The sequence below is a fragment of the Punica granatum genome, chromosome 7, assembly GCF_007655135.1.
Source record: "Punica granatum isolate Tunisia-2019 chromosome 7, ASM765513v2, whole genome shotgun sequence".
Classification (NCBI taxonomy): domain Eukaryota; kingdom Viridiplantae; phylum Streptophyta; class Magnoliopsida; order Myrtales; family Lythraceae; genus Punica; species Punica granatum.
In genome coordinates this window covers 22,105,819-22,176,023 of record NC_045133.1, presented here as the reverse complement: position 1 = coordinate 22,176,023, position 70,205 = coordinate 22,105,819, and the positions used below count along the sequence as shown (strand labels likewise).

The 70,205-nt window shown below is 38.7% G+C and overlaps 6 protein-coding genes, 1 long non-coding RNA gene and 2 pseudogenes across 25 annotated transcripts; 3 read left to right on the top strand and 6 right to left on the bottom strand.

Annotated features, from left to right (window-relative positions):
• Positions 1-43: 43 nt before the first annotated feature.
• LOC116214164 (allene oxide synthase 1, chloroplastic) lies at positions 44-2,672 on the bottom strand. Its single transcript, XM_031549492.1, has 2 exons — positions 1,220-2,672; positions 44-839 (listed from the first exon to the last, which is right to left on the bottom strand). The coding sequence occupies exons 1-2, from the start codon at positions 2,521-2,523 to the stop codon at positions 536-538; spliced, it is 1,608 nt and encodes a 535-aa protein (XP_031405352.1). The 5' UTR covers positions 2,524-2,672; the 3' UTR covers positions 44-535.
• An 11,408-nt stretch (positions 2,673-14,080) lies between these two features.
• On the top strand, positions 14,081-16,645 carry LOC116212772. Its single transcript, XM_031547459.1, has 5 exons — positions 14,081-14,240; positions 14,351-14,414; positions 14,556-14,939; positions 15,501-15,841; positions 16,183-16,645. The coding sequence occupies exons 1-5, from the start codon at positions 14,157-14,159 to the stop codon at positions 16,399-16,401; spliced, it is 1,092 nt and encodes a 363-aa protein (XP_031403319.1). The 5' UTR covers positions 14,081-14,156; the 3' UTR covers positions 16,402-16,645.
• A 969-nt stretch (positions 16,646-17,614) lies between these two features.
• LOC116214772 lies at positions 17,615-19,136 on the top strand. Its single transcript, XM_031550231.1, has 5 exons — positions 17,615-18,002; positions 18,128-18,205; positions 18,289-18,388; positions 18,484-18,623; positions 18,721-19,136. Exons 1-5 carry the CDS (start codon positions 17,646-17,648, stop codon positions 18,943-18,945), a joined length of 900 nt encoding a protein of 299 aa, XP_031406091.1. The 5' UTR covers positions 17,615-17,645; the 3' UTR covers positions 18,946-19,136.
• Positions 19,137-19,852: 716 nt separating this feature from the next.
• LOC116214764 (exocyst complex component SEC3A-like) lies at positions 19,853-26,716 on the top strand. Of its 2 annotated transcripts, none has more exons than XM_031550220.1 (25): positions 19,853-20,251; positions 20,487-20,557; positions 20,936-21,016; positions 21,146-21,213; positions 21,356-21,458; positions 21,751-21,905; positions 22,040-22,157; positions 22,330-22,434; positions 22,631-22,732; positions 22,825-22,962; positions 23,087-23,215; positions 23,300-23,380; positions 23,465-23,539; positions 23,620-23,796; positions 23,892-24,033; positions 24,126-24,190; positions 24,293-24,463; positions 24,546-24,625; positions 25,041-25,122; positions 25,316-25,413; positions 25,496-25,604; positions 25,753-25,789; positions 25,900-25,965; positions 26,053-26,142; positions 26,351-26,716. In XM_031550220.1, exons 1-24 carry the CDS (start codon positions 20,074-20,076, stop codon positions 26,133-26,135), a joined length of 2,514 nt encoding a protein of 837 aa, XP_031406080.1. In that variant the 5' UTR covers positions 19,853-20,073; the 3' UTR covers positions 26,136-26,142; positions 26,351-26,716. The 2 variants fall into 2 exon arrangements, with proteins under 2 accessions (XP_031406080.1, XP_031406079.1); XM_031550219.1 differs by having other exon boundaries at positions 19,858-20,251; positions 25,721-25,789.
• A 109-nt stretch (positions 26,717-26,825) lies between these two features.
• Positions 26,826-28,732, bottom strand: LOC116214766 (mediator of RNA polymerase II transcription subunit 18). 3 transcript variants are annotated; one of them, XM_031550221.1, is made up of 6 exons: positions 28,574-28,732; positions 28,416-28,461; positions 27,886-27,985; positions 27,728-27,785; positions 27,291-27,647; positions 26,826-27,172 (listed from the first exon to the last, which is right to left on the bottom strand). In XM_031550221.1, the coding sequence occupies exons 2-6, from the start codon at positions 28,449-28,451 to the stop codon at positions 27,070-27,072; spliced, it is 654 nt and encodes a 217-aa protein (XP_031406081.1). In that variant the 5' UTR covers positions 28,452-28,461; positions 28,574-28,732; the 3' UTR covers positions 26,826-27,069. The 3 variants fall into 3 exon arrangements, with proteins under 3 accessions (XP_031406081.1, XP_031406082.1, XP_031406083.1); XM_031550222.1 differs by having other exon boundaries at positions 28,549-28,710; XM_031550223.1 differs by lacking the exons at positions 28,416-28,461; positions 28,574-28,732 and adding an exon at positions 28,157-28,368.
• A 1,650-nt stretch (positions 28,733-30,382) lies between these two features.
• On the bottom strand, positions 30,383-54,496 carry LOC116213987. Of its 16 annotated transcripts, none has more exons than XR_004158208.1 (7): positions 37,334-54,496; positions 33,718-37,243; positions 33,475-33,541; positions 33,203-33,339; positions 33,011-33,117; positions 31,696-32,899; positions 30,383-30,812 (listed from the first exon to the last, which is right to left on the bottom strand). It is a non-coding gene; the product is annotated as an uncharacterized LOC116213987 (long non-coding RNA). The 16 variants fall into 16 exon arrangements; XR_004158200.1 differs by having other exon boundaries at positions 33,203-37,243; positions 37,334-41,398; positions 41,504-41,567; positions 41,674-54,496; XR_004158203.1 differs by having other exon boundaries at positions 31,696-32,670; positions 32,869-32,899; positions 33,203-37,243.
• A 2,527-nt stretch (positions 54,497-57,023) lies between these two features.
• Positions 57,024-58,703, bottom strand: LOC116212612 (60S ribosomal protein L30-like). Its single transcript, XM_031547230.1, has 5 exons — positions 58,546-58,703; positions 58,279-58,384; positions 57,649-57,750; positions 57,362-57,430; positions 57,024-57,254 (listed from the first exon to the last, which is right to left on the bottom strand). Exons 1-5 carry the CDS (start codon positions 58,564-58,566, stop codon positions 57,214-57,216), a joined length of 339 nt encoding a protein of 112 aa, XP_031403090.1. The 5' UTR covers positions 58,567-58,703; the 3' UTR covers positions 57,024-57,213.
• Positions 58,704-60,654: 1,951 nt separating this feature from the next.
• LOC116214783 lies at positions 60,655-64,905 on the bottom strand (annotated as a pseudogene).
• Positions 64,906-66,881: 1,976 nt separating this feature from the next.
• Positions 66,882-69,186, bottom strand: LOC116214501 (annotated as a pseudogene).
• Between the last annotated feature and the right edge of the window lie 1,019 nt (positions 69,187-70,205).

Sequence of the window (70,205 nt, the reverse complement as noted above, 5' to 3'; positions counted from 1 at the left end):
GATTGACATACAAACAATAAGGAATACAACGAAGCGACCAAAATATAATTAAGAAGTTGTGTTCCATCTATTTGATTTAATGAACTTATTTTTTTGGCCAACGGCCTTGTTTATGAAGGAAAAGAAGCATACAAGCAAGTCTACATCCATTCATTCAAGTTTGTGTTCCTATGAGTATGAGTAGTGATCCGTCGTAATCATAGAGGAAATGGACTGTCAAATTTCGACAGGGCAAAAAAGAAAAAAAAAATTCTCCCACCCAAACGAAAAAAGAAGTTGCCCTAAATCACCGCCTTTTAAAAATTGACTACTTGAAACAGAAAATCTACAAAATTTATTTTTATACACCTTGAGGGAGTGCACAAGTTAAAAGAAAAAATATTAAAAAGAAAATGGCAACCTACACAGCCAGCGCCCCACTCTCCACTGTCCCTCAAAAATATGATACTACCCAAGACCTAAATTTGCCCATTGGGGGAAAAGGGTATAGCAAAAGGGATATATATATATATATATGGGGGATCATTTAGCATCATCAGAAGGTGGCCTTCCTTAGGGACGTTACGGTAACGGAGGCGCCTAACGGCGACTTCCCGACCTCGATCTCAAATGCATCGTAACGGAGGAAGAGCTCCACCACGAGCAACCGAGCCACCAGCACCACAAAGTCCTTCCCGGCGCACTGCTTGTTGGAAAGGGTCGGGTTCTCGGACTCGGGCCCGTTTGACCACAGCACGTGCCTCAGCATCTTCTCCCCCTCCTCTCCCAAGAAGCGGTCGGGCACGAACTCCTCCGCCCTCTCGAATATCCTGGGGTCCTTGGTAGCAAAAGGTTGGTACCTGGCGTCGATGGAAGGAAATGGAACACGTCAGTGCGCATAATCTTCAGAAAGAATAGTCACTAGCTAATTTTTCACTATACTTACAAATGGTTAAATTTATGTCATGTCCACTCCAAATTCTTTTCTTTTTTTAAATGTGAGATGACCAATCCCCAACGTCATATATATACAAGCAAAATTGATTATCGAAGATCAGATAGGTTTGTTTCGTTTCATCATTTCTGTCAACAAGACAATAATGCAAACCACAATATATATGATGGTGGTGTCGGGAGCATTGATCGTGACTGATGAACGCATAATTGTGTTAACAAATAGACAACAAGAACATCGTATAACATCAAAATCATGGGTGAATAATCGATAGCCACGCCTTACCCGAATAGCATCTCCCCTTCCTTGACCTCGAATGCGGAGTCGTGGGACTCGATCACGAAGTCGTGCTTCGCCTTGCCGTATTGGAGGGCCACCGGGGGCTCGATCCGGAGACACTCGTACACGACGGACTTCATGAGGGGCATCTGCTCCATCGCGGCCATCGTTATCTTCCCGCCGTTGGATCTGACGGCGGACCTGATCTCCCTGGCGAGCTCGGTGTGGAGCCCGACCCCGGCCCGCCCAATCCACTTGACCGCGTTGGGGAACAAGATCTTCATCCCGCCGAAGGAGTTGAAGCATGTGGCGAAGATGAGGTTGTGGCAGGCCTCCTCCCTCGAGATCCCGAGCCGCTCGGCCTCGTCGAGGATGGGGACGGCCGAGGTGTAGAAGAAGTCGTAGAGGCGCTGGTAGTCCTTCTTGACGAGGAAGGGCGGGAGGCGGAAGGTGTGGATGAGGAGGTCCTCCAGGTGCCGCGGCAGGCCAAGGACGAGGAGCGGGCTGATCTGGATCACAACCCACTTCCCAACCAGCTTCGGCCCGTCGGACCCAAGCTTCGTTTTGGCCGGGTCAACACCGTACAAGGACCGGGCCAGGAAGTTGAAGGCCGCCCTGTCGTTGGCCTCCCCGAAAGCGGCCTTCCCTTTGGCGGCGAGTTCGGCCTCGAGGGAGTCGAAGAGCTCGGAGTAGCTAGAGTGGAACTCGGGCATGACGCGGTCGCGGCTGGACTTGAGGAGGAAGAACATGAGCTGCTTGAGCTTGGCGTGGTTAGGCTCCGATGGGTCGAGGTAGGAGAGGATCCGATACCCGCCGGTGAGTTCGGTCGACGGCATGAACGTGCCGGTGAAGAGGTCCTTCTTCTCCACCTTGGACACATCGAAGAGGACCGGGAAACTCTTGCCGTCAAGGAGGACGATGACCCGGGGGTCGCGGGCGATGGTCGGGCCGGGCGGGAGGTTGGCGCGGAAGACTGTGGACCGGTGCTTGAAGGCCCGGGACTTGAAGTACTCGTCCCGGCCCTGGTTGTAGAAGTAGTCCTGGCGATCCTTGATCGGGCCGATCAAGGGGAGGCCGTAGTCCCCGGGGATCTTGCGAAGCGGGAGCTTCGGGCCGGCAGGCTCTTGCTGCAGCGGCGGGGAGGAGACTACGGTGCGGGGCTGCGATGGTGTGGTGGCAGGGATCGAGGGCCTCTCGGAAACCGAGGCGGTGACGGCGGGGCGGAGGAGGAGAGGCTTGTGGCGCCGGCTGGTGGAGGGGAACTGGTGGAGGTTAAGGGAGGGAAAGGTCAAAGAAGAGGAGGTCGCCATTGACTATGACTGTCGCCTCTGTTGATTGTTGCAGAGAGAGAGAGAGAGAGAGAGAGAGAGATTATTAATTTAATGTAACGAAAAGGAGAAATGGCGGTGTCGTGGGAAGGTGGCAGAAGAACTGCAGAAGTATTTATAAGCGGGGGAGCACCAGAGCAATGGACGGTACGGCACGAGGGCCTTTAATCAGCCGCGAATTCAACTCTCATTTAATGCATTTTAACTCGATTTTATGAGTTGGAAACTTATTGCAAGTATTACATGGGCGGAACCAAATGGACGTTCAAATGAAAATATATATATATATTTATTTATTTATTTATTTTTATTTTCTTTTTTTGCTAATAGAGTGAAGATCACTTGTGATATTACCCAAAAAGGAAGGAAAAAAATACATTTTTTTTATGTTTGATTTTTGCTACTTTTCTCATTTTGTCCTAAACCTTCTATTTTTGTCATTCTTATACTCAATATTTCACATTTTTACTATTTTAGTCCTACCATAATTTTTTAAGTTAACGGCCGCTGACGTGGATTTGAATTTTTTATTTTAATATTTCCTTTGATTAAAAACTACATTTCAAATTGATAAAACCAAAGTAGGAAGGGTTTGGCCGGAGGGAACAATCAAAGTGGGGGGAGGGACTGGGGGCATTGGCTGACGACCCCCAGCACGCCGCGAAGGTGGGTTTAGGGCCACTGTACGATGCTCCAAACCCTCAAATCAATCATAATCTCGACTTTGAAATCATGCTCGATTCAAGGGCTAAGGACACCCATCGACACCCCCAGCCCCTCCCTCCTTCTTCGGCAGTTTCCTTTCATTATCACTCCCTATTCTTTTTCTTTTTAGATTTTCAAAAAAAAAAATATTTCTAAAAATATTAAATCAATATTATGTGATACATGGCTTTTTTTATTGGCTTGAAAATTCCCGTCAGTATCATTCAACATTGCGCGGAAGTGCCACGTGGTAACCGGCCATTTTGCCGGTGCTGGGAGCTAGTACACCGACCTCATGCAAGAATGTCCCGGCTCATCCGAGATGTTATGTATAAAATATTGTAATAATAAAGGGGAATTAACCCTACAAGAAAGTAAGTTCTTAGATGCTAAAAAATTAATCACAAAATACAAAAATATAGTCACTACAACTATTTGTGAGCAAAAAAAATTTTCTCACTACCCGTCACTAAAAGGTTTGCGGCTAAAGGTATTAGTGACCAAATTAATATAAGTATTGCTAAAAGTTGGGACTTTTAGTGGCAAAATGAGCAGACACTAAATATATTGAAGTAGTGGCAAAAATGTTAATCACTAAAACTTCGTGGAATCATCACTATAAGCCCGAAATTACAACTAATTATGAGAACTGACTTACTACCAACAGCTTCGAAGTCATAACTAACTTGTATTCGTCCTAGAGGATTTTGATATTATGAGAGAACGAAAAACTAATATGTTACTTGAAGAAAATGCACGTTGACACGTAAAACGATTCTACAACAATAAAGAGTATCATTACAATAATTTGATCAATTACACAAAACTTGAGCATTCTCATCGGTACAAAACAAAACTAATCCACTAACTCCTACAAAAAAAAAAGAAAAAAGAAAAAAAAGAATTCACTAACTATATAGTTTAATTACATAGAAATTCAACGAGCGTGCCAAAAAGAAACAACTGACATATACATATAAGAATATAAAATAAATTAAAATAATATCTCCTTGTGCACATTGTCTTGACTCTCATGATGTATCTCCCGCATTAAAAATAACACTTATTAGAAAAAAAAATCGCTTCCTATATTAAATATTTAATGTAACAAATATTGTTTGCTTGGTGGAGATTCTCGAAAACCAAAATCAAATACAGCAAATACAGTGTATGTTCAATTACAAAGGAAAATAGAGTATGCTATTAATATAAAATTTTCCAAGCCTTCTTATCGTTCCACCTATTTGCTAGAGACATAAAATTTAATTATATACGAGCTTATTATAAGATTTCTAAAGAGGAGACTTACCTTCCAAGCTTTACCATTACTTTCTTAATTACATGGCTGTATTTTCCTCTCATGGTTCCTTCATTGCAAAAGAAGTTCGTTCAAATTAATTTTCCTCTCCTACCGAAAAACATAAAAAAAAAAAAAATCCTCCCATGGTTCCTTCATTAGAAAAGAAGCTCATTCAAATTGAAACTTGATATATGCACTCCAGAGATAAATATGCCAAAAGGAAAAAGATTTATTAATTTATTAATTACAGATTTGCAACCAGACTCCAATCTGTCATTCAAATGCATTAAAAAACTTAAACCAGACATATATAACTTAGTATAAACAAGAGAACAACAAGTCTGTAAAAGAATTTAAACACTTGATAATTACCTGCACACGGAATCCAAATTACCATCACACACAACTTCAATCTTAGTATGGGGAGTCTTCCTATTTGAGAAGGCCGAAGGCAAATATTTTCGCACCAAAGATCATCCTTGACAAGGCCTTGCTGCACATAGGCCTGAGCTTGCTAATTTGGACCTTCCCCTTTTTCAGAACGAGAAAGAATTTGGTACCAAGATGAACTTGTTACCTGAAAAAGAATGCACAATTGACGCTTCAGTGTTGGCGATTGAAGCAAGCGGCCAGCCTTAAAGATGTAAGCGTTTGATCGTACAATTTTTGAAGAGGATAACTACAGAAGATCATGAATAAATAGGGGAAGAAGTGCACAGTTATTTTTCCTATTTAGGCAGTTTCTTTTAGAAATTAGGATATTGATAAGAGAGATGAGAGATCGTAGGGATATACTATTAAGAAAGTGGGAGAGATTTTAGGAAGAAGTTGTGGTGGAGATCTCTATCATTATCGGTTAAAAGAATTTGATCTTGGAATTTCTCTTTGTTATTTACGGTTTTTGCAAAATCAAGGGATTTTATTCTCACCCATATTTTGATTTGCCTAATTTTATATCATCATATTTTAAAATTCAAATCCTAAATTTGATATTATTATTATTATTATTATGACTGAGCAAAGCAATTAACTATTTGTATTTTGGCAATAGTAGATAGCATATGGACTCATTCATACTTAGTCGGACCAATAGTTAATTAAAGCTGGTGAGAAGTTATTGGATGATCCTATTTTGCCACATGGCACGAGAAAGTACCAATTAAATTGCATGAAACTCTAGACTTAATGCTAATCACTTGGACAATTACTATAATTATTCTTTATTAAAGAATATTGGTTATTCCTTACCACGTTATTTAAGGTAAGATCATCTAAAATTTTCTCATTAGTACCCAAGTTGGTTGTTCAAATTATTTACTCAACAAATAATTAGTATTAAGAGACTTATACTACAAAGAAAGAAAAAAGCTAAATTAATTGATGCCAACCTTATATCATCCTTACTATTTTCTTATCATATACAAGTTATAAATATCAAAATTATTTAATTTGCTAACTGTCAAATGAAATAGGGTGAAATGTAATCATTTTAGTTGCAACAAAGTAGTCACCATGAATGACATCATAATTAGTGGCCAATATAAATCTTCCCACCAAAATAACGTGATTGGAGCCAAAACATGGGTTGGCGCCTTATTTCACTAGATTTAGCAACAATTTCTTTGTGACAACTCTTTATTCAGTATTAAATAATCTCGAATCAGTGAGTATTCCACGATTGTCACTAAATATCATGACCAAGTGTAACATCAATGACTGTTTTTTTTTTATTTTATCGCTATAAGTAAGATCATTAGTGACTCATTGCCTTGTGGTCACGTATAAATCATCACTAAAAACCTATTTTCTTATAGCGTAATCTGCACATATGGTACATATATTTTTATCCCTAGCTTTTTTATCCCGTGTGATGCATGAATTCGTTTTCATATATCTTTTTTGTACATCTTTTTTTCCTATTAAAAATAATAATAATTTCTAATTATTAATTTCAATTTACAAATAATAACTTTCAATAATTTTTATGTTATAAATTAGAGTGAGTAAATAATAATAATAATAATAATAATTTAAAACTAATTATTTCAATAAATATGTGTCATATTTTTTAAATAAATTGTTAATATAGATTTGTTGCATATATTAAGTTTTGTAATTAGGATAAAGATTTGATTCGTCTTTTTGTTAAAAATTGTTTAAGAGATCCTTAGTTTTACGCTTTATTTTTTTTATATCATTTGCATTCAATATATGTATATTTATATGTTCATTTTAATATACACATATATGTATATTATTTCTTATAACAATTAGTTTGAATTTTGAAATATATATTTACCTCTTAACACAATAAAATATTTTCAATATTGATCTTAAGTTTCATATGATAATCAATTCATAAAATTATACTAATTTTCAATTCTTCGATAAATATTTTCAATTAATGGTCGCAATTATTACATACTTACACAAACCTAGTGACAAATTTTTGAAATATGAAATTTTATGATACCCTTATTTCAAATATTTATTTTTTATGTTGCAATATGTTGATATATTATAATAAAAATGATATAAGATATAAGAATTATTTTAAATCATCTCGTTTACAATCTTTTTTTTATTTTTTTATATTGCAATAAGTTGATATATTTTAAATCATCCCGTAAATCTCTTACATAAGTTATTTTAATAATTTTTATTTCATTAGTGAGAAAGCATTTATTGTGAAAGAAGTCAATGGATTTACTTTTACAGCCTTATACTATTTAAAAAAACTACTATCTTGACCCTAATTATTATGCGGGTTACAACTTTATATATATATATATATATATATATTGGTAAATTGCATTGGTGGTCTAAATATTTTACAAATATTTTAATATGGTATAAAAAGTTTTTTTTGCTACTTGATGGTACAAAATGTTTCAAAGTTGTTTCAGTATAGTAAAAACCGTTATCTCGCCATTGATGCCGTCAAGTCAATGCTGATGGCGCAAAATCGGTTTTTGTGAGACATTACATGATGGTGCAAAATGTTTTGAAGTTGTAACTTAATAGTACAAAATATTTTATGTAAGTTACATGATGGTGCAAAATTTGCAGATTTTATAAAGGACGGCTTGACGGCGTCAATGGCGAGATGACGGTTTGTACTATATTGAAACAACTTTTAAACATTTTGTACCATCAAGTAGCAAAAAAAACTTTTTATACCATATTGAAACATTTATAAAACTTTTTTGATCACCAGTACAATTTACCATATATATATATATATATTATTAGTAGAGCGGATCATGGAAGTCGTCACATTATTGCTTTAGCGGATGTCTGCCATATTCACCATCAAACGAGCTTGGCAACCCGTTGCTGCAATCTGAATGTACCGCAACATGGCAAGTGCTAGTAGACGTCCATCAGAATCAAGATGTCATCAGAGAAAAAGCTAGGAAAAAAAAAAAAAGCTCAACAAGCAAAAATTATTATTGTCAATTAAATTTAGCTGGTCTAGTTAGGGTCGCTATCACATATTTGGAATCGCATATTTCCAGTTATGCGGAGGCGTCCGGTTTCATTTATGTCTTCGGTCCATTCTGATCACAATACTGATTTCTCTCACATCAACAAAATGGATGGAAATTGACACATATGTCTAACGTGATATGAAAATCAAAATTCATGTCTTTTTTTAGCAAAAAATAAAGTTCGCGTGAAAGTTGAAAAATGGGCCAAAATTCATGTTTTTTGGGTCATTAATCCAATTTTAAATATATTATGAAATTTTGAAAAAAATTAAAAAATTATTAAATATATATTAATGGAAAGACTTTAAGAGAACGGCCAATCACAAGTGAAGAATTTGTCCAATATGCTTATATGAAAGGCTTTTGTTACATGAATGGGAGAATTTCGTGAGTATGTTAAATTAAAAAATATATAAATTATTTTCTGGTAAATAAAATATATAGATTCACTTGCATATTTTGGTCAAAACTTATGGCATTGGAGTAAATGAATGTTAAATATCATTGTTGGACAACAGAAACGTTCAAGAAGATAACTCCCAAAAAATAAAAAAAAGTTCAAGAAGATTTATGTCGTGTTTGGATTCAAAGTGAGATTTTAAAATCAGATTTTAATTTAGAAAAAAAGTGGTATAAATGGTTATGTATGGGATTCATCATTTGACTTTGTATGAGTTATGTGATTTTGATTTTAAAAAAGAGTGGCATAAATGAGGCTCATCTTTTGACTTTGTATGAATTATTTTGTTTTGTTTTGAGAAGAATTAAGTTAAAGTCAGATTTTAAAATCTCACTTTGAATCTAAACGAAGCATTAACTACTATTACTTCAAGTAATTTTATCTAATAATCTGAGAATAGGTCGATGTGATTCCTTTACGCAGCTAGTAAGACACTCGCAACAGTTACGATCAAAGTTTAATTTGGGACAAATTACGCATGAATAATTGGCCAAGGTCCACATTTACGTACAGTTTTAGTTCATATATAAAAATATAGATTTATATATCTATATCTATATTTATAATTGAAATGTCGAGTTCATATATGTCCCGTTCATGTGAACATTCATCTAAAGTAGTTGAGTCTGACTTGATCGGAGCAATTTGAATTATGACAATTATACTGTTTGCGCTCTGAAATGTTAAGCACATGGGATAATGGTACAATTAGTTGACTTTTACAAAGCTAATAATTTTCATGTTTGACTCTTTTTTGACGCAACCCAAATAATAAGAATGGAATTTCTTATTTTCTTTCTCCTTTTTTCCTAATTAATTAGACTTACAGCGTAAACATATGATTGTTGAATCCGAACTGGCTTAACAGGGAAATTAAACTCATATAAAATAAAATAAATTAGGAAAAATGAAGAAAGAGGTTGGAAACTTGTATGTGGCAACCATCATCTTACGATTACCCGATCCCGCGATACTTTATACCTCTTGAGCCGTTAACTCTGCACTAACTTTGAGAATTTCAGAATAATTAATGTAAATCTAATGGTTTCGGACGTACCAAAACGAATGCGAAACCTCTTGATTTCAATTGATGATTTGGCATGTTACTAATTTGACCTTCTTTCCTTGAATTTTGTCCTTTTCTTTTGGGGGTGACAAATCCCTTCTCTTTGACTTGTCAAGTTGTAGCTGGGTCTTTCAAATGCCAGAAAAGACTGCCTACTGTACTTCACTTTTGTATTTTCAATTAGCACAGGATATATGGACCGTATTCGGGCCGGTCCCGATAAGAATACTCAATGACGTCCAGTACTTACTCAGAGATCATTTGCCATTAGAGGTCAGATGAATCTCAATTATCAATCATCTGGCCTATTGAAGACTTACCGAAACAAAGACAAAACCGAACTCCATTTCAAGCTCATGGGACAAGTGGTAAATTCGATCAATTCATCTTCTGCAAGTGCCCTTAGTATGTGTTTACCTGCGTGGAAACATTTGGATTAAATCTTAGATTTCCCACAGAATTTACCTTATCATAAAATCACCGGGCCCATCCCACTGGATTATCGACTTTTATCATCCCAACATATTGGAAAATAAATATAAAAAAATCCTAAGTCTTAGACATTCAATAAAAGAAAACGAAATCATCGGAGGGCGGTCGGGAGATGAAGTGGGGTCAAACGTCAAAGTAATGCGGTCCGCACTCGCCAAATTCCCACTACCGGCCACTCGTCACGGTCTCCGCGGGGCAAGCAGAGCACACGGACGGTACTTCATCCGTCTAAATATTAGTTTCAACTTGATTCATTTATTTTTATATATCTTTCAGGTTTCGACAATAACACAAGATAGCCTCATCTTCTTAGCTGAGTTTAATCCCTATTCGTACGTCGACTCAACTCTTCAGATTACTCGATATATTTCAATAAATTCCGAATCCTTTCATTGTGAATAAAATTGAGCTCAATTTGTCACGGCCTCCGGATCAGTAAAATGTTGTCGTTGGTTTTGACTGGAAAAAACCCAATCTTGGCTTCCGGACAAAGTTGAGATGGCATATCCAAATCAGGCCAAGATTGGTTTGGCGGCTTGGACCGGTGTTATTGTGCCGGGGCCGTCCAATGTTTCGATTCTCTTTTGTACCTAACATTTTTCATCACATTTTGGACGGCAGCATCCAAAAAATAAATGCGTGGGTTTAATATAACAAAATACGAAAGGAAGAAAGCAAATAGGCGTGGAAAGTCTAGGTATTGAATAAATGCATGCCCAAAACCTCTTATTTTCATATGGAGAGAGAGTGTTACTGTACTAATTTCTCTGCTACAGAGAGTTCTTAATGTTAGTTATGACACAACATACTACTTTTCGAACATTGTTTTTTTTTTTTAATTACTGATCGTTAGTGAAGACACTAATTATTTCTTGAAAAAAACTACTGTTATTATCATTACACTAGTGGTATGGATTTGTGCGACACTGCCAGAGAAAATTTTCGTGACAACCATATTATGATTCCCAAATTTTTCTTTTTATTTTTTAAAATTTGTTTGTCGACACTTCAACTGATTTTCTGAAACATCATCTAGACTTTTGAAATTCATATGGAATACGTATTTTTTGTTTTGCTATCTTTTATTAGTTTATCTTATTGATTTTTGTTATCAAAAATGCAAATTTGCTCCTCTGGTAATAAGAATTGGCAGAATAAATATTGAAGACCAATTTCAAAAAATAATTACTTTGTGGTCCTCCAAATGACTTTTTCTTGAGAGCCTTCAAAATTACCAAAAAAGGCCTTAAATGTGCAAATAAATAAATAAGATATTAATTGAGAAAAGGCAAAAGAAACTATCGGTGTTTCGCAATACTACTAATTTATTTAATTGATTTTTTGTTATAAAATATGTACATTTTTTCGATGTACACCCCGGTATGAAGATGCACTTTCACTCCTCTAATATTAAGATTCGACAAAATAAAAATCGAGGGCCAATTAAAAAATTATTATTATTTTAAGGTCCTTTCACACAAATATTTTCTTGAAGGGATTGAAAATTGCAAGGGAACAAATTAAAAATGTGTAACCTCAATATAATATACATACCTAAGTATATGTATGTATATGCAGGTTTGAAAAAACAAAAGAATGCCGAGTCTCACGCTGACTTTAAGTATAGTCTCTTTTATCACCCTTATATCCAGTATGAAAAATGTGATCATATTCTTCTTTCCAAGATACTTTTCTTTGTTACTTTTTCAAATTGGATTTCTTGCACGGGAAAGATTGTCTATTATAAAAGTTCATTAAACAACAGAGTCGTCTATGTATTAAGAGGCCATTATTAGATCAGACCCATCACAATATACTTTAGTATCGCTTTCGCTATTAATATATCCGCATGTACATAAGCTGCACAATGATTAAAAGTATCCTGACCTCTCAAGGTTGGCCCCATCCATTGATGTGCAAACCTTGGTGAAGTGCAGCTAAGCCCATTATCGCCCCTTTACTTTTCCAGTTGATGGGAGTCTACTTTCTTAGTGCATTGTGTCGTGCCCCACTTATGTTAGTGTCATGATATTTTTTGTGATCATTCCATAAAGTTCGAACTTCAGATGACGATAAATAGGCCTTGTGGATTAATACAAATTAGCCGACACAATACGAAAAGCATTAAAGTCATTTTTGTAGCCTTATCCATCTTACAGAGGAAGCAGCATTTGAAACTTGAAGAGTGAAGAAGCAAGGAAGAAAATGATATGAAAGTTAATAGATTAAACTAACCATTTATACATCAAAGAGGGTCCAATAGTCTTCTATTTGTTTGTTTATACAATCAAATTTAACTTAACTTTATTTTACTTTTCCGTCAATTTAATAACACAATCATTATTTTTTTATTTTTTTTCAAATTCTCCCTCGTATTTTTTCTTATCTATTATTACAATTAATTTTTTAATATTAAATTTTCTCAATTATTCAACAATTTTTCCTCAATTTCAACACTTTTCCTAGATTTATTTAAACAGGACCGGACCGTGAAACGGGTAGAGCATGGGTTCAAGAGTTCAACCGAGAATTCGATGGGTCGGACTGCATGTTTAATTAATTGTATAATAGATGTTTATATTATTACTATAGATAAAATAAATTGATAATAAATACATAATATTTTTTTTGGTTAAAAATATATGTCGAAAATCTATGCCATTGGTTAGTGAGGTGGTCATAGTTAGAGCGTGGAGTGTAGTGGCAGAGGTTCGAATCCCACAACATGTATTTATTTTGATTTAAATATCATAAACTGTTGGACTCATAAACCGGCCGGTTTAATGAGTTTAGCTTCAAAAATCCTGATTTTATGGGTTTAACGGTTCAAATATGCATTTTCGATCCGCAGTCATAACTGAACCAGTTGAATCGGCAGGTCCGGTTGTAATAACAATGTTTTATACTCAATTCAACAATACAATTATTACTTTTTTATTTTCTTCTTCAAATTCTCTTACATATCTTTTCCAACTACTTTTGTCTTCATCTCTTTAAATTAAATTAAATCAAACTTAACTTCGTTATCAAAATATAATGTTATTTTTGAATCGAGAAGAGTAACTACTTATTCTTTTTGAGAGAACATCTCGGGTTATTCGCATTAAACGAGGTTCATAATTGTAGATTATTATTATTGACTAAGAATATTCGTGATAGGACATGAAATTTCTCCGAAGAGGGGGAATGTTTCAAAAAGAGAAGGTAAAAGCAAGTGGAGGTTGAAAATAGAGAATGCGGTAGGAAGATTCTCCGTAAGCTTAATTACTAAAAAAAAAGAAAAAAAAAGTACATCATTACACTTTTTTCTATATATATCACTATCCCTAAAAAATAATATAGAAAAACACGACCTTTGTATTTTTCGTAAATATAGTACGACTTTTGGAGAGTAATATATAAAGACACAACCTTTACACTTTTTTCTAAAAATAACACGACCTTAAAATTTAGTTACGCATTTAACAGAATATAAATTATTCAGTCAAATTGTAACGCTAATAGTTAACATAGAGTTAATTATGCCTCGCGAGAGAACATGATTGGATGAGTAGATCCTATATGATTGGACGATAACAAGTAATATGGAGTTAACGGTGTCTGTGTCACTAGTTCAATCATGTCGTGTCACATTGCATCTTAACTCCCGCTAACTATTATCTTTACATTTGACGAAATAATTGATATCGTGCTAAAATCGCAGTTCAATCTGAAAGTCATATATTTCTGTATCATTTTTTAAGGGTCGTGATCTATTTAAGAAAATGTGAAAAGATCAAGCATTTACATGCTATTCTGCAAAATTCATGCTATACTTAGGAAAAAATAAAAATGTCGTGTCTTTCTATATTATTTTCTAAATATTATACTATATTTAGAAAAAAAGTGCGAATGTTGTGTTTTTTCATATAATTAACCGTTCTAACGCCCAATAACTGCAAGGAAAACGTTTTCGAGTGCAGCGGAAAACGGTTTACCTAGCCGGTCCGAAAAGAAAATGTTTTCCCGACGGAAAAGACGCGCCCTAGGGTTGAAGGAGATTGAATTGAAAACGCTGCGGAAAAACCATTTCCAAAAGCCTCTGCTCCCCTGCCCCCGACAATGGAGATGATATCCGTCTGTCGCGGGCTCTCCCCGCCCCAGTCACAATTGCTCGGCCGTCACCGAAGACTCTGTTCGCAATCTGTAAGCTCAGTTCCTTCGAACCTCAGCTCTCGGTTCGACTAATTTCATGCATTCGATGCTCTGTTATCGTCCCGATTGCTTCCTGAAGTCACTGTCTCTGTGTTCTGTAGGGTTTCGGAAGCAGCATGAGCTTGAAGGATCGAATGGTGCTTCGGCATCAGGATGCCTCTAGCTGTAAGTCCTCTGCAGTGAAAGGAAATGGGACCGTCGCATTCTCTTTTCTTTTCGACGTTTCATTAGAATTTGAATGGTGGGACTGCTGTTATTTTGACATTTGGAGCTGTTAATGTGCTCTAACTGGAAGGTTTTGATCAGCTTTTCCAAGGCTCGGTCGGAAGCAGATATGTGAGGACTCTTTGTTGCGTAGGTTGAAGAGGGGAAGTGGCATTACTATGTGTGCTTTGAGTTCTGATTCAAAAGGAGGTATTGGGCTTTCTGGGAGTAAAGGAAGTGCTGATGTCCCGATTGTAAGAAGCAGCGGGGTGGAGCCATTCCGCGGTAAATCGGGTTCTGTGTCGTTTTATGGATTGACTCACCAGTTAGTTGAAGAAGCAAAGCTAGAATCAGCTCCCTTTATGGAAGATAAGGGCTCGTTTATGTGGCTTTTGGCTCCGGTTGCCCTGATATCATCCTTGATTCTCCCGCAGTTCTTTCTCGTTAATGCCATTGAGGCTTTTGTGAAGAATGAGACTGTTGCAGGTAAGGAAAGAAAGTGGAATGATGTTAATGAAATGCTTTTCATTTTGTTATGTGGCAGCCAAATTTGAATCAAATTCACTGTTTTCTTGTTTGTTTTCAAATCTCAATATTTGGAAGATCGATTTTTGAATGAAGACTACCGGGAAGATGCTCTTCCAAATTGAATATTGAGGTGGTCTTAATTTTATGATTCATGATTTCCTTGTTCTATAAGCGCTGACTAAACCTATGATTAATGTTTTATGTGATAAAATCGCCAGTCATTTTGGCAAAGATTGCCTGAAACAGCTTTTGAAGTGTTAACATTGTGGTTATAAAGCTTAATTTTCCAATGCATGTACGACTTTTTAACTCATTCAAAGATGTAGAGGATGATGTATTTGAAGGAATATCCGGGTAATTGTTTTCATTACTTTGAATCTTTCGTAAGAAAAGGAAAGGAGCAGAATTATGTCTGCATGAAGTTCAGTTGCAGTTGAGCATTGTTATGTTCGTGAATGCTACTTTATTTGAAGTTGGAAGACCATGCTGATTATCGCATCAACTTATATCCTTCTGCAGAAATGGTGACTTCTTTGTTCTTCGAGGCCATGTTTTATGCTGGTCTCGCGACGTTCTTGCTCATCACGCACCATGTTCAGAGACCCTTTCTTCAGTTCAGCCCAAAGAGATGGAGCCTCATTACAGGCCTCAGAGGATACCTAAACTCTGTCTTCTTAACGATGGGCTTCAAGGTCGTGATTCCGCTCTTCATGGTATACATAACCTGGCCAGTTGTTGGAGTTCCTGCCATAGTCGCAGTCGCTCCTTTTCTCGTTGGCTGTCTTGCTCAACTTATCTTCGAGAAGATTCTTGATAGGAAAGGGTCCTCATGTTGGCCTGCGGTGCCAATAATTTTTGAGGTATTCAAAAATTTATCTCTTCCTTTTCTGGGTTTTACTAGTTAGGTGGAGCTGACCACTTACTGATCCCAATGCACGCACTGCACAATTTTCTCATGGTTTCCATAGGAAGGCTGCCAATCTCTATGATAGGTCAGTTGCCAGTTAGTTTCACCTAGCCGACTAGTGAAGTGAAGGGATATAATTTTTCTCCGTAGATAGTGTAGGATAAATCAAATAGTGGATAGTGTTTTGATTAGTAAGCAAAGGTTAATTGATTAGGTGGCACCGTGGCAGTGATCATTCAAAATTTCGTAGTCTGAGATGTGGTCCCGATCCTAAGTGTGGTGTGTTTTTGGTAGGTTTATAGACTTTACCAGCTGACGAAGGCTGCACATTACATCGAGAGGTTGATGTTTGCAATGAAAGATCTTCCCACGACTCCAGAGATGCTTGACAGAAGCGGTGCCTTAGTAGCCATGATTGTCAGTTTCCAAGCCCTTGGCCTATTGTGCCTCTGGTCGCTCATTACGTTTCTTCTGAGGCTCTTTCCTTCAAGACCCGTAGCGGAGAACTACTGATGCTGGCAAAAGTACTAGTGTATGTACATTATCTATTTATGATATGAAGACCAGTAACGTAGCTTGGCTAGAATGGGTACAATTTTGTAGCTTTCGCTTTCGGGATTTGTGAAAAAAAGATCAGAATAGATGTTAGAGAGGCATTAGCTTAATGACCTGATGCACATATATTGTTACGTGAACACGGTTTTTGCCATGTGTGTTGCCTGATCAATATAATACATGTTCACCGAGTTACGTAGCAGCTCTCGAATGATTTTTCCGAAGGACCACCTTGATACCTTGGAGAACTATTTGTTGATTAGAGGTATATTCGCCCAATCTTTAGGACCTGTTTCTTAAGGAATATCCCGAGCATTGTGGAACAACTCCTTTACCTATCATTAGACACGAGCACGAAAGTGAAAGCGAGGCTTTTAGTCATGTTATCTTCGATGATGCATCTACAAGTGTATGCCATGACGTGCGTAGTGCAGGTCTTGAATTAGTAATGCATAACGAGGGGAAAATTACAAGAAAATAGAAGGAAAAACCGTGGGAACTAATGCATAATGAGGGGAAAATTACGAGAAAATGGAAGGAAACGACAGCGTTTCCTACCAAACACAGAGATAAGAGAACGGAATCAACGGCCAATGCTCGAGCTTCAGCCTTCAGCGTTTCGTTCGTCTAATAGCACGTGCGCCGGCCTACTGTTCCATTCTTCCCCGAAGCCCCGTTTGGACCGTCGAGAGGGAACTCAAACAGAATCTGTGAAGGTATCCTTTTCCGACCCTTTTACAATGAACGTGGCGACTTTCTAGTATAGTCCTTGTACCGCCACGTGTCCGGCTCGAAATTAACCCGGCCCCACACATCAACAGGTAATAAAGAATACACGTGGCGTAATTGACAAACTGCATGCATGCGCTTCACACAAATTTTAACTTACAGTACAAGTGTTTTTACCGGGAACATCTCGTGACTAAAATACGGTCGATATTAAGATTGAGATTCATATATCTTATAGGTTGAGAATATCTCGTGATGTAGAGAAAAAAAACATTCCGTCACTTGCGAGTCACGACTTTTATTGTCGTTCTACTGTTCAAAGCCCGGGTCTCCAAGAAAATGGAAGCGACAAATGGAGCTAATATGCCACGAATCTTCCCCCATGTCAATCACACGGTTCAGAAGAGCTCAGTTCCACATATATATATTTCAAACTCCACGCGGTTCGTAAATGAAGGGGAAAAGAAAGATCAATGGCTTCCACCAGATTACTGCTCCGTTCTATGCTGTACAAGCCGCTGCACTTCGGCCATCCCTTGTCCGTCGAGTCGAGCAGGGTGGCGGCATGGTCAAGCAAGGCGGCTGCATTCGATGGAGATCTTCGTAGGGCAACTCCTGGGGTGGCCGAAACGAGACCTGCAGATGTGGCTGTGAAGGCGTCAGTGGCTGCCGCACCGGAGGATGTGATCATGACGGACTCGTGGCAGGACCAGGCCGTAGGACTTGTCTCCCATCTGATGACTGGTTTCGCTGCAGGCGTGCTCGGTTTACTGAAAAATGCCGCCAAGTGCAGGCCGGGGAAACTGGACGTTGAGATGCTCGTTGAGAGGGTATGGCTATTGCTATTTCAGTATTGAAATGTCAGGCTTCAAGTTAGTTGTTCATGCATTTCTCCCTTGTTGGAAAGGCCGATTAATCGTTAAGGCTCACGCACATCTATTGCTCAATTCTGCAGGCAATAATCAACTGTCGATTTTTCATGTGGTTAGCTGTTGCTGGAACGTTGCTCGGCTCGGCACTCTGCTTCGTGGAGGTACCAATTCCATCTCCAAGCTGATGAAGAATGATTGTACTAGACTAACATATGCACAACGCTCACGTCTCCTTTTCCTGCAGGGCTGCTTCCTCGTACTTGAGTCGTATGTTCAGTACTTCTGTTCTATGACTCAAATCATGGATCAAGGACACGTAATTAAGCTGCTAATTGAAGCCTTAGGTACATTCTTTAAACCGCTCCATTGTTCATTTGCATATATATTCGTTGCATTCAAGTTCACGTTGCATGCATGCTCAACAATACTATTTATGCAGACATGTTCCTCGTCGGGACTTCAATGCTGATTTTTGGGGTGAGCTTGCACGTAATGTTCGTTGGGTCAAAGGTCAAGCCCGGAACTGGTGACAGGGCATGGCTTCCCGAATCCAACTTCTTCGGCCTCTACAATCTATGGGTGAGCATCTGAGTTTCTCTACAAGTCAAGTGATCTAGTTATTTCACCTCACCTTATTGGCAGAAGCTCACTCGATGCACGCGCCCCCTTCTTTCAGGTTCTCCCGTGTTGGGTTGAACGACAGTCGGTTTCGCAGGCGAAGTCCAAGATCGGGCATGCAGTGATGATGTTACTCCAAGTCGGGATGCTGGAGAAGTTCAAGAGCATCCCTGTCGTCACGGGGTTGGACCTGGCATGCTTCGCAGGAGCAGTGCTGCTCTCATCGGCCTCTATTTTCCTTCTATCGAGACTCTCCATCGGCCGAGCTGCAGAAAATCAGTAATATCGAATAAGCAAAACCTCTAGGAATTAGATGCTGTATGCACGACAGAGTTCGATTTTTTTATTGTTGTTATTGTTCTTCATTCTTCACAAGCATGTAATATGGAAAGCCTTTTTCCCTTTGTAGAATTGTAAAGTTTGTAAAACTGTTGGTTGAAGCAGTAATACCAATTTTGCAGTTAGTAATTAGTAGTCCAGAGCCTGCACCAGTGCATATTTTCGGATTAACCCCGGAGCTTCCGCATAATTTACGTGACGATGAGATGGTATAAATTACGAGAACTACTCGAGTTTGGAGCTTCGAGGGGCTCAAATATGTCAATTATGAAGAATAATCATCAATGCAAGTGGATTATCAAAATGAGTACATTCCAAAATATTCTACAAAAGATAATTTTTGCCAGTCCGTTTGATAAGGTCATCTTCAAATTGATTTTGTAAATAATTTCGAGTGATTCAATTTTTACAAAAAAAAAAAGACCGTTTATTTCCATGACATAATCAAAATGCCTACTTCAAAAGTATATCACCAATTAAAGGTAATGTCAACGGAGAACAGAGAAAATTAACGCTGTGAGAGATTTATTCAATTTAATGAATAGACTCGACTCGAAATGAATTAGTTGGTGTCTACTGAAATTTTGAATGGCAGAATACACACAAAAAGAAAGTAATTTCCTGCCAAAATTAGTAATTTCAATGGATATTTTGATGATCATAAGATATTTTCGGTAGGGTCATAAGATTTAAGCAAATAGATCCGGGTCGGATCCAGAAGAGGATTAACCCAAAAAAAAAAACAGACCCGCCCGACCATGAATGAAGTATTTATTTGCCGCGAAGATCTCTTAGCGCTCTCGACCAGTTCCCGCGAACATCAATTGGCGACCGTTGATGTCAAACGCTGGACACGTGTCGTGCCCTCGGGGATGTGACGGGGATCGGGACAGAGAGGATCCGAAATGTCAGTGCCACGTGGCAGAATGTGGGAGACCGACATCGTCCCCCTCCTCCGAGCTTCCTTCTTCCCCTCGCGTTCGTTCACGTAAGTACTACCGCTGGGGAAACGGAGCGTCGTCACCGGAGCTGACGGCGAGCGATCACGCCGGCATTGTGAGGACACGTTCAAATGGCGAAGTCGAGCGCCGACGACGAGGAGCTGCGGCGGGCCTGCGAGGTGGCGATCGAGGGGACGAAGCAGAAGGTCGTGATGTCAATCCGCGTCGCCAAGAGCCGCGGGACATGGGTCAAGGCCGGCAAGCTCGGCCGCGGCCACATGGCAAAGCCCAGGGTCCTCGCCCTCTCCAGTACGTCTAGCTCAAACTCTGATTCACTCCGTACACTGATCGCTCAATCGTTCCTTCAGTTCTTATGGCAGCTTTCATGTCAATTTCGCATCGGCTTGCTTCGGTGTTAGCTCAATGGACGCAATGCAATTAGCTGAGTCAATGTCGTTGTTCATGTTCATCCCGATGTTGATTGCTTACCTTAACTGCTCTGCTCCGTCACTTATGTCACTTTCTGTTCTGTTTCTTCATGCAGCAAAAGTAAAAGGCCAACGAACTAAAGCTTTTCTTCGGGTTCTTAAATATTCAACAGGAGGAGTTCTAGAGGTATGTATGTCCGATTCCGCTTGCGGCTTATACTTAAAATTCCCTTTAATAGTGCTAGGGGTCGGGTGTGAAACCACAAGTTGTTCAAACTTCTGGTATAATGAAAGTGGTTGCACCACCAAGATAAAACTCAGATGTATTAAGAATATGCCACTCGTATCGTGGCTCTTCTTTGGACAGCCTTGTGCCATGATTGGGTCGTACTATCTCAGAGCAAACTGAATTGTTTCTGGACCAAGTTTTAGACTTTTGTATGTTAATATTTTAGTTAGTGTGTAATTATTGAAGTTCGACATCTTAGAGAGTTTATTTCCTTTTCTTGTTCCTTATCCTAGCTCACATTGGGCAATGATATCCTGAAAATATTGCTTTGTGCAGCCTGCAAAGTTATACAAACTGAAGCATCTTTCCAAGGTTGAGGTTATTGCTAACGACCCTAGTGGATGCACGTTTATGCTGGTATAACTCTACCCTATGTATGGTATCACTTCAGAATTTACCATGAACTTGTCGAGTGCAATAGTTTGTCTTTCTCAATTGCCGTCCCTGCATGGGATTGAAGTTAATTTATTGCAATGATTCTTGTAGGGATTTGATAATCTTAGGAACCAGAGTGTTTCTCCCCCTCAGTGGACAATGCGGAATATGGATGACAGGTAGAATTATGCTCTGGGGCAGATTACTGTAGCAGACATTTTTCTTGTTCAGTAATGAAATTTCCAGTTTCAATTCTAATTATGTCCACCTTGATTAGTATTATTCTTGGAAACTTTTTGCACGACATTTTCCCAACTGCAGGAATCGTCTTCTACTTTGCATCTTAAATATCTGCAAGGATGCATTGGGCCGCATTCCAAAAGTAGTTGGTATGGATGTTGTTGAAATGGCTCTCTGGGCTAAGGTGAGCTGACATGAGCTACTTGATCATAGTCCTTGATTCCATTTTTCTTTTTTTCGGTAATATTTTTTTGGTAAATTGATTCCATTTTTCTTTCTTTTTGATTTTGTGGTGAATAAACTTTCTTTACATAATCAGTTTAAATTGTAATTACTGGTTTTTGCCTTTCGTGACGGTGTTCAATTTAATCGTTTTTACTTTTGATGGCCTCCCGGAGCACAATTCTTAGTGTTTGGGCTGATTTATTTTGTTATACTTTTGTTGCAATTTTGGTTGTCGGATAAATGTCGTGTAGGATAATACACCCACAGTTCCCAAAGTTGCAGCTCAAAAGAGTGTCCCCGACAACCATGCAGATGCTACAGTGATAGAAGATGATCTGAATGTTACTGTTGAGAGGGAACTGGTCTCACAAGCGGAAGAAGAGGATATGGAGACTCTTTTGGGCACGTACGGATTGCATAATGTATCAATATTTTAATTTTGTTGGGGGTATAACCCAACAGTAAAAGCCAATTCCACCTTGCATTTTTCTCTTCTGGTTTATATTTGATGATCATAGTATGATTCTCTTTATTATGCAGTTATGTTATGGGCATTGGAGAAGCTGAGGCATTCTCTGAGAGGTTGAAGCGGGAGCTCCATGCTTTAGAGGCAGCAAATGTGCATGCCATACTGGAATGTGAACCAATGATAGATGAGGTATTCCACCTTTAGCTTTGATAGAGAATGTTCAATGACCCTCTGTCTCATAAAAGGTGTTACCCAATGAAGAAATTTCAGTATCACTCTATATTGTCTTTTGACTAGAAATTTGATGTCTTTTAAGTCGATCGATCTAGTTCATGATTACTCTTTGTCTATGGTCATGCAGGTATTGCAAGGACTTGAGGTAGCAGCAAACTGTATTGAGGATATGGATGAATGGTTAGGCATCTTCAATGTTAAACTTAGACATATGAGGGAGGATATCCAATCGGTATGCAGAAGTGCCCCATACTTTGTTCATATTATACATGTTTCTAGAGAACTATTGTTAATCGTTCTACAGTGTGTTAGTGAAGTTCTGCAAGAGCTGATTTTTCCAGTTATACTTTTCCAAGGAAGTTCTAGCTACTCCCTATGTATGCATATTCCATATGGTTAAACTTTCTCTTTTCTCTTGGTGCATTCAGATAGAGACCCGCAATAACAAGTTGGAGCTGCAGTCGGTGAATAATAGATTACTTACGGAGGAAGTTGATAGGCTTCTCGAACGGTTGCGCATACCTCCCGAGGTTCCACTCAACCATTGCTCAAATATCTTTCTGTTCGTGTTTTTATCAATAAATTGATACCCAGCCATTTGATGTCTGTTTATTCGGTGTAGTATGTAGCATTGTTAACAGGAGGTTCTTTTGGCGAGGCTCATATGCAACAAAATTATGAAGCATGTGAGTGGTTACTCGGCGCTTTGAAAGGCCTTGAAGCGACAAAAATGGATCCTGCCTTTGCAAAAATGCGAGCTGTATTTCTCTACTCTCTGTTCTTCTACTTTTAATAAATACCATGCTAACATATTCAGGGGGCAGCATTTTTTAATTAATTTTTCAATGGTAATTTTTTCTTTCTAAAAGTTTAACTGAATTCAGGTTAAGGAGAGAAGAGGAGAATTGGAGATACTGAAGTCTAATTTTATCCACAGTGCTTCGGCTTTTCTGAGGAACTACTTTGCTGGTTTGGTGGACAATATGTTAGCCGATAAGAACAGTTTTTCTCAGGTTTTTTCTTAACTTGCTTTTCCTTTTATCGTGAATGGTGATCAGTGATTTAGGAAGTGTAATTTGTCTGCTTGTCGTGAACAGAGAGGACAATTAAAGAGGCCCGACCATGCTGATTTGCGGTTCAGATGTAGAGTATATGCTCGTCTATTACAACATTTAAAGGTTGTTTTCAGTGAGTAGCTCATGTAATTCGACTTTCAACAGCAAACACTCGCATTGTGTGTTCTTAATATTTCATTGTTTCAGAAACTTGATAAGAACTGCCTTGTTCCCCTGCGAAAAGCGTACTGCGGCTCCTTTAACTTTCTTTTCCGTCGGGAGGTCAGGATACAAGCCACCCCCTCCTCTCATTTATGAGGCTGAATTTGGATGAAGATGCTAAGTGATTTATATCTTCACAGGTAAAAGAGTTCTCAAATGAGCTCCGTGCAAGTACAAAAGCACCAAAAAATGCAACTCTGCAATGGCTTGAAGGCCCCACAGGATCGAGCCATGGAGGGAACCCTCCGGATAGCTCCATGGTTGCCGAGGCTTATTCCAAAATGTTGACAGTTTTTGTTCCGCTTCTTGTGGATGAGGTTCTCGCTTGTGTGCACCTTATTGCTAGATATTTTAGTCAGTCCTTGCGGTGGTTCATTAAATAAAATAAAATCACTTGTTTTTTAATCTATAGAGCTCTTTCTTCGCACATTTCATGTGCTTCGACGTTCCTACTCTTGTCCCAGCTGGAAACGACAGCAGTGGCCATAAATCCATGGACTCGAATGATGATGATCTAGGTATCATGGACATTGATGACAATGACAGTAAAGGAGGTTAGTTTCACTACATTGGATTCAATAAAATCCTAGGATATTATCGGTTCTATAGTTAATGAGAATTTATGATAGTTTTCTGGAATTGCTAGGTAAAAATCCTGCAGAACTGGCAGCGCTTAATGAAGCTCTTCGAGATTTGCTTGATGGTGTTCAAGTATAAGTCTACACGAAGGATTCCTTTTTCTAGATTTTCTTAATATATATCCGTAACAAGCATGTTGCATCGTCAGTAACTTTGATCTCATACGTGATTTAGGAGGACTTTTATGCTGTTGTGGACTGGGCATGCAAAATAGATCCTTTACGCTGCATATCATTGCATGGGATAACGGACCGATATATTTCCAGTCAGAAGGCTGATGCTGCTGGGTTTGTACGTCTCTTGCTTGATGACCTAGAAGGAAGGATATCTATGCAATTTGGCCGAGTAAGATAACTCTCCTCTGCCAGTACTATATTGACCACATGAATGTTGATGATAGTTATACTCTGACCCATCCAAATTGCAGTTCGTCGATGAAACTTGTCACCAGATCGAAAGAAATGAGAGAACTGTTCGGCAGACAAATGTATTGCCATACATCTCAAGGTAGACTAGCTTTATTGGTTTGTTTTTTATTATCAAAACTCTTGCTCTGGAGTTACTGCCGAAACTTCCAGGTGTATTATCAACACTGAAACAAATTAGCTGATAGTGAAAAGAGACAATTCTGCAAAACGTTTCCCGCCTAATTGGACAAGTTTCATACTAGTTGTGGTTTTTGAAAATCACATCTTATTTGGATGGTTTTGGCTAGTGTTGGGGCGTGTGAAAGAAATGTGCTTTGTTCAATCCTCTGTCGCTGTTGATTTTTGCTATTTGGACCTGCTATTATGAATTGCTTTAACTATGTACTTTGGTTCTCACTGACCAGAAAGAAGATTGTGTGCTCTCTGCCTTCCGGTAACGTTTATTAGAATATATTTTATTGAACTAATATGTGTTTCGGACCGCCTCCATTTAGATTTGCTACCCTGGCAACTCGTATGGAGCAGTACATTCAGGGACAGAACAGAGATCTTGTCGATCAAGCATATACCAAACTAGTGAGTTCCCTTACCAAGCATGAACTCCTCAGGTTCAAGTTTTCCAGTATTTCATATAATTCACAACCAAACAACAAATTTTAAATCTCGTATGCAGCTATTAATTAGCACTTGTCTACAGTTAGTCATTTATATACTCCTTAAGAGTCATTCAGCAGAAAAGTACATAATACTTGGACTTATGGTTGGACAGGTTAGCATTATGTTTGTTACCTTGGAGAAAGTTGCTGAGACGGACCTGAAATATGCCGACATATTCCTGTTAGAGAATTACGCAGCATTTCAAAACAGGCAGGTTTTCACCTTCCTTGGTAATTTCATTTAAACTCTAGTCATCGGAGCAAAATAATGACCAAAAAGCACTGCCTTGCAGCCTTTACGATTTAGCAAATGTTGTCCCTACTTTGGCCAAATTTTATCATCAAGCCAGCGAAGCTTATGAACAAGCCTGCTCACGCCACATCAGCATGATCATATACTACGTAAGAGACGCATCTCGTTACTTCTCAACTTTCAGCACCTTCTCAGAAGTCTCCCGTTGATGATGCATATGAATTTCTATTTATAACGCAGTTCCTCATAAAATTGTCCTGTGCAGCAATTTGAAAGGCTTTTCTCATTTGCTCGTAGAATCGAGGATTTGATGTCTACAATAGCGCCAGAAGAGGTTAGCCCCATGTGATTACACTGTAGTTGGCCATCTGTGCTCAATAAATATCAAAAATTTGAAAAGTACGCCTTTGTTCTCCTGATATCTCTCTGCTCGGGAACTGTCAGATTCCTTTCCAAATTGGATTGTCAAAAATGGAACTCCGAAAGATGTTGAAGTCCAGCTTATCCGGAGTAAGTTATTCTAGGTCCTTTGCATGCGTTTCTGTTAGATTTATCTGAACAGACCTTCATAGCATTGTTGTGGTCTCGTTCACAAAGGTCGACAAGTCAATAAGTGCCATGTACAAGAAGTTGCAGAAGAATCTGAACTCAGAGGAATTGTTGCCTTCACTATGGGATAAATGCAAGGTACTGAATCCCATCTAGTATATATTCCAGTTAAAACTTGTCTGTTGCGCAACATACTCACACATCAACCTTTTAGAATCTGTCATGAAAATATTTCTCTCTTGCTACTTCCGACTGGGCGATCCTCTGAACTCTATGATGGTTTTCCAATTGTGTTTCTCTTTAATTTTGGTTCTATTCTCATGTGGGTGGGGTATATACATGACAGAAGGAGTTCCTGGACAAGTATGAAAGCTTTGGACAACTTGTTGCAAAGGTCTATCCGAGTGAGAACATTCCTTCAGTGGCTGAGATGAGAGATCTGCTAGCATCCATGTGAAATGAAAATGCAGAAAAATAAAATATAGGTTTTTTTATTTTTTTATTTTATATTCTATAGATGACATCATGAAATTGGAAGAGAGATTTTTCGGCCCCTTTAATAAAATTTTGATGTCTATTAATTACATCATTTTCAGTCTTTGTTATGTATTTGGTTATTTCTTTTTCTTCTCTTTTATTCTATTCTGGTTGTATTAGCATTGAGTTTGAATAATGAATGAATGAATGAGATGCTTTAGATTTTCACGGATTATTCTAGGTGTCCTAGTATTGGTTTTCCCCTTTTACTCACTGCAAACCTCCAAAGGGTTTATTGTTAGCCGGAAAATGAAGCAGGTGACTGTCAAGCCCAAGCATAATTCTTGACCCTTAATTTCATGAGGATTGGTTTATGGAAAACTCGAAAGTGTTAAAATCTCTGTAATTACCACAGTGAAGTAACCATGGACATGATAACCAGAAAGCAGAGGAGAGCACATCCACAACTGCCTCCCCAGGTTCCAAAGCTACCCGGTAAACTTACCCGGTAAAAGTTGTTACAACAATGCTATTTTGCCTGTGACCACACAACATTCTGGTATTCACACTAACAAGACAAAATTGCAGCTATAAAGTCGTACCACCGCCATCAGACATCAGGGATGCAGCTGCAGCAGCCGCTGTTGGAACAACCCCTGTTGAGATACCGGGCTTTGACAAATGAAGCAACCTAAAAACAGGACATCAACGAAGTTGTCAGGCTATAACAATCATACAAGAGCTGCAAGCCCACTGTAAAATGATCATATAGATACTTCTGTAAAAGAGATAAGCGGAAAGGAACTTACGGTGCAAGATGTTCACAAAAGGAAGACATGGCAGCGACAACTTCAGTATAGTTCTCGGAAGATGCAGGCGCTGTCACTTCGACCAGCTGCATCCCTGGAGTCACTGGGACAGCCTCGTCAGTTGCATGAAGCTTCAGCATCTTATTGATGGAGGAGACAGTGACAGTGATCTGAACACCCCTGTGGAAATGGAAGGCAAACCCAACCCGCAGTAGCTCGTGGTCTAACTTGTATCCAAGGGCGTAGAAGAAACGGAGCACGTTCTTGCTCGCTTTGCTTTCCAGCATGGTCCTGACGAGTACTGAGATTTGATCGGCACCAGCACCTCTCATCGGACCCCCAACATGCCGAACAGTCCTTTGGGTAATAAGCTCTTGCTAAGAAACCTTTTACATTCAAGAAGATATAGCATGAATAAAAATGTTTTGGTGATTTACCAAGTAGGCTCGGGCTGCTCGAGATCGCATAAGATTTTCAGATCCGAAGGTACAGCACCTGAAAAGGAAAGAACAAAGGAGACCAAATTTCACGATCCTCATCCAATTGCTTATTGGCCAGGGCAAAAGGGCATCCTTGCGAGGCACATAATACTCACCGAGATTTGGCCCACTTTTCAGATGGAGTTCATGGATCCTAAGCCGCTCCTTCTGGACACCGCAGAGACCTTGCAGAAGAATCTCAAGGGCCTCAACATGCTACAAAGATTAATGGAATCCACAGTTCAAATCAAAATAAACTCATACCGGAGCAAACCAAGGAAGTAAATAATGTGAACCGACAATCGGAACAACAATGTCATCGAACTCAAATAAGCATCTTTCCCTTCAACAGCTTTTCAAAGATACATGATCCGTGATCAAACCCACCATCCATAAGTAATTCGACGGCATGCGTTATGCGAGTGGCGAAAGGTTTACAGCGGACAATCACTTGCCACAAGAATTAAGAGCAGTTTTTGTCTTTCCAATCAGCCCCACAACTCCAAAACATTTTTCTTCCCGTCCGGTAAGTAATCATGGCCAAGGGAGGCTAAGCTAACACGGGAGCTGAGCTCTGAAAGGACACTACTCCCATTCTACAAAACAATAACGGATCAGAGAGAGAAAAGCTCCTCCGAGGCGATACCTGCGTCTCTATGATTCCCTGAACCACACACTCCATCAGAATCTCGCTGCACACGGGGAAGACAATTCAATCAGTACTCGCGGGGACTCAGCAGCAAACCCCGCAATTTCGAGAAAGCTGCAAATTGCGGAACCTCGAAAATGGCGGATGTTATTCACCGGTTTCACTTCAGGCTGCTGCCAAGAGCGGACGACGTTGGTTGGATTGTAGTTTGCCGATCGAAGGTCGCCGTCGCCGGTCGTCAGCAACACCAAGCAACCGCACGGCAGAGGACTCGGGAGTCGGAGGCAGGGGAGAAAGAGAAATTGATTTCAGAGGAAAATTGGGCTGGGCCTCGAAGATGTTAGTAAAAGCCCATTGTGGGCTGGGCCTTTAACTTTATATGGGCTTTCTAGTTTGGTTGGTTTGATGCGATGCTTAGTATCTATTATTATTATTATTATTATTATTATTATTATTATTATTATCATAATGCACAAGTTGTCAGTTTTATATTTATATTACCATACTATATGGTATATATACGCTACCCAAATAAAATTTACAAACTTCAAGAAAAATAAAAAAAAAATTCCCTCGATTCGTGAATATGCTTTTAAACCTTTTTTCCCCCCCGAGAAATAAAAATTACTCTCAAGAAAAAATCAATCAATCAATTAAAATCAATTAATTATAAACGAAAGGAATTAATGCAATTTGTGTGTCGCGTCTAATGCGAAGCATATATCACAACATTTGTACAGTATATATTATAATTTTTAGAAAAATATAAAGTTTCCTCTATAAAATAGGCATTCAAAATTTAAAATAAAAAAGGAAATATTCTCTAAAAAATATTAATCAATCAATTAATTATAATATAGAAAAAGGAAACTGAAAAATGTGAGAATTTCAATCCCAATAATATTTTAATCTAAATGAATTTATGTTAATTAATCATGATACTAAAATTGTGAACAAGGATTAAAACTTTTCTATTGTAAATTTTTTTTCTCGATTTGCAAATAAATATTAAATATTTTTTATATACAAAATATATTTGACGGATTCAGTAAAATCCCAAGAATATGGAATACTATAATTAATTAATTTGCGCAGGTTTGTACTTTTATTTTACTAATTTTATGAAATTTTTTAATATTACTATATCATTGGCTGTAATTTTTTTAATTCATGTTGAGGAAGTTTTCGCTATCTAATCATTGAAATTCGAAGAGAATGTTATTTGTAATTTACTCAGGTTTAGAATTTGAGGGTGTTCAAATAATTTTTCCTAGAGCTGCAAGGTTTTGCAATCTCTCCAAAAACAACCAATTATGTTGAGATATGTTGTCTCACGTGAAAATTTTGAAAAATAAACAACAAGCTTATATGAGACTTGAGTCCAACAATTTATTAGCTTGAGCTTTTGGTTGGAAATTGGCCCAATACGCTAGTGAAATTTTTATATGATATCAAAGCGGGTTATGTTTTCGTGCCTTCGTGTGAGCTCACACCATGCCAATTTTTTTTCGAGGCGGCCAAGAGTGTGCCTCATGTTAATCAAGTTTGAGAGTGGCCCGGTCGAGTTCCTAGATAGCTAAAAGAAGCACCTATAGTAAGGCCCAAATGTGGAGCTCAAGACTAATTTGGTATTTGTCCCCCCTTGCTCGAGCACGAAAGAAGATGTCCGGCTCGTGGTCAGTTGTTAAGGGTGGGTGTTTAAGGGCACGTGGCACGTGTTGGACCACACGTTACCACGTGAGGGCGAGTGTTGAGATATGTTGTCCCACGTGAAATATTTGAGAAACAAACCACACGTTTATATGACGCTTAGGTTCAGCAACCTATTAGCTTTAATCTTTTGGATTACAGATGGACTCAAATCCGTATAGACCCAATTTTTCAAATTATGCATGCGAGTTTTGCATTAAATTTTTAGCATGCGGGAAAACAGAAGGAAAAATGTTCTTACAACGCAGGAGATGGAGACTAAACCAATTATCAGGATAACAAAAAATTCCGAAACAAGTATCTACCAAATAAAAATTCCGAAAAGAAATTGCATCATATATACTGATCATATACAGAGACATTATACATGTCATGTGAATTTTGATCACCATAAAATTAATGGTGTGAATTTTGACAAGGCTTCCTAATATATGATGTGAATTAATGGTGCGACATTTTGACATTTTGGCATCGGCTTTGCGGAATTCCGAGTTGGCATGTCATCATACAGTTCCCAGAGCATAATATATGTTCACATATCTCCAACATTCCTTTTACTTTTTTGCTGCTTCAATCTTCTTCCTATTAAGAATTTCCAGCTCTTCACTTACCACATATGACTTTACCGTCTCGACGAGAATGGAGTTCCGTCCAACAGAGAAAATGCCACGTCGTAGTGATAACCTTATCAAATAATAGAATTCTTCATATTAATGAGAAAGAAACTCGTGGGTTAAAATAAAATAAGATCATCTTTTGGTAAAATGATGCTCCCTTTCATAAGATACTTGTCAGTTTAATCTTTTCTAGTTTATACCTAGTATATGAAAGCTCATTGATCCCGACTAATCCAATCCGAGCTGAGTTGACTAACTAAAGGATAAAATTCTCCCAACGTGAATTATCAATTTGATTTTAATTATTCTTGCAAAACAACAAGATTCGTATTATTTTGTGGAATATCCTTAAAATCACACTTTGGAAAAATGCTCCAATGTCCTAACAACAGTAAATAAGATTACCATAAAATTCAAAAAAAAAAAAAAAAAAGGCTAGCTGCTCTTCCTTTGGCTTCTTTCACAATATAGAAAATTGAGTAGAATATCACTGTCGTCATCCACTTATTTATTAACAATCGTTTTTGCCCATGACATATTTTTGCCATCAATTAGCCCCAAACGTTGACATTCCGTTTACCATTTATACCATTCCGTTAACTTCCATGACGAAAAATTCATGGACGGCATTACCTTTTCCGTCACTTTTCCGTCACTTTTCCGTTACGGAAAGGTATAAACGGTATACGGAATGCCAACATTTGGGGCTAATTGGTGGTAAAAATATATCAGGAGCAAAAACAATTGCTAATGAATAAGTGGATGGTGAATGTGGTAATTTACTCTAAAAAAAATTTTCCTTTTTTTTTTAATGAGCCACAATATAGTAAATTGGACAACGAGCTTTTCTTTTTCTTTTTCTTTTCATTGGTAAATGGATAGCGAGCTACATCGGCCTTACTTGGGCTTGTCGTACATGATGGTTAATTTCGAGGCAAAGCTGACATTACCTAGCAAGTCCAGAGCAGTATTCGACATGTTGAGCTCCATGTGGCCAGCTGCCTAATACTGAATGTCCGAGAGAGCGATAAATCCGCTCCATTTCCATGACTTGATTGGCTACATAATAATAAACATTCTACGTAAGAGGGTATACATACAACATGGGCCAAATTTTTATTATAAATTCTTTAACTAATACATATATAGAATAGCCCCGTCCACCATATGGAACATAGTACTAATTAAGTTCACTAATTGATTAGCTAGTTAACACACTGAATCAGTACTAATTAAGTGGTTAAATGATATAAAATAATATAATATAATTGTTCTTAATTCAACCTCATAGACCAATTTATAAAGTATTTAAATAGGAATTTTGCTTATAGAACTTGATTAAGTCAACAATATTATAGATAGGATGCATCAATATAATGACATAATAAGGATCGATCAAAGAATACATAATATATTTTTAATAAGAATATTGAATTGTCAAAATTTTCAAATAATATATAATGATTATATTAAATTGAAGCAGAGTTTAACTATGAAGCAAGTAATATATATTTTCCATCATATATACATTGTGCATAATTTTATTTATTAGTTATCCCATGCATTGCCCGGGCAACCCTACTAGTGTGTGTGTATATATATATATATATATATAGATAAAAATCAAAGAGCCGCAGCGCAATAAGGAAGCACGCCACAGTAGTGTCTTATGTCGGGCTCCTCCTTGAAGAACTTTTCTCATAATCTTTTCCTTCTTTTTTTTTTTTCCAATCACTATTTCGTTTGTGATGGGTCTTTCCACCACCAAGACAACAAGAGCCAGAGGCAGGCCTTGATAAGAGGGGTACGAAGGTTCCAATACAGAGCACTTCAGGAGAAAATAGAACTAAAATAAGCAAAATGACAGGCCAAGAATACACGGTGATGAAGCCACGAATCACAAACCAGGGTGTACCATCATTTCCCTTCCAAACAGAACAGTTTCGATATCAGACGGACATATATATACACATCAATCCACATGCAAGAAACATAATTGGAGTACAAAAAGGAAGGGGGGGAAGCTAGACTCGAACTCCACAGGTGTGTGGGTGCCTACGTACCTCGTCTAACGAGGATCAGAGTCCACGTAGTTCTTTTTAGAAAGGATAATGAATACGTACCTGTCACACCCTGGGAAAAATCAACTGAGACCTGAAATGAAAAAGATCCATGGAGCACAACCAGAGGCCAAGGGACCAGGATCAGCAATTCTAATAAGCATATTCCATTTAACTTATAACAAGCATTGATGTATTGATTCACCTTCAACTTATTATTCTGTTGGAACAAAGTTTTTACCACCTTCCCCATCATCCGATGAACTCCGCAGTGAGCAGCACAGTTGAAGATGAACATTGGGTAGACAACAGCTATCAAGAACGTGATGCACAATTAACCACATGCATGATAGGAGAGCTCTCATCCCCTGGCTCATATTATTTAAGATAATCGTACCAGTACGTGCATCGAATTAGTTCGTTTCTGTGACAGATTTGCACTTCCTATAGCTCCTCATTGTGCACTGAATTAGTTCGCTTCTGCGACAGATTTGCACCTCCTATAGCACCTCATTGTGATATTCCAAAGCCATACTAACAGGAAATACTCTCTCTGGTTAATTGAGATGAGGTTTCGAAAAGATCTCAAGACCACAATCTGCCAGACCACCACCAGTAAAATCCAGAAAACAATATACAAGAGGATCGCCGATTGAGGAAAACACTGACCGCAAAGCTGAGTCCAGAAAACCAACCAGGGGTATGCTTTCTCATTTTTAATGCCATGAGTCATCATCTGATACAATCAAGAGAAGGTATGTATAGAAAAACTCATGAACGCACAGAATTGTCGACATAGGAAACCTATATATTGAACTGTTAGATCAGAGAAAAACTGATTTCAGAATTTCAGATGTAACCTCGACCAAAAAATTTTGAAACCCAAAAACAGCAATCCGTTTCTCTTATTACCCTTCAACATATGTGCCCACTGGATGTCAACAAAAGCCTGTCTGTAATTGTAAGCTCAGAGAAGAAAATGGTCAGACGAGTAAATTAATCCACTTTCATATATCATATATTTCCCTAAGATTACCGCTTGTCATCTATCAACATATCCTACAACAGAATAGGATATCAGTTTTCATATATCAGAATAGTCAACTGGACCCAATCCTTAAACATTCTTAATCCTACAAGTAAAACATGTAAGTCTAATCATTACTACTGCTAAGGCTTAATTACTGTTCTAAGCACATGCAGAAAGCAGTTGGTCACACCCAAAATAGTTGGAACTTACATTAATTGAGATAGCAGAGTTTTCGATCGTGTTAGATTGACGTGAAATGTCATGCACAGTCCAAAGTTTTCCAAATAATTGGATGCCAGAGAGGATTCCTAGAAACTTCAAGTTGCTAGATGAGCAAACGTTGTATGCGAATTCCACGTTGGCAAAACAAATACATTTTCGAAAGAATTTTGGTTAACAGAGAGCACTCAGGGAAGAACTAAAGTTACCACTGACAAGGCACTGACCACCAATTCGTTGTTCAAGTATCTATAACTCAGCAGTCATTTAATTGAATTGGCACTATACTGTTAAAAGTTGGTTGAATCTACCCGCAGTTAACAAAACAAAAAAGAGATCACACATATCTAATCAACTTTGCAACAAACTTCAGTATAACCGAACAAAAAGCATCACTTGACCTAAAGATCATCACATCATTTTCTAAAAGCTTTGGTTTAATTTTACAAAATAAGCCGTATTTGGCCTTAATGATGCACACCAAACACCATCCCCTCCAATACCAGATCATTTGTTGTGGCAATAGCAGACCAGAATATATCAAACTAAAACTCAACCAATTAATGAACTCATACAAATAGACAGACAAATAATAATTGGGGGGAAGGGGGTTAAAATTAGTTGGGCTCGAACTCCACAAATTATGTGGGTGCCTACGTACCCCGAGAGGTACAGAGCCCATGTAGTTCTTTGTAATATAATTATAATATCATATATTAATACTTATCATACCTGCCGCACCTGCAAACTTGGAGATCAGACCTAAAATGAAAATGAGAAGCCCCCGACAGCCCCTACCTATTGACGACTAATGACCATTATTGGCCATGAACAGAGTCACATGAGCTCTAAAGAATAAATCCAATATTAAATTTGATAATTTGGCAATAATCAATCACTTTTCGAAACATCTACTAGCAATCAAAGGAATCAATCCCACCAGCGACCCCGGCTTATCTTGACAGAATTTTTAACAGAACAGAAGATATCAGAAATAAATAATGCATCTCCGATATTATCATATTTGATAAACCATTTACCATCTATAATAACAGAGAGAAGATATCAACCAATTGACAGAAAAGTGCTAAGATCTCTAAGCCATTATATAAACCACTGTACATAAATTCCAACATTACAGCAAAACTTCTTCTAAATTAAGAATAGAACTTCATACATGCTCCCAACTCTGAAGGTACTTCAAAAACTGAGCAGACACACCATAGAAACCCAAAGAAGCACATGCACTAGAGCTATCGTGCATTGAGATGAAATTCTCAGCGTCCACTTCCATGTGATATATCAGCAAGAAGAAGAATCTCCCCACAAATAGCCAACTGATCCCGCATCAACCCAAATCAATATTTGTAAAGACTGGAGCTAAAAACCAAAGCAAGCTAGAATACACCAGTGCCCGCAAGCCGCAAGAGAAAGGCATCTACCAAAGCAACTCCAGCCAAGGAAAAGCTACCCAGAAGACCATACTACATCCTCCAACATGAAAGAGACTGACGACACAAACACCAACAGCAGATAGAGGTGTGAAGCCTAGAAAGCAACCTGATCAATGTGTGCGCTTTATTGTTAAAGCTCATAAACCATCTGATCAGAAAAAGGAGAGCAATGCAACCAACAGACAGATATTCCTTTAAACTTTTGCATTCAATGCAGAAGAATGAGAGGCAGCTCAGAAGGGAAAAAACTTCAAGCAGATGTATATATCCTCAGTCATGTAGTAGGCAGCCACAATTTCAGGAAAAGAGGGGAGTCGCAAAATTGGCAAAGACAAATCCATTCCTATAAACCATCATCATCTCCATTGCAGCAACTGATCCAATCAGAAAAATTAATCTCCTCCAATCTTAAATGACCCCAAGAAACTTTACCAGACTCCCAATTAAACCATGGTGGCCCATCAGCTCCACTGCACCGTATAATGAACGGCAGAGACATGTAGCTAAACATTCCCAATGTTTTAGAAAACCCAATGGTGACTCCATCAGCTCCACTGCACCGTATAATGAACAGCAGAGATATGAAGCTAAACATCAGCTCCACAGCACCGTATAATGAACGGCAGAGATATGTAGCTAAACATTCCCAATGTTTTAGAAAACCCATAAGAAAATAATGAGAACACCTGCAAATCTCATCATCCAAGACAAACTACTGCTACATAACAGGCCAAAGCAATGACTTGTGATAAAGACCAGTCAAAATATAAATGTCTGCCAACATACCAATAGGTCAATTGGATCCAAATCCTACCAAATAAAAGGGAAAAAAAATTAGAGAAAAAAAAAAGATGCAAAACCAGATTCTTGATCATGTTATCAAACTATCAAATCAACACAAAATTAAACTGGAAAATAGAGTTACCCAAAAGAAAACCTTCCAAAATGTGTATGAAATGAGAAGCAACAACAAAGCAACCACATCAAGGAAGAGAGTTTCCGAACAGAAGTCTAAGGGGGTGCCCACCCTCTCCTCCAAGTGAGGGATATAAAATGTCTTTAGCAGCTGAAGCATCTGCAACACGATCATAAGAACAAGATCCAAGTGGAGGAGGTAGTGACAACAAATACTAAGGGAAGAAAGTATGCACTCTTTGCATGCCATCATTTCCGTTGCTCCCCAAAACGCAAGATAAAAGAATCTGCACCATGTGCATAATGCTAAGAATAAGCTTCAGGTTGAACTCCAAACATTCAGAACCATTGTGTAATAAACCAAATCAACCGAAGCAAAGAAAGGAGTCGAAATATCCAAGCCTTAAGACTAATTCTGGACCAATATCTCCAATATGTGAAGCGAAAACTGCCATCTATGGAACAGGAACCACCACCAATGTGTAGAAAAGGAAACCATCAACAGGTAGCTCTGGAGACATAATCAACACTAATCCACGAACTGAGAATCTATCGTTAACTGAAAAGGAGCCAATATCTTTTATGCCAGTTTCTGTCCGCTGATAACCAAAACAGAAAGGAAAAAAACAAAAGTAATCGAGCTTCTGACCACAAATTCAACAATAAGCCATCTGCTCGCGGATCAATCTTCCACCAACCCCAGAAGTGAGAAATATATACAAATCAACACTCAGGAAACGATACAGGCAGAGATTTCACAAAAATGAGGAAAGATCAAACTCCAAAATCCTTGTGTAGGAGACGCCCCAGTACTTCTGTCCTACAAGAGAACCAGATTAAACCAATGTTATCACTTTGGCTATGACATCTTTCAAGATCTCACTTCAAAAACACAGTCCAAGAAACCCACGATAATAAAAACTTCAGCATATCTCAGACCCCTATCCGAAGTGTTCAGTCCTTTTATCACCATCCTACATTTCAACCCACCAAAAACATGTATCACTCCTCCGAGAGAATACAATCATGGCTTATCAGAAAACATAATAGTTCAAGAAAACCCCCAGATTGCTAGAAACCATGCTTGAACAAAGCCATTGCATCCTTTATGCTTCAAAAGATCTTGTCCATGTAGAAGTGTGAAAAAGGTCTAGTTTCATCCTACAACAGAACCAGATATAACGAATACGTCACTTTAGATGTGATATCTTTCAAGATCACTTTGAAAAAAAAAAAAAAAGAGGTCCGAGAAAACCCCTATAATCGAAACTCCAGCACAGATAAAGGCCACTATCCAAAGTTGAATTATTGTGATCATCCTTACACCGGAACCAACCAAAAGGAAGTCACTTCTCTGGCTGCAATTTAAGCATTGCTTAAATTAAAATAAATAAATAAATACGTAAAAAGAAGGGGAGAGACTAGTTCAAGAAATCCCCCAGACTGCTGGAACCTATGCATGAGCAAAGCCAGTGCATCCTTCAACTTGCCTTTGATTGTGGATGGAGATGAAGTGTGCACAAAAGGATTTTATCCATGATAGAAGAATTAACAGAGAATCAAATTTTGAACCTACGACAGAACCAGATAAATCCAATGTCATCACGGCAGCTGTGATATCTTTCAAGATCACATCGAAAACACAAAAGTCCAAGAAAACCCCCAGAGTAAAACATCGCCATTAATCAGGCCACTCTCCGAAGTGTTTTGAGTCCTTACGTCACTTTCCTACACCACAACCAGCCAAAAACAAATATCACTCCCCTGGCAGCAATTGAACTATGAATGAATTTTGTGAGGTCAAAGAATCTGTTTAAAAATTATGGAGAAATGACAGTTCCCAAGCAGAAGTTCATAAAGATCCCAAGATGCCACTCTTCTCCAATAAAAGTGACGTGTATATCTGCATGACACCATCCTAAAAATTAAGTTTGGTTGACGAGGCAGTTTCACGTTGAATAGCAGTCTGCTAAAATTGAAGAAATAGGTCATAGTAATTGAAGGGGAAAAGTATCCAAACACAGCAGTTTCTAAGTATGCTAGGACTCATCTGTTCCAAAGTGTAACCAGAGAATCTGCACAATGTGCATAAGTATATGCATAAGTTCAAGGTTAAAACCAAAAGATTTGGATCCGAAAGAAATGAATGAAAATAACATAAAATAAAAGAAGCAAGAAAAGGAGTAATATATATCCCCCAAAACGTTCTGAAGCCTTTGCCAAGAAGATAAAGTTCCAACCTCATCTTTGACCTGGACCTGACATGAAAATAGCCAGAGGAATGGAATTGAGAGCATCCCTAGGCCCCAGAAATTATTATAGTTCAGAAATTTGAAATGAACGTAGAACATTCAACTTATCAATTCTTTCTAGCCAATCACAGCGAAAAAATCTGCACATTACAGTATAGCAGAATCCTTCGATATCCGGATTCATCGGTCACAGAATAAACCATGAAAAAATATAGTTAAGAGGAAGAGACTCCCGAGCATTTTAAAGAAATATATATGCTTACATATCCAACCTGAACCATTGTAAAACGATATGGGCAGGTACAGATCCACACAGCGAAACATCATCAATAACACCAGGGAATAAACTTTAGCAGAAAGAGAATTAGCCTGAAAGAGGGAACAAAATAACCGGATGTCGAAACGGGAAATATCACCATCCCGGAATAATGTCCCTGAAAACCACAAGGCAATAATAGTTCAGGAAAAAAAGAAAACCATAATGCAGCAAACAAAATTGTTAACCAACAAAGAATCAATGGCTTCCCCAATCCATGTAGGACCTATGAGCGTGCGCGTTCATTTAAGATTCTGCAAGACAGACTTTCCTAACGTGAGTACCAGTTTTAAAAAGTAATCTTGACCATAAAAAGAACCAAGAGAAAACACAGAAGTAATTTAAGATCGTTGAGAAAATATAGTTTCCAAACACAAATGCCAGCGCTGATCAAGAAGAACGACTTTGCTGCCCCTCATCTGTCTGAATATTAGATCTGACAACCACAACAAAACAGACATCGGCGGAAATCATCAACCGGATATAGCTCATGAAGAGACAAAAACCAAGTATCAAATCAAATTGCACCACCAAAACTGAAACACAAAACCAATCGACTCTCCGACCGCATGCAGCTCCTACCAAAAGCATGAACTACAATCAAGCATAAAGGGATCAGGACAAATACGTGATCAAAGATCAAAGCTCCAAATTGACAAAACAAGGTCAACAATCAAAAGAACTCCACGAAAGAACCATCAGTGAAAGATATGAGCTAAGGTCATCGGAGATTCAAATGCAAGCTATCCCATGTTTGCTCAATACGCATGATCAGAAATTCAGCATTTGCGAAGGATCCATTAATCATTCAGAAAGCTCCAAAACACCCGAAGTCTTCACCGATGAAGAGATCTATTTCGTTGAACTTCATCCATCTAACTCAAATCTGATGAAGAAAACACAACCGAAATTGGGGGTGGTATTGACCAAATATGATAGCTCGCCAATAAACACAAACTGAGTATGAAACCAAACAGTTGATATTAGAGTACAAAACCGATCCCAACCCCAGTTGCAGGCAACTCCTGTCTCAAGCGTTAACTACGGGAAAAGAATCTGCATGAATATCCACCAATCAGACCCTCCAGGTTGACATAGCAATCAACAATCACGAAAATTCACCAAAATCAAGAGTAAAATCCAGTTGATGAAAGAAAGGAGGATCCAGGCCAAAGAGAAGCTTCTCAGAATCTCTAGACTCGGCTGATCCTCCACAAGGCCTGATCAAGGAATCTATGTAGAACGATGCATAATCTGCAACACGTGATCCACCAATCAGCGGCGCAGGCCGACAAGGCAACATCAAAATCACGAGAATTCACCAAAATGAAAAAGAGTCAAATCCTGTTATCGAAAGAGAGGAGGATCCAATCCAAATCCAAACAGAAGCTCTTAAAACTCCACCGATCCCCCACAAAGCCTGATCAAACTGTGTAGCACAATGCATACACTACCGATCAATTCCAGAAGAAATGAAGATAAAAGAATCTGTACCATGTGCATAATGCTAAAAATAAGCTTCCCGTTGAACTCCAAACATTTGGAACCATTGTGTAATAAACCAAATCATCCGGAGCAAAGAAAGGAGTTGAAATGCCCAAGCCTTAGCCAAAAAAAACTAATTCTGGACCAATATCTCCAATATGTGACAGCGAGAACTGCCTTCTATGGAACAGGAACCACCACCAATGTGTTGAAAAGGAAAACATTAACAGGGTAGCCCTGGAGACATAATCAACACTTTTTGAAGTGACATATACAGAAAGAGGAATCCGCGAACTGAGAATCTATCGTTAACTGAAAAGGAACCAATATCTTTTATGCCAGTTTCCTGTCTGCTGATGACCAAAACAGAAAGGAAAAAAGAAAAAAGGAAGAAGTAATTGAGCCTCTGACCACAAATTCCACAGTAAGCCATCTGCTCAGGAATCAATCTTCCATCAACCCTAGAAGTGAGAAATATATAGAAATCAACACTCAGGAAATGACACCCACAGGTAGAGATTTCACGATAACGACGAAAGATCAAACTCCAAAATCCTTGTCTAGGAGACTCGCCATTGTACTTCCGTCCTACAACAGAACCAGATTAAACCAATGTTACCACTTTTGCTATGACATCTTTCAAGATCTCAAAACACAGTCCAAGAAACCCCCTATAATCAAAACTTCAGCATACTGAGACCCCTAACCAAAGTGTTCAGTCCTTTTATCACCATCCTACATTGCAACCAACCAAAAACATGCATCTCTCCTCTGACTGCATACAATCATGGCTTATCCGAAAACATAATAGTTCAAGAAAACCCCCAGATTGTCGGAAACCATGCTTGAACAAAGCCATTGCGTCCTCTATGCTTCAAAAGATTTTGTCCATGTAGAAGTGTGAAAAAGGTCTAGTTTCATCCTACAACAGAACCAGATATAACGAATATGTCACTTTAGATGTGATATCTTTCAAGAACACTTTTGGAAAAAAAAAAAAAAACAGAGGTCCAAGAAAACCCCTAACCCCTATAATCAAAACTCCAGCACAGATAAAGGCCACTATCCAAAGTTGAATTATTGTGATCATCCTACACCGGAACCAACCAAAAGCAAGTCACTTCTCTGGCTGCAATTTAAGCATTGCTTAAAAAAAATAAAATAAAAAATAAAAAACATAAAAAGAAGAGGAGAGACTAGTTCAAGAAATCCCCCAGACTGCTGGAACCCAGAGCATGAGCAAAGCCAGTGCATCCTTCAACTTCCATTGATTGTGGATGGAGATGAAGTGTGCTCAAAAGGATTTTGTCCATGATATAAGAATTAACAGAGAATCAAATTTTGAACCTACGACAGAACCAGATAAATCCAATGTCATCACTGCAGCTGTGATATCTTTCAAGATCACATCGAAAACGCAAAGTCCAAGAAAACACCCAGAGAAAAACTTCGTCACTAATCAGGCCACTCTCCGAAGTGTTGTGAGTCCTTACATCACTTTCCTACACCACAACCAGCCAACAACAAATATCACTTGCCAGGCTGCAATTGAACAATGAATGAATTTTGTGAGGTCGAAGATCTGTTTAAAAATTATGGAGAAATGAGAGTTCCCAAGCAGAAGTTCATAAAGATCCCAAGATGCCACTCTTCTCCAATAAAAGTGACGTGAATATCTGCATGACACCATCCTAAAAATTAAGTTTGGTTGACGAGGCAGTCTCACATTGAATAGACGTCTGCTAAAATTGAAGAAATAGGTCATAGTAATTGAAGAGGAAGAGTATCCAAACACAGCAGTTTCTAAGTATGCTAGGACTCATCTGTTCCAAAGTGTGACCAGAGAATCTGCACAATGTGCATAAGTATATGCATAAGTTCAAGGTTAAAACCAAAAGATTTAGATCCGAAAGAAATGAATGAAAATAATATAAAATAAAAGAAAAAGAAAAGGAGTAATATATATCCCCCAAAACGTCCTGAAGCCTTTGCCAAGAAGATAAAGTTCCAACCTCATCTTTGACCTGGACCTGACATGAAAATAGCCAGAGGAATGGAATTGAGAGCATCCCTAGACCCTAGAAATTATTATAGTTCAAAAATTTGAAATGAACGAAGAACATTCAACTTATCAATTCTTTCTAGCCATCCCAATCACAGCGAAAAAATCTGCACATTACAGTATAGCATAATCCTTCGATAAAGTTTCCAGATTCATCGGTCACAGGATAAACCATGAAAAAATATATAGTTAGAGGAAGAGTCCCAAGCATTTTTAAGGAAATATATGCATACATATCCAACCTGAACCATTGTAAATCGATATGGGCAGGTACCGATCCACACAGAGAAACATCATCAATAACCAGGCAATAAACTTTAGCAGAAAGAGAATTAGCCCGGAAAGAGGGAACAAAATAACCGGATGTCGAAACAGGAAATATCACCATCCTGGAATAATGTCCCTGAAAACCACAAGGCAATAATAGTTCAGGAAAAAAAGAAAACCACAATGCAGCAAACAAAATTGTTAACCAACAAAGAATCAATGGCTTCCCCAATCCATGTAGGACCTATGAGCGTGCGCGTTCATTTAAGATTCTGCAAGACAGACTTTCCTACCGTGAGTACCAGTTTTAAAAAGTAATCTTGACCATAAAAAGAACCAAGAGAAAACACAGAAGTAATTCAAGATCGTTGGGAAAATATAGTTTCCAAACACAAATGTCTGCGCTGATCAAGAAGAACGACTTTGCTGCCCCTCATCTGTCCGCATATTAGATCTGACAACCACAACAAAACAGACATCGGGGGAAATCATCAACCGGATATAGCTCATGAAGAGACAAAAACCAAGTATCAAATCAAATTGAACCACCAAAACTGAAACACAAAACCAATTGACTCTCCGACCGCATGCAGCTCCTACCAAAAGCATGAACTACAATCAAGCATAAAGGGATCTGCACAAATACGTGATCAAAGATCAAAGCTCCAGATTGACAAAGCAAGGTCAACAATCAAAAGAACTCCCCAAAAGAACCATCAATCATAGATATGAGCTAAGGTCATCGGAGATTCAAACACAAGCTATCCCATGTTTGCTCAAAATCGCAGTGGCGAACGATCCATTAATCATTCAGAAAGCTCCAAAATCGCCCGAAGCCTTCACTGATCAGGAGACCTATTTCGTTTCATCCATCTGACTCTCAAATCTGATGAAGAAAACACAACCGAAATTGGGGGCAACCATTGACCAAATATGATAGCTCGCCAATAAACACAAACTGAGTATGAAACCAAACAGCTGATATTAGAACACAAAACCGATCCCAACCCCAGTCGCAGGCAACTCCTGTCTCAAGCGTTAACTACGGGAAAAGAATCTGCATGAATACGGGATCCACCAATCAGACCTTCCAGGTTGACATAGCAATCAACAATCACGAAAATTCACCAAAATCAAGAGTCAAATCCAGTTGATGAGACAAAGGAGGATCCAGGCCAAAGAGAAGCTTCTCAGAATCTCTAGACTCGGCTGATCCTCCACAAGGCCTGATCAAGGAATCTATGCAGAATGACGCATAATCTGCAATACATGATCCACCAATCAGAGGCGTAGGCCGAGAAGGCAACATCAAAATCACGAGAATTCACCAAAATCAAAAGTCAAATCCTATTATCGAAAGAGAGGAGGATCCAATCCAAATCCAAACAGAAGCTCTCAAAACTCCACCAATCCCCCACAAAGCCTGATCAAACTGCATAGAACAATGCATAAACTACCGATCAATTCCAGAAGAAATGAAGATTCACTGAATCGGAAGATTCAAATCCAATAATCAAAAGATCGGGGGGATTGTATCCAAACAGAAGCTTCTCGTAAGCTCTAGACTCCGTTGATCCCTCACAAAGCTTGATCAAACTGCATAGAAACAGCGCATAAACTACCGATAAATCCCAGGCGACACGAGAATTCACCGAAATCAAGAGAGTCAAATCCAGTTATCGAAAGAAAGGAATCCAAACAGAAGCTTCTCGTAAGCTCTAGACTCCGCTGATGCCCAACGAAGCTCGATCAAACTGCGTGGAACAACGCATAAAACTACCGATAAATCCCCGGTGACGCAGTAATTAAAAATCAATCGGAAGGGAAAGACGAAGTTTAGGAAGCGCAGAAAGGAAGAATCGATCAGAGAGCCTTCAAGGGAAAAGGATAAGATCAACTTCATCCACCATCAACAACAATCCAACTCGGAACCTGAATAACCACCACGATCAACCTGAGACCCGACGATGAGCGAGAACGACGGAGGAGGAGGTTGACAGAACCCACGGACTCTCCTCGATCTCCCTCTCTCCTCTCCGTCCTCCTGTGTGAGACGGAGTACGAGGCAGAGGATACTATGCAGGGGGCGGTTATTTATAGGAGCTGGCGAGGGATGGACGGTGGAGATTAGGCGGTGATATCGGGAATGGACGGTGGAGAAGTTGACGAGTCGAAAACGAAGATAAGATTGGACCTCCCAACACACTGTCCAAGACCGGTTGGTTATTTCTCCAGAGGAATTGAATGACAAAAGCCTGCAAAAACTTATCGTGCTTGAGGATTCGAATTGTTAAGGTCCTCCATCGATGGATTGAGGCAGCTTACCCAGGGCAGCCCCCCCGGAGTGGCCGCTAATACAGCCTCAAGGATCATACCCCATTAGTACGGTGAAAATTATTCAAGACATATACGATTATATCTAAAAGTCAAAAAACAAATTAAAAATATATCGCTGTGAAAGAATGGCATAACTTATACCAAGCTGGCATTACCATGGTCAATCTCAAGGATATCAATAAATTGGCATGGCTATTATATTGTATTAGAGGATTCTACATATATATATATATATATATTATTTATTTTTATTTTTTTTTGCCGTCACTTTTTTGTTTCAAGATTCTACATATTACATTTCCACCACCGCCAGGTGGAAACGATGCATGCAACATTTTGGTACCCCGCTTTCACGACATGGAAGAGCGCACGTGGCCGTCAGGGGCTGAGCTACACACTGACCATTTTCCTTTCAGAAGAATTATCTTTATTGAAAGAAAACCCATGATGGACAATTTCTTCCAACGTTCGGCAACTTGTCAGTTCATTTTTGAATTAAAAGCATCATTAATTACAACATTTAGCAAGTCCTTTTGAATTCAAAGCATCACTAATTACATTATTCAGTGAATCTTAAGTAAGGCCGAACTGTCTCATCGGATAATGGAATGTGACTTCCTATTTGTACAAGGCTCGACATGTTTAGCTCAATGGCCTCCGAGCTAAGACAGACCTCAATGAAAATTGGATAGAGAATAAACATCCTTGTAGGTAAGCTCGGTTCAAATTTTTATTATAAATATAAATCTTTCAACAAATGCATATCAATGGGACATTCCCGTCCAAAACAGGGAACAACACTACTACTAATTGATTAGTTAAACCAAAACTAAATAAACGAACCCTGATGGCCCCTACTACTACAGTCAGCAACGACAGTGATCATGCTGATATAAAGTTTTGAGAGTTGCCTGATTATTCTATTTCAACCTGGCTCAAGACTACAAAACAGAGGCAGGCCTTGACAAGAGGGTACGAAGGTTCCAATACAGAGCACTTCAGGAGAACATAGAACTAAAATAAGCAAAATTACAGGCCAACCATACGCGGTGATGAAGCCACGAATCACAAACCAGGGTGTAGAATCATTTCCCTTCCAAACAGAACAGTTTCGATATTTAGCAGACGTACATATATATACACATCAAACACATGCAAAAAACATAATTGGAGTACAAAAATGAAAAAAACTTTTGGGGGGGGGGATGAAGCTGGACACGAACCCCACAGGTGTATGGGTGCCTACATTGGTACGAGGATCAGTTCTTTTAGAAACGATAATGAATACATACCTGTCACGCCCTAGGAAAAATCAAGTCAGACCTGAAATGAAAAAGATCCATGGAGCATACACGGAGGCCAAGGGACCAGGACCCGCAATTCTAATAAGAATATTCCATTTTAACTTATAATAAGCATTGATGTATTGATTCAACTTATTATTCTCTCGGAACAAAGTTTTTACCAACGCCCCCATCATCCGATGAACTCTGCAGTGAGGAGCACAGTCAAACATGAACATTGGGTAGACAACAGCTATCAAGAATCTAACGCACAATTACCCACATGCATTAAGGGAGAACTCTCATCCTGGCTCATATTATTTTAAGATAATCCTACCAGTAAGTGCACCGAATTAGTTCGTTCCTGTGACTGATTTGCACTTCCTATAGCTCCTCATTGTGATGTTCCAAAGCGATACTAACAGGAAATACTATCTCTGATTAATTGAGACAAGGTTTCAAAAAGATCTCAACACCACAATCTGCCAGACCGCCACCAGTAAATCCAGAAAACAATACTATATACAAGAGGATCACCGATTGAGGAAAACACTGACAACAAAGCTGAGACCAGAGAACCAACCAGGGGTATGCTTCCTCCTTTAAAATGCCATGAGTCATCATCTGATACAATCAAGAGAAGGTATATCCAAAAGAAAAGCTCATGAACCCACAGAATTGTCGATATCGGAAATCTATATATATTGAACTGTTAGATCAAAGACAACTGATTTCAAAATTTCAGATGTAACCTGTCTTGCACTCTCCTTGACCAAAATATTTTGAAACCCAAAAACAGCAATCCATTTCTCTTATTACCCTTAACATATGTGCCCACTGGAGTGTCAACAAAAGCCTGTCTCTAATTGTAAGCTTAGAGAAGAAAATGGTCAGACGAGTAAGATTAATCCACTTTCATATATCACATATTTCCCTAAGATTGCCACTTGTCATCTGTCAACATATCAGAATAGTCAACTGGACCCAATCCATATATTGAGGCTTAAACATTCTTAATCCTACAACTAAATCACGCAAGTCTAATCATTAGTAAGAGGCTCAAAAACTATTCTAAGCACATTTAAAAAGCTGTTGGTCACTACCCCACAAAGTTGGAACTTATGTTAATTAAGAAAACAGAGTTTTGAGCTGTGTTTGATTGACGCAAAGTGTCATGCAAAATCCCAACCTTTCCAAATAATTGGATCCTAGAGAGGATTCCTAGAAACTTCAAGTTGCAGATGAGCAAACGTTGTATGCGAATTCCAACTTGGCAAAACAAATACAATTTCTAAAGAATTTTGATTAACAAAGAGCACTCGGGGATGAACTTATAGTTAAAACGTTGACAAGGTACTGACCACCAATTCGTTGTTCACATATCTGTAACTCAGCAGTCGTCTAATTGAACTGGCACTATTCTGTTAAAAGTTGATTGAATCTACACTCAGTTAACAAAACAAAAAAGAGATCACACATATCATATCAACTTTGCAACAAACTTCAATAAAACCTAACAAAAAAATCACTCGACCTAAAGATCGTCACATCATTTTCTAAAAGCTTCTAAGGTATAATTTTACAAAATAAGCTCTATTTGGCCTTAATAATGCACACCAAACACCATCCCCTCCGATACAGATCATTTGTTGTGGCAATAGCAGAATGGAATATATCAAACTAAAACTCAACCAACAAAGATTCCAAAAACTGAACTCATACAAATAGACGGGCAACTACGAATTGGGGGGAAGTGGGTTATAATTAATTGGGCTCGAACTCCACAAATTATGTGGGTGCCTACGTACCCCCGAGAGGATCAGAGCCCACGTAGTTCTTTATAATTATAATTATAATATCAGATATTAATATTTATCATACCTGCCGCACCTGCAAACTTGGAGACCAGACCTGAAATGAAAATGAGAAGCCCCCTGCAGCCTCTACCTATTGGGGACTAATGACCATTATTGGCCATAAACAAAGTCACACGAGCTCTAAAGAATCGATCCAAAATTAAATTTGACAATTTTGCAATAATCAATCATTTTTCGAAACATCTACTAGCAATCAAAGGAATCAATCCCACCAGCAACCTCAGCTTATCTTTACAGAATTTTCAACAGAACAGAAGATACGAGAAATAAATAATGCATCTCCGATAGTTTCATATTTGATAAACTATTTACCATCTATAGTAACAGAGAAAGAAGATATCAACCAATTGAAAGAAAAAGGCTAAGATCTCTAAGCCATATATAAACCACTATACATAAAATCCAACATTAGGACAAAACTTCTTCTAAATTAAGAATAGAACTTCATGCATGCTCCCAACTCTGAAGGTACTTCAAAAACTGAGCAAACACCAGAGAAACCCAAAGAAACACAAGCACTAGAGCTATCGTGCATTGAGATGAAATTCTCGGCATCAACTCCCATATGATAAATCAGTAACAAGAAGAATCTCCCCACAAATAGCCAACTAATCCCGCATCAATCCAAATCAATATTTGTAGAGACTGGAGTTAAAAACCGAAGCAAGCTAGAAGACACAAGTGGCCGCAACCGCAAGAGAGAGGCATTCATCAAAAGAACTCCAGCCAAGGAAAAGATACCAAGAAGACCATATTACATCCTCCAACATGAGAGAGCCAACGACGACACGAAATCCAACAGCAGATAGAGGTGTGAAGCCTAGAAAGCAACCTCATCAATGTGTGTGCTTTACTGTTAAAGCCCATAAACCAGTTTGATCAGAAAAAGGAGAGGAATACAACCAACGGACAGATATTCCTTCAACCTTTTGCATTAAATGCTGAAGAATGAGAGGCAGCTCAGAAGCAGAAAAAACTTCAAGCAGATGTATAATATCCTCGGTCACGTAGTACGCAGCCACAATTTCAGGAAAAAGAGGGGAGTCGCAAAATCGGCAAAGACAAATCCATTTCAATAAACCATCATCATCTCCAACCGCAGAAACTGATCCAATGAGGAAAATTAATCATCTCCAATCTTAAATGACCCCAAGAAACTTTGGACTCCATGGTGACTCCATCAGCTCCACTGCACCGTATAATGAACGGCAGAGATACATAGCTAAACATTCCCAATGTTTTAGAAAACCCACAAGAAAATAGTGAAAACACCTGCAAATCCCGTCATCCTACACAAACTGCTGCTACATGACAGGCCAAAACCAAGACTTGAGATAGAAAATGACCAGTCCAAAATATAAGTGTCTGCCAGCATATCAAATAGATCAATTGTATCCAAGCCCTTCCAAATAAAAGAAAAAAAATAGAGTAAAAAAAGAGAGATGCAAAACCAGATTCTTGTTCATGTTATCAAACTATCAAATCAACACAAAATTAAACTGGAAAATAGGGTTACCCAAAAGAAAGGCTTCCAAAATGTGTGTGAAGTGAGAAACAACAAAGCAACCACATCGAAGAAAGCCCACACTCTCCTCCAAGCGAGGGATATAAAATGTCTTTAGCAGCTGAAGCATCTGCAACATGATCATAAGAACAAGATCCAAGTGGTGGAGGCAGTTACGACAAATACTAAGAGAATAGTTATATTTAATCATTCAAGGGAAGAAGTATGCACTCTTTGCATGCCATTATTTCCGTTGCACCCCGAAACGCAAGATAAAAGAATCTGCACCATGTGCATAATGCTAAGAATAAGCTTCAGGTTGAACTCCAAACATTCGGAACCTTTCTGTAATAAAACAAAATATCCAAAGCAAAGAAAGAAGTTGAAATGCCCAAGCCTTAGCCAAAAAAGATTAATTCTGCACCAATATCTCCAATATGTGATGCGAGAACTGCCTTCTATGGAACAGGAACCACCACCATTGTGTAGAAAAGGAAACCATTAACGGGTAACTCTAGAGACATAATCAACACCTTTTGAAGTGACATATACAGAAAGAGGAATCCGTGAACTGAGAATCTATTGTTAACTGAAAAGGAACCAATCTCTTTAATGCCAGCTTCTGTCAGATGATAACCAAAACAGAAAAGGAAAAAAAAAAGTAGTAGTAGTATTTGAGCCTCTTGACCACAAATTCCACAATAAGCCATCTGCTCGGGAATCAATCTTCCATCAACCCTAGAAGTGAGAAATATATACAAATCAACACTCAGGAAACGACACCCACAGGTAGAGATTTCACGATAACGACGAAAGATCAAACTCCAAAATCCTTGTCTAGGAGACTCGCCATTGTACTTCCGTCCTACAACATAACCAGATTAAACCAATGTTATCACTTTGGCTATGACATCTTTCAAGATCTCAAAACACAGTCCAAGAAACCCCCTATAATCAAAACTTCAGCATATCTGAGACCCCGAACCAAAGTGTTCAGTCCTTTTATCACCATCCTACATTGCAACCAACCAAAAACATGTATCACTCCTCTGACTGCATACAATCATGGCTTATCAGAAAGCATAATAGTTCAAGAGAACCCCCAGATTGCTGGAAACCATCCTTGAACAAAGCCGTTGCGTCCTTTATGCTTCAAAAGATTTTGTCCATGTAGAAGTGTGAAAAAGGTCTAGTTTCTTCCTACAACAGAACCAGATATAACGAATATGTCACTTTAGACGTGATATCTTTCAAGATCACTTTGAAAAAAAAAAGAGGTCCAAGAAAACCCCTATAATCAAAACTCCAGCGCAGATAAAGGCCACTATCCAAAGTTGAATTATCGTGATCATCCTACACCGGAACCAACCAAAAGCAAGTCACTTCTCTGGCTGACATTTAAGCATTGCTTAAAAAAATAAAAAGAAGGGGAGAGACTAGTTCAAGAAATCCCCCAGACTGCTGGATCCTATGCATGAGCAAAGCCAGTGCATCCTTCAACTTGCCTTGATTGTGGATGGAGATGAAGTGTGCACAAAAGGATTTTGTCCATGATAGAAGAATTAACAGAGAATCAAATTTTGAACCTACGACAGAACCAGATAAATCCAATGTCATCACTGCAGCTGTGATATCTTTCAAGATCACATCGAAAACACAAAAGTCCAAGAAAACCCCCAGAGTAAAACTTCGCCACTAATCAGGCCACACTCTGAAGTGTTTTGAGTCCTTACGTCACTTTCCTACACCACAACCAGCCGAAAACAAATATCACTCCCCTGGCAGCAATTGAACAATGAATGAATTTTGTGAGGAAAAAGAATCTGTTTAAAAATTAGGGAGAAATGAGAGTTCCCAAGCAGAAGTTCATAAAGATCCCAAGATGCCACTCTTCTCCAATAAAAGCGACGTGAATATCTGCATGACACCATCCTAAAAATTAAGTTTGGTTGACGAGGCAGTTTCACATTGAATAGAAGTCTGCTAAAATTGAAGAAATAGGTCATAGTAATTGAAGAGGAAGAGTATCCAAACACAGCAGTTTCTAACTATGCTAGGACTCATCTGTTCCAAAGTGTAACCAGAGAATCTGCACAATGTGCATAAATATATGCATAAGTTCAAGGTTAAAACCAAAAGGTTTGGATCCGAAAGAAATGAATGAAAATAATATAAAATAAAAGAAAAAGAGAAGGAGTAATATATGTCCCCCAAAACGTTCTGAAGCCTTTGCCAAGAAGATAAAGTTCCAACCTCATCTTTGACCTGGACCTGACATGAAAATAGCCAGAGGAATGGAATTGAGAGCATCCATAGACCCTAGAAATTATTATAGTTCAAAAATTTGAAATGAACAAAGAACATTCAACTTATCAATTGTTTCTAGCCGTCCCAATTACAGCGAAAAAATCTGCACATTACAGTATAGCGTAATCCTTCGAAAAAGTTTCTGGATTCATCGGTGACAGAATAAACCATGAAAAAATATATAGTTAGGGGAAGAGAGTCCTGAGCATTTTTAAAGAAATATATATGCACACATATCCAACCTCAAACCATTGGAAAACGATATGGGCAGGCACCGATCCACACAGGAAAACATCATCAATAACCAGGCAATAAACTTTAGCAGAAAGAGAAATAGCCTGAAAGAGGGAACAAAATAACCGGATGTCAAAACGGGAAATATCACCATCCAGGAATAATGTCCCTGCAAACCACAAGAAAATAATAGTTCAGGAAAAAAAGAAAACCACAATGCAACAAACAAAATTGTTAACCAACAAAGAATCAATGGCTTTCCCAATCCATGTAGGACCTATGAGCGTGAGCGTTCATTTAAGATTCTGCAAGACAGACTTTCCTAACGTAAGTACCAGTTTTAGAAAGTAATCTTGACCATAAAAAGAACCAAGAGAAAACACAGAAGTAATTCAAGATCGTTGGGAAAATATAGTTTCCAAACAAATGCCAGCGCTGATCAAGAACGACTTTGCTGCCCCTCATCTGTCTGAATATTAGATCTGACAACCACAACAAAACAGACATTGGGGGAAATCATCAACCGGATATAGCTCATGAAGAGACAAAAACCAAGTATCAAATCAAATTGAACCACCAAAACTGAAACACAAAACCAATCGACTCTCCGACCGCATGCAGCTCCTACCAAAAGCATGAACTACAATCAAGCAGAAAAGGATCTGCACAAATACGTGATCAAAGATCAAAGCTCCAGATTGACAAAACAAGGTCAACAATCAAAAGAACTCCCCAAAAGAACCATCAGTCAAAGATATGAGCTAAGGTCATCAGAGATTCAAACGCAAGCTATCCCATGTTTGCTCAATACGCATGATCAGTCATTCAGCAGTGGCAAAGGATCTATTAATCATTCAGAAAGCTCCAAAATCGCCCAAAGTCTTCACTGATGAAGAGATCTATTTCGTTGAACTTCATCCATCTGACTCAAATCTGATGAAGAAAACACAACCGAAATTGCGGGTGGTATTGACCAAATATGATAGCTCGCCAATAAACTCAAACTGAGTATGAAACCAAACAGCTGAGATTAGAACACTAAACCGATCCCAACCACAGTCGCAGGCAACCCCCGTCTCAAGCGTTAACTACGGGAAAAGAATCTGCATGAATACGCGATCCACCAATCAGACCCTCCAGGTTGACATAGCAATCAACAATCACGAAATTCACCAAAATCAAGAGTCAAATCCAGTTGATAAAAGAAAGGAGGATCCAGGCCAAAGAGAAGCTTCTCAGAATTTCTAGACTCGGCTGATCCTCCACAAGGCCTGATCAAGGAATCTATGTAGAACGACCCATAATCTGCAACACGTGATCCACAAATCAGCGGCGCAGGCCGACAAGGCAACATCAAAATCACGAGAATTCACCAAAATCAAAAAGAGTCAAATCCTGTTATCGAAAGAGAGGAGGATCCAATCCAAATCCAAACAGAAGCTCTTAAAACTCCACCGATCCCCCACAAAGCCTGATCAAACTGCGTAGAAAGCATAAACTACCGATCAATTCCAGAAGACACGAGGATTCACCGAAATCGGAAGAGTCAAATCCAATTATCAAAAGATTGGGGGATTGTATCCAAACAGAAGCTTCTCGTAAGCTCTACACTTCGTTGATCCCTCACAAAGCTTGATCAAACTGCGTAGAAATAGCGCATAAACTACCGATAAATCCCAGGCGACACGAGAATTCACTGAAATCAAGAGTCAAATCCAGTTATCGAAAGCAACGAGGACTGAATCCAAACAGAAGCTTCTCGTAAGCTTTAGACTCCGCTGATCCCCCACGAAGCTTGATCAAACTGCGTGGAACAACGCATAAAACTAAAAATCCCCAGCCACACAGTAATTAAAAATCAATTGGAAGGGAAAGCTGAAGTTTAGGAAGCGCAGAAAGGAAGAATCGATCAGAGAGCCTTCGCGGGAAAGGATAAGATCTACTTCATCCACCGTCATCAATCCTACTCCGAGCCTGGATAACCACCATGATCAACCTGAGACCGGAAACCCTATATCGACGATGAACAAGAACGCCGGAGGAGGAGATCGACATAACCTACGGAATCTCCTCGACCTCCCTCTCTCGTCCCCGTCTGCCTCTGAGAGACAGAAATAGACGGGGAATGAGCAGACAAGACGATGCTGGGGGGGGGTCATTTATAGGAGTTGGAGGGGGATGGACGGTAGAGATTAGGCGGTGCGATCGAGGATGGACGGTAGAGATCTGACCTAATCGACTGGCGGTTAGATGTTGCCGCGTTGGATTGGGTCCTCGGTCATAAAAAGGCAGTCCGCAAGAAGTGGGCAGGAAGCCAGCAGCGTGATCTTCTATTGTGTGGCGTAGTATGCACGCGGAAGCCACGCGTCGCGTAATTAGTGGTCCAACTACTGATATTTTTAACTAAAAAGTGTTAAATATGAATATTAAAGTAATTTATCGGTATTCGGGTGGATCTGATGGCCCACGCACACGGAGATGTTTCCCGAATTCGCCTGTTTCACGGGAAATTTTGATTTTGCTCCCTCGAGTTTGATGAAAATCCATTTTGCACCTCGAAGTTTATGTCATTGGATTGTACGCCCTAAGACTATCTCCAATGCAAACCTCTCTTATTAGTCTCTCGTGTGGGCCCATTTCTGCTACGTAGGTGCCAGGAAGAGGAGAGACTCACCCAGAACAAAGACTTCCCACTCGAATGAGTATCGCTCTTTTTGGGTCTTATACCCCAATTGCAAAAAAAGGAAGCAAAACCGAATTCGATGAGTTGCGGCGTTTGAGATTCGAGTGGGGGCCTCGGAGATGTGCACACTCATGCTAGACCCTAGGATTATACGTACAATATCTAATTACTTGGGTGATTTCGGGCCTATTTAGTTTCAAGATGGTATTTTAGAATCACAATTCTAACTTAACTCTACCCACTACAAAACAAAATAACTCATACAAAGTCAAAGAGTGGGCTCCATTTATACCACTTTTTTCCACAACAAAACAACATAACACATACAAAGTCAAAGGGTGAGCTCCATTTATACCACTCAAAATCAAAATCAAAATCTGATTTTAAAATCCTACTATGAAACCAAACGCAACCTTCTTTATTTGAACTCAATTTGATTTTCATTTTGAGAGGATATTTTTATTTAATAATTTTTTTGGTAGGGTATTATTCAATATTCTTTTTAATCATGGATTGATGAATGTGCACTAGGCCCACAATTCCCTCATTTGAGCTTATTTGATTTTGTGGGTTAAAAAAAATGTGGAAATCTCGATTCAATTTTCATGTTTTATTTAATGAGGATAGATACCCCTATTTGTGCTTCCATCATGGATTAGGCCATTTAGGATATTCTATTATTTGGGATAATTATCGTGATTTCACGCTCGCAAGCATATCAAATTTAGTGGATTTTTCAAGATAAATAATAAATAAATGCATTTAGGTATCAATTTTGAAATGCAATGTAAAAACCTTCGATTATGGTGTAATTGAACCGGGCCAAGCCGGTCCAGGAGGCTCGAGCTCAATAAGACCGATAGCTTTTAACGGGTCAAGTTCTCGTAGTTTGCGAGTTTCCTCATCTTGCTAGATTCCTACCTTTGATCAATTTAGCGGTCCGCTGAATTACTTCACATCTTTATATTGCACATTTATTTTTTCGAACAACTCACCCTTTCTCCACGTATTGGACAGGCTCTTGACCCGTCGATTCAGATTCAAAAATAAGAAATCCTTCGGGTTTCAAGAGGCGGGAAGAAAATAGTGGCAAGCATCATATGATTTGGCTAAATCCGGCTGAAAACTCAACTGATGTTTGGTGCGAATTTAGCAATAACTATAAACTTTAGCATGTTTTCGAGGACGTATAAAAACATTTGGTCCAAAAGTCAATTTTCCCCTCAAAAGTTGAAACCACGTGCTGGTCAAAGGCGGCGGTCCTGTATTGACCCTTGCTGTACCTCTTCCGATTTTGGCATTTCCACTCCGTCTCTGGTTAAAAAACGGCAGTCATCATATGAAATTACTACATTTTTTTTTTGGCTGAATGATATGAAATCACTACATATTTGACACATTAATTGCGACGGTATCTGGCTACGATGTGGTGAGGCGGACAAGTACCTCGCCATAGTGTAATGGGATGCCACATTACATTATCGACACGTCTCATTGTTATTCGGAACCCGATATAAGTAATCAAATTTCAACCGCTACAACATGTTACTAGATCTCTTTTTCGAATGAGACATCAGACTCTTTGTCTTCTATGAAGTTCCCTACTGTCTCCCGACTCTTATCTCTCTTTTCTATGCGATTACATATAAAATTGGAGAAAGATAAGAACGCGATCATGAATGAGCTAAGGTAGAGGGCGGAAGCCAGCCAAGAATAACAAGTTTGTCAATGGACCTAGTCCTTCTGCCGTAAAGACCTGCAAGATACCAGCACCACCGGGCACAGAATCCACAAGATGCTGAAGCCAGGGCTGGGCATCAACAAGGACACAGGAGAGGCTCATGCCGCAACCCCGACACATCCCCGTGGGGGAGGCCAACAAACATGCTGAGGGCAGCATAATGGAAGATGTCGACTAAGGGTGCCTTCGGGGATATGCTGAGTGGCAGTTCAGTAACTCTTTGCATTCCAGTAGGAATTCAACACGCATACATTCTACAACAAAAATGCTTTATAAATTCGATTCATCAGGCAAACAGAATAAGCTATCAGAGCAACTCAAGTTCCATATTCAAAACTGTTGATCTGTCAACAAACATCATACTAACATTGCTAAGTGAAAGACCCAAACCCCAGGCCAAATCCACTAATGAAAAAGGGCTAATAGCTTCAGAGGATGTAGCTCACTGTTCGCCAGGTATGCTCTTGATGATGTCCGAATCACCTGAGATCAGCATCACATATTCCCAATTAGGCTGATTCCATAAATCCGAAAAGATCAGAAATATAGAAGTATCGATAGTGACAAACAGTTCTATCCATCAGTTTTACCTGGGTCACTGATACTGAGGCAGCACACCCTGTAGTATTTCCCACATGCAGTGCCCAAATCGACATTGTCTGACAAAACAAAGCAACAATAAATCAGGGGAACCCCTACGGCAAGTGAAAAGATCCTCGCGCAGAACAAAATCTACAGGTGCCAAGCAATTGCCTAATGCAATATCATCATCAGAATGACAAAGATAATGTACAACAATTGTTCACGTACTATCGCCATCCTCCGACCAAAATATGAACATGGTATTATTACATTGAACAAGAGAGCAGATACTTACTGCCGTTGTAATGGTGAACCCCAACCTTGGCCAACATGGCATAGTACTCTATCTCGGACTTTCTGAGGGGAGGGCAGTTGTTTGCAATGATGATCAACTTACCTGAAGAGTCAAGTCACGACAACATTTAACAAGGCTCATATACAGAATAGGTTTGAGTAACAATGATAATCCAGACACTCCAATGCTATCGCTCCAACAAATAAATAAATTTCTAAAATGCACGATGTTCATCATTTCATTAAGTCTCAGGTTACATTTTATAACATATAAATACGAGGATAGACAATTCTGACAGGAGCTTGAAAGCCAAATACATTTCATTAGACTCCCGATAGTTCTGGAATTATAAACAGATCGATGTTTCTCCCCTAATTCTGGCTCTATGCTCGAGTCCTTCCATTGATTGAGCTAGCTAGCAGCAATTCTGAAGCGAAAGCACCCTTTTTTCAAGCACGACACAGTGTTTCCCGATCGAATTAGATTAATGAAGTTCGCCATTGTTAAGCAGTCAAATATTCAAACCATTGGCGATCCACAAAGGCACAGCACCCGCAGCATCGATCATTAGAACAAAATCAAACCTAAATCAAGTTCGGTTTTTATGGTTTTAAGATTTAAGAGAGGTACCTTTAGAATTCCTGAGGGACTTGAGGACGGTCTTGTACCCCAAGGTGTACTTCCCGCTCTTCATGACGAGAGCGAGCCTGTTGTTGATGCTCTCATGCGTCTTCTTCTGCAGAGTCCAACCCCGACAATCACCAGAGGAAACGGAAAAGCGTCAAATCCAGTAAACGACATCTCTCAGAACTGATTAAAAATTCCAAATCATGTAAAGCTCGTCCTTCATCCATGCGCGTAGAGCGAGCGAGCGAGAGAGCGAGGGAGAGGACTTACGGTCTTCTTGGCGGCCACCATTGTTGCAGAAGCTCCGATGTCTCCTCCAGCGCGCAAACCCTATCTCGCGCACGGCTGATTTTATATACCCTGCAGTTAGGGTTCGAGTACTCCTCGCTATTGAAGGCCGGGCGTGTTTGGTAGCGCGGATATTGCGAATTACTCTGGACAGCCCATCGTGAACTGGACCACAAATGTATGGAATTGGGCCTTTATTGAAAATTGGGCCTTACTTAGCCCACATGACTCTGATAAGCAATTGAAAATCAGCATTTCTTTTTCCATTTAATCAACAACAATTTTTCTATTTCAGGGTTAAAGATAAGATTATATTACGTTTTCTTTTTTTCAGCTCATGGGTCGACTATGACATCGAGAAGCAGGAAACAAAGGGGGAGGAGACCCCTGCTCGTGAAAATTGAACCGCCACGTTTCAGTTCAAAAGGACAAGTGTCACTGTACTAAATATCATTTCTTAAATAAAATATTATTAATTGTAGATAAATAAGATGTTATTTCTCCCGTTGATATTGGCATGGATGATTTAGAGAAGGATTGATCTCTCCGGGTTATATAGTCGATTCATCGGCAGTGACCGTAGAGTCACCCGAACTACAAGCAACCGCAAAAGTCCCACCTCTCCCCCTCTTTCTAGCCAGTACACTCATCATGCTGGTGTTTTTTGCTTTGATAAACATATAGTTATGCCCTACGGTTACTGTCTTCTTTTCTTTTTCTTTTTCTTTTTCTTTTTTTGGCAGTGGACAGTCATACTCTCCCTTAACTCAAGTTTTATCCGACATAACTACTCTCATAGGGTGCGGCCTCCTACTGAGGTGTTTAGTGGTCCCCGATTCGTGTACACCCCCTTCAAACATTCCTAACTATGTACAAAACTTACTTTAGGAGAAGAGCAGTTGCACTGGGGAGACTCGGACTCGGGATGCTCAAGGCATCTGTCTCAAGCCTTACCACCAGGGTGCCGGTGACCTGACATGATCATTGTCTCAGACTCTCATGATATGTTGCCCAACATTTCTGTTCCTGATCTGATCGTTGCCCCAGATGCTCACATTGCGTTGCTGCTTCAAGCCGATTATAGACTACTGTATATTCGGCTTTATTTGAATTAAAAAAGCTCGACAGTAGTAGTATAACTTATTATCTCAAGATTGCTTTTACCCTTCTCGAGTTCTTAACACCATGCGGAGTAGGTGCTAATTAAGATAATGATCGTTCCACCAGCAGTTTAATCGGTAAGGACTTAGACGTAGGAGGGGTAATATTCGATATGCATCTGATCATGGATTCATAAGATGTTGAGTTCTGCCATTAAGGTTATGTTGATCATTAGGAGATCTTGCAAGAGTTTTATCACCAGTAGTTCTTAAATAAACTTATCTTACAAAGTTAATTACTCGCAACCCAACCAGCTAAAGCAAGGCCACAGCCTTCGTTTTAAACCAAAAAAAGAGGAAAAGAGAGGATAGAAGGGATGCGACCGACGCTGTCAACGATCAACAAACTTGTTAAGCCAATCAGCTTCCAGGAGGAAAAATAGAAATCAGGTGCGAAAATCTTCGGAAGAGAATCAAATACGTGTCTATCAACAGCGTAGCATTCTGTACGTGGCTGATGATGTTGTTGACGAGACCCTTGCGGCCCAGACTATATAAAAAATGTAGACTACTCTTGGGCACCTAAGACTATAATTTCACATGAACAGAGATAAGCGGTGTGATTTCTCAATAAGGCCGAGGATTCAGGGATTCACGTACTGATATATCATATATGGTTAAAGCACTTTGGATTCATTAACTGTTTGTTATGCCTACTAACTGCGCATTGAATATCCTGTTACTGGGTCAAGAAAGCTGTCGATATCGGCCCGACCATAATTGAACCTTAAGTACTTCTAATCTAATTCGGACATCACTTTGTTCTTTCAATTATTTATCGTAATGCAAGTTTAAACCTAAAGCCCCAATAATTGTTTGCTGAGAAACAAATAGTTAGGAGGAGAAATATACTCAAGGATAAATGAAAATAGTGAAAAATCCTTTGATAAAACTATATGTTCATATTCATAAGAATAATAAGCAAGAAAATTGGCAGAACCTAATTAAATTAAATCTAAACCTAGACCTAGTAATACTAAAATTCCTGTGAAAACTTAGTAAAAAGACCTAATGACATATTGCCTCAATGGCGAGCATGTTCTTCTCAGTCATATGACAACCGGTTGGTCCCAAGACATTCTCGGATACTTCGATCGAGCAGCTTTGCTTCCCAAGACATGCCTGCAATTAATCAAATATTCATACATGATAAGTAACCATTAATAATCAGCAAATTATCATAAAAAAGAATTTATTTTCACTAGAATTAAGATTACCTTCTTAATGACTGAGGCTGCATTGTAAGCCTCGCAAGTACCCTTCTCATAGGCCCCGCAGGAACCCTTCGGATTTCCGAAGCTAAGGAATCGGATTTCCGATATCAGGCTGCCTCCTTGGCACGAGAGGTCGAGTGTGTTCCCCTCGTATGTGTTCCCACAAATGGTTACTGGGGTAACTGTTTGGAACTTCACATTCAGCGGCGAGCCCCCAAATTCCTCGAACAGAACCAAGAGGTTATTGTCATCGCGGAGGTAAGATCTCGGAATGTGATACCTTCATGAAAAAAAATCATTCCTTTAATCATACCATACAAAGTAGATAAAATTATAACACCATTGAGAAAGAGGATTAGTTACCATCTTTGACTCGGGTTTCCGCAATTGGTAAGGCATTTGTTCGGACCGTAAGTCCCACGGTAGTCGCACGTGATGCTGCACCCGTCTTGGTCTGCGGCATAGGCTGGCCAGTAGCGTCCAATGTTGTGACCATTAACCCAGGCAATTCCCTTCCCAAGCCCATTCAGGTCCACAACCACCGGATCCGTCCCCAGAGGAGCCTTGAACATTGCCTGAAATCCGATCCACGCATTAGACAGACATAATAACCTAGTTAAATAAGATGCATTTGGCCTGATTCCAAGATAATAGTTGATTAAATTACCTTGTACCATATGAAGAGCCTGTTAGATGGGAGATTGTAGTATTGCCAGCCTGAATTGTGACGAGAGTCACCATTCTGGAGTCCCTTGCCTTCGATACCTTCAAGTCCAATCTTGTACGTCCATTTGTTCCCCGACAAGTCCTTCACCACTTCATCTTTGCTTCCCTTGTTCCCGATCAACTTCACTGGCCCATGGATCCCAACATCCACTTCATCAAATCTGGCACCATAGTTCTGTGAAAAAGAAATGGAGAAAACAAAATTAACATATGCCAATGTTAGAACTTCGTTAATTTCGGGGGGTCAAAAATGGGAGGAGAGTCCATACGGCGAGGCCGACGGTTGCGCTGAGGAGGGAGATGGTGTTTGTCCCAAGCTTCAATTTGATGTCCTTGTCCATGGTGAACTCCAACTTATTGTATAAACCGTACTGACTTCCTGCAATTGGAATAAGTTTCATATTAGCTTTTATATTGTTCGAGTAAAAAAAGGGAAAATTAAAGTGACATTGTGTGATTTCAATTACACTTACCAACATGCTTGCCATTGACAAAAGCATGGAGAACATGTCCCTTGGTTTTAACCTGCAAGGTCACCTTCTTGCACCACAGAGGGTCGCTTTTCGTGACATCAATGCTGTTGTGGCAAATACTTCGTGTCAGAACCAAACATATATACCTCATGCACCTAATTAATAGAAGGAAGAAAAGTTATCGATTTCGATTACCTGGTCATATGCCAAAGGTAGTCGCTCGTATCATTCGTGACAACCTTTTGATCAAGGAGCTTATTTGCACTCATGACACTGCCCTTCACGGTGCCGTGTTTGAGGTGCTCGGGATGCTCAGGCCTCCACTGCCACTTTAGCTCATAGGGCTCCTTCTCATCATCAGCTTCGTTAGGAAGCTTTTCCATGATCGATATTTGAGTGTTGATCTGTGAACCATAAACCGTGCGCGTATAGTATATTGCTGATAATAAATTTCATAAAAACTCAAAATTAATAGATGGAGGTGTCATCACCTTAGCTGTGTTGTAGACTTCGGTGTAGCAATCGGGAAGAATGGTAACGGACCATGCGGGGACCGTGTAGTTCGTTCCCATAAGATTAACCGTGAAATCGGTGTTCCAGTTGGCATTTCCTAGAAAACAAGCCTGCTTTCCTTGATGCATATAAATTGTTGCCTGTAAACATAATTAATCAGTTACTAAACTAATACATGATCATATGATGGGAAATTAAATCTAAAATTATTATTATGAATTTTAATAAAAAAATTACATACCGACATCATATTCCCATAATCCACCTCTCTTTTCACACCATTCGTGAGGATCGTCTCCATTGACATGATAACTTCATGGAGCTTTTTAAGATGGCCCCATTTCGGTTGGTTCTTATTACCTTTAAATTAAGTAATGCAATTGACAATTGAGAGAAATATAAATAAATAAATCATAAAAAAAGTAGATAAGCAAGTAAAACTAACTTACCATACTCATCTAGCGGAGCGTCATAGTCGTATGATGTTGTAATATATGGACCCCCAGATGTCCGACCAAAGTTCGTACCCCCATGATACTATACAAAATATGATCCGTAAATAATGTTATAAATATATAACAGTCTAGCCGATATTCTATACGATGTAAAAGTATCAGTTTAGAATTTATACAAACCATGTAATAATTTTGAAGGCTTCCACCATATTGGAAGAATCGAGCCACGGCAAAGGCAACATCCTCGGCAGTCCGATGGGGATCCTGCATGCCCCAATCCTTGAACCTGGATGTAAATATATAAATAAATAATGACATAAATCAATAGATAAAGATAAACAATGAATTATTTAGAAAATCAAATTATTATTGATTATTATTTGATTATAAGATTAACGAAAGGAGCTAAGCAATGATAGATCACTGACCAGCCGGTCCAGTTCTCGGTCCATATCTTGGGACTATTTTTATTGTTGGGATTAAACTGATCGCAGTACCAACCATTGCACGTGTTGATCTACATATAAGGCAACTTCGATTAATTAATCAATAATTTTGATACTATGATAACATAAAAAAAAAAGTTTAAGCAAAATGAATTATTTATTAGTTTCCTAAAAATTATTAGTACTAACGGCGTCGTCTTTATATATATATACCATTGGTTGCGGAGCATCGCCCTGTTGACACATAATCCAAGGGACCTCGATGTTAAATGACTGGGCCAGCTTAGCGCACCAATCTACGTACGACTTCCCGTTGCTCCCATAAGAGCCCATTATATTCCCGTATTCATTTTCGATCTGTGCAATAAAAAGAAGAAAAAAAACCAAAAAAATGTGAATGAATGGCCAATAAACTTTAATTTAAATTCTGAAAAATAAAATAGAAATTCTCTAAACCTGAGCAAGGATTATTGGCCCTCCTTGGGAAGCATAGAGCTTCTCACGTCTCATCATCTCCACTATCATCGTTGTGAAATGTTTCATTTCGTTCTAAATCATAGAAATGACCAGAATTAAATTTCCAAAAAATGCAAACTAAATATTGGAAAAAAACAATATTAGGTGAACAATAGTAAATCACCATGAAGACGGTGTTGTTTGTTCTGAGTTGAATGCCCGGCAAATTATGCAACCAAACTGGGAAGCCGCTGCAGGGAAAAAAATAGTTATGAGAAATAAATAGACTAAATATATTTTACTAATAAATGACAAAGAATAAATAATTAAGAAATAACTTTTACCCATAATTCCATTCTGCGCAGACATATGGTCCAATCCGAAGAATGGCATAAAGGTCATTTTCTTGGATGGTTTTAATGAACCTCACAAGATCGTTTCTCCCGGAAAAATCATACTGAACATTAAGGAAGAAATAAACTAAACATATGTAAACACAGAAACAACAAGAAATTGTAAATTCATTTGTTTCCGAGGAAAATGAGATCAACCTGACGGCGCAGAGGCTCGTGGGCGTTCCAGAAAACGTAAGTCTCGATCGCATTGAGTCCTCCTTCTTTTGCTTTTTTGATCAGGTCGGGCCACATCTAGTCATAACCGAGGAGAACGATCAGTGTCTTTTTCACAAAAGCTTATTGACAGTCTTTAAACATTCGTGATATATCAGAAAGAGAGAGACTTACTTCGGGTGTGCTACGAGGATAGTGGATCGAACCCGACATGATAATCTTCCTCTTGCCATTTATCTTCAGACCCCTCGAGTCATACGAAACATCTAGTGCGGAAGTAGAAACGATGAACAACGAGACTAGGAGGCTTAGCGCCAGGAGTCGGACCATCAACCGCGCCATTTCCGCGAGATATCAATTGGTTCTTTTGTGACATGAAAAGGATACAGCGCTTCTGTATTTATAGTGTTCCGGGGATCCGATTCAACAAGTTTAACAATTATTCTTCTGACAGGGATTTTCGGAAAATTATTGTAATTTCAATCTGATTGCATATAGTTTTTAAAATTCAATTCAGAATTTCACAAGACGCACATTTTTCTCTTTATTTTCTTTATTTGTTTAAAGCTATTTTATTAAAAATAAAAAATAAAAAGTAGACGAGAGGTGTTTTAGGTGGCGTTTGAAATTTAGGTTTGATTTTAATTTGACTTTGATTGTGATTTTATGGAGTATTTGGTCAAACTTGCGGGCCCATATTCATTTGTAATTATGAAATTGTATTAAAATGGAGTGATGTAAATATTTATGGGTGGGACCCATTATTTTGACTTTGATGAGTATAATTTTTTTTGCTATGGATAGAATTAAAATCAAAATCACGATTCTAAAATCAAATCCAAATTTCAAACGGAGCCTTAGATGTTAAATGCTTGTCAATAAAATTTGGATCTCGAAGATCTGATCTCATTTTTTCCTATATAGTTATTTAAGCAACTCAAAATTATATTCATTTTCCTTAACATTTAAAACAAAAAAATTCACTCAAAAAAAGAGATTCAAATAAGAAGATATATCTTATGCATTTGGCATTTGCTGGTGGAGAATTTGAACATTTTAAGATATAATTCATAATTCAAATATAACTGTTTTATATTTTCAGAATAAGATTCAGAAACTTTTGGTCATCTCGGAGTTAAAACTGGCATGGGCTGAAGTCAATTGACTGACGGATTAAACCCATACGGGCTAAAATCTGATTGACCCACAGTATGAGGTGTTGATGGGTGGATCAATAAGCCTAGGTCCACACATAACGGGATATTGACGTGAGGGCGGAGGGAGTCTACATCTTCACAAACATATTTATTCCACCGAGTCTCTCTCCAGGACAGTGCCCAAATCGTTACGTCTTTCGTGCTGGTCAGAACTTACCCGACAAGGAATTTCACTAGCTTAGGATTGTCATAGTTACGGCCGCCATTCGCTGGGGCATGCTCAGGGATCATCCTTGAATGACTTGCCTGGGGGGGATTTATGTCATCATTTTTCTTGAAGGGCAGCTCATTGTTAACGGATGAGACCATTTAAGGAGAAACTCCTAGTGGGAGTCAGCGCCAACTCGTTCTTTGAGTTGTAAGATGATCTCCATGAGCTCAGCCTACCGCGCCATGAAGAGTCGTGGCATCCGAACATAAGGTAGGAAGCGAAGCAAATATTGGGTGAGTATTATTCATCAACTTTGATGTGTAATACCTAATTAAAATGCCTGAAAGTGGGAAACTAGTCTCACAATAATCTTATGAATTCTCACTTATAATGATTTTTATTGGTTCTTACTTATTCAAAGTGAATGAGTAATATTCATTGAATATTTATTTTCTCCTGAAAGCGCTGAGTTTCTCTAACTTGGTAATACTATCCCAACCAATCACGATTTCCTTTTGCTCCCCGGACAGCTCAAGCCTATTCAAAGGAGCGATTTCCATTCTCATTCTCTCCCGTTGCCATTACTATTGCATGATCGACTATTCAATTTGCGATCAAACAATTTAATCACCAATTGAATCGGTGTATGATGGTGAATTATAGCGAAGAACTACGATGAAATTGAATTGCTCAATTTAGGTCTTGGAACCTCCCATAGGAAAGAGCTTTATCAACAGAAGTAAGACTGCAAGCATAGTTGAAGCATAGAAAAACTGATGCCAGAAGTCATTGTTGGCTGACAGCATTTTCTTGTCGTTGACAACAAATTCAAAACAATTAACATGAAAAGATTACTCTAAGCTACTAAGAAGGTTACTCTAATTAAGCACTTCCGTATGAACAGGATCACTAGTGAGATCAGTCTGATGTACATATGATCAGCTGGTTAAAGGATTGAGGACCTGACCGATGAATAGAACCGTCCCGGTCATGTCCTCTCGGATGAGGAACAGGAATAGATGGTCCGCTACAAATCCTATCTTCTTGACCGGCGGTGGCATTGCGGTTAGATATATACTGACGCAGGAGGCAGCCGCAGCTTCGCTTCCTTCCTCGTTCACTTCAATGATGGACTTGTGGAAGACGCTCGATGAGGCACTGACCCTCCACAGAGTCCACCATCTCAGTCAGACCCCCTACGAAGGGCTCGGCCACTCCTAGCTTCTTCAGAACTTCTGATGCTTCGAACCCAAATGAGATCTTGAACCTTGGGATTCTGAAGTAGCCCACTTCCACCTTCCGCTGAGGGAGATGGCGGTCTAAGAACCCGGGCTCAGAGCAGACCCTCTCCACCAGATATGGTAGCCCATCCTTCGTGTTGGGAAGGTAAAAGTACACGCCAAAACTCCTTTCGTCCCGGCCGTACTTGTAAGGAAGCTCAAGGACTTTGAACTCATCGAAGGCTCTCAGCTTCTGGTTATTCTCGCTGGTCATGAAGGGAACCTGAACGTGGCTCCCATTGAGAAGATGGAATTCGGCATCCTTTGTTTTCGACGGGTCGAACTCCTGGCTCTAAGCCCCTTTGAAGTAAAAAGCATTCGCGATGATGAGACGGGTATCGGCATTGACCGAATCAGCAGAGAGAACCTCCTTGATTAGGATGTTAGTCGCCTTTTCGACCCACGAGTTTACCTGACCGGACACTTTGACAGCCTACAACAAACCCGGAATATTAACAGCACCAATAACAATAGCATTGATGCAATCAATTTCGATACCAGCAGGAACATCCCCAGAAATAACATTGGCATGAGCAACATAAGTTGACGAACAGAGCACAGAGAGATCAAATCAATCCTATGGCGGCAAATATGAATAGCACGACCTCGTTAATCCTTAATTCGACCAATTCCAGTAACTGACAATCATAGATTCTCCATCAAGGGATTGAAAGTCATACAAGTACTAATGAGGTTTGAAATGCACGTGCCGCAGAGCTAAGTGAAGATGAAAATCCGACCTTGGTCTTGAAATCGGCAAGGTGGGTAGCCGCCCTGTATGAGATGTCCACAACCTCTTCAAAGGAAGGCTTGAGGGAGAGGGAGAGGGAGCGCTCGAGCCAGAGCCCATTGGCGAAGGAGAGCTTGCTATCTCAAGTTGGAGAATGAGAATCCGGAGTTCTTGGAATTAATATCCTGTAAAGTATAAACTATCTAACACACATATAATCCCGTACTGCAATAGCGGCTATAACAATGTTGTGTGATGGGGCTCGGTTTTCCTCATATTCATAATGTTTCTCGTGTTTTCTCTATGTTTAAACTATTGCATTTTCATCCTTATTCCTTTTTTCCTTTTTATTTTTTTAATGTGTACAATGATATTCTGAAATCTAATAGGCCTTACTATTCCAGTTTGAGTAAGCCACTAAGGAATAAATCTCTCTAAAGTGAATTTTTTTCGTTTACAAGAATCAAACCCGAGACTTTATTTAAGGTGGACAAGCGCCGAATCACTTGAATTAACCACGTTGATTCCTTTTCATTTTTATTTTTGCATCGCAATATTTTTTTAAAGCAAAAAATGGTGAATAAAAGTAGGAAATTTGGATACAAAGTTAGAAAGAGAACATTCAACTCTCGTGGATACAATTTACATCTATTGATTATTTTGCCTTCATAATAGCAATAGATTGCATTTATCTATAATCGATTAATTTATAATACATAATATAAAGGAGAATTCAAACATTTATTATACATTAAATGTAAATATAAATAATTTATTTTATATTGTACAACAAAACTTTAATTTTTTTCTTTAAGATAATTCAAATAAATAATCTTGAAATTTTTCTACCTCGAAGCCAAAGATAAGTTATTTTTTTAGTATAAGTTCATGCTCTAAATTATCTAAATAGATTTTTTTTTCTTTTTAGGTAAAATGGATCGAGGGCAACCAGCGTAACAATCCTACAAGGCGTAATCATATGGGCTTGAACCGTAGAATGTTCGATTTGATCCATAACTACACCAGAATTCGAGGATCTGGGCTTTTCACTGTGAGCCCAACAAGGTATTAGAGGAACACAAACCATCCACAAGTCTATAGTCGAAGTATTACTATCGCAAGCGGGTTCAACAACAAATAGAGGACCTTCTCCCCTTATTTGCTCCCAAGGAGACTTGAAACCCCAACCTAGTGCTTGGATATTAGCGCGTTAACAATTGAGCTACACCACATTGGTATTTTAAAAATAGATATTATTTGTAGGTTTTTGGTTCTTATTAGTATTGCAACCAATTAAGCATATATATGTACTGAGGGTATTCGCGTTACACACAGAAGGCATGCATCAAGCTAGAAAAGACTTCGAGATAAATTTTGAAAAAAAAAAAAGAGTAACATCATAGAATGTGGGAATTAGAGGTTGAGAGATGATAGAGCAAAATCAAGAAAGATTATGTGGGAGGAAACGAGAGTATAAAGCAATATCAAATGGACAATATTGTCCTTTAATTTCTCTATTTTATCTTAAATTGTGTGATATTTAAACTAAAAATAAATGTTATTTTTGACTTTTTAACCATTCTATAAGTGAGGAGGTTGTTACAAAATTGAACTTTTACTTAAATAATAGAATAAGATATATATGTATATAGTGTTTGCATCGATAATCTAATAATGAAGAAATTTGCGTGTATTATAATTTATTTAATTTGGCCTTTATAATTCATTATGGAAAGACTTAAATTTATATATAATTCTTTTATAGCAAATTTACATATAAAGTGTTATTTAAATATTTACTATAATCTTTTAGAAATAATATATTTACAAATACTATTTTGATGTAAACATTGATTTTGTATTGCATGCGAAATTAAATCATAAACATTTGAAGTGCAATTTCTCAAATCATTGTTTGATAGTTAGACGTCAATTCACGGTATGTGTAGAATTAATAAATGAGAAATGAATATGAATAAAAAAAAGAATTGTAAAAGTAAATAAAACTAAATCCAATTATCCAATTATAGTTAATAAAGTTAGAGGGAAGAATAAAAAGGGACCAAAGGAGAGTGGATGTGATAGTCATTTTTTTAATTTACAATTTTAATCGTTATTTTGTGATTTGTATTATGGAAATTATTTTGTTAAGGGCATTTTGAAAAAATAAAAGTGAGACCAAAGGGAGGTCTCTCTCTTTATCAAACCCATATAAGGATTCATTTGATATAATATAATATATAATATAGGGT

What these genes read in the sequence shown, in the direction of transcription:
- LOC116214164 (XM_031549492.1), bottom strand. Translation starts at nt 2,523, where the DNA reads ATGGCGACCTCCTCTTCTTTGACCTTTCCCTCCCTTAACCTCCACCAG. An exon ending in GAAGGGGAGATGCTATTCGG is followed by an intron (nt 840 to 1,219) that starts GTAAGGCGTGGC and finishes CATCGACGCCAG; the next exon opens with GTACCAACCTTTTGCTACCA.
- LOC116212772 (XM_031547459.1), top strand. Translation starts at nt 14,157, where the DNA reads ATGGAGATGATATCCGTCTGTCGCGGGCTCTCCCCGCCCCAGTCACAA. An exon ending in GCATCAGGATGCCTCTAGCT is followed by an intron (nt 14,415 to 14,555) that starts GTAAGTCCTCTG and finishes GGTTTTGATCAG; the next exon opens with CTTTTCCAAGGCTCGGTCGG. An exon ending in GAAGAATGAGACTGTTGCAG is followed by an intron (nt 14,940 to 15,500) that starts GTAAGGAAAGAA and finishes ATCCTTCTGCAG; the next exon opens with AAATGGTGACTTCTTTGTTC.
- LOC116214772 (XM_031550231.1), top strand. Translation starts at nt 17,646, where the DNA reads ATGGCTTCCACCAGATTACTGCTCCGTTCTATGCTGTACAAGCCGCTG. An exon ending in TTGAGATGCTCGTTGAGAGG is followed by an intron (nt 18,003 to 18,127) that starts GTATGGCTATTG and finishes TCAATTCTGCAG; the next exon opens with GCAATAATCAACTGTCGATT. An exon ending in TCGGCCTCTACAATCTATGG is followed by an intron (nt 18,624 to 18,720) that starts GTGAGCATCTGA and finishes CCCTTCTTTCAG; the next exon opens with GTTCTCCCGTGTTGGGTTGA.
- LOC116214764 (XM_031550219.1), top strand. Translation starts at nt 20,074, where the DNA reads ATGGCGAAGTCGAGCGCCGACGACGAGGAGCTGCGGCGGGCCTGCGAG. An exon ending in AAATGGCTCTCTGGGCTAAG is followed by an intron (nt 21,459 to 21,750) that starts GTGAGCTGACAT and finishes AATGTCGTGTAG; the next exon opens with GATAATACACCCACAGTTCC. An exon ending in ATAAGAACAGTTTTTCTCAG is followed by an intron (nt 23,216 to 23,299) that starts GTTTTTTCTTAA and finishes TGTCGTGAACAG; the next exon opens with AGAGGACAATTAAAGAGGCC.
- LOC116214766 (XM_031550221.1), bottom strand. Translation starts at nt 28,451, where the DNA reads ATGGAGTGTGTGGTTCAGGGAATCATAGAGACGCAG. An exon ending in GAAAAGTGGGCCAAATCTCG is followed by an intron (nt 27,786 to 27,885) that starts GTGAGTATTATG and finishes TTTCCTTTTCAG; the next exon opens with GTGCTGTACCTTCGGATCTG. An exon ending in TTTTGTGAACATCTTGCACC is followed by an intron (nt 27,173 to 27,290) that starts GTAAGTTCCTTT and finishes TCCTGTTTTTAG; the next exon opens with GTTGCTTCATTTGTCAAAGC.
- LOC116212612 (XM_031547230.1), bottom strand. Translation starts at nt 58,566, where the DNA reads ATGGTGGCCGCCAAGAAGACC. An exon ending in TGGTGGCCGCCAAGAAGACC is followed by an intron (nt 58,385 to 58,545) that starts GTAAGTCCTCTC and finishes TGGACTCTGCAG; the next exon opens with AAGAAGACGCATGAGAGCAT. An exon ending in CCTCAGTATCAGTGACCCAG is followed by an intron (nt 57,255 to 57,361) that starts GTAAAACTGATG and finishes TGCTGATCTCAG; the next exon opens with GTGATTCGGACATCATCAAG.